At 39.9% G+C, this 72,089-nt stretch overlaps 1 long non-coding RNA gene across 1 annotated transcript; it reads left to right on the forward strand.

The window, feature by feature from the left end:
- Positions 1-14,082: 14,082 nt before the first annotated feature.
- LOC140706735 (uncharacterized) lies at positions 14,083-38,947 on the forward strand. The gene is made up of 5 exons (XR_012086572.2): positions 14,083-31,316; positions 33,722-33,853; positions 36,000-36,101; positions 37,155-37,282; positions 37,465-38,947. It is a non-coding gene; the product is annotated as an uncharacterized LOC140706735 (long non-coding RNA).
- The last annotated feature ends 33,142 nt before the right edge of the window (positions 38,948-72,089 follow it).

The following is a 72,089-nucleotide window of genomic DNA, read 5'->3' on the forward strand; positions in this document are numbered from 1 at the left end:
ACAAGCGACAGTTCCATTCTCTGTCCTTTAAAGTAGCATATGAAAAAAACTGTAATACAATAGGGAAAGCTATTATTATTATTATTATTATTATTATTATTATTATTATTATTATTATTATTATTATTATTATTATTATTATTATTATTATTATTATTATTATTATAGTTTTTGAAACAGTGAATTTTTAGATACTGAGGGGTATACATGTAATTATGTAATGATTTAGATGGAATTATCAAATAAAGAAATCCTATGAATCTCACAAATGTGTGTTCAACGTACATGACTAATGCTCTAGAATGGTTCTGAAATATAGCTGCACTGGAGAGCTCCTGCAAAGTACAGTAACTGGTAGCATAATTCTTTGTCTATCCTTACATACATTTGCTGCTATCCTGGCCTGTGCACATAGCTTGGATATTACAGGACACCTAGACAGAGCTCTTTAGAGAAGCATTTGATGGCAGCCTCTCATGACATTTTCTACCATTGGCCTGCCATTTAATTTTATTGTCTTCTATACTGTATACAGCTGTTTTGTCTTCTGCACTTGAAATTTTATTATTTGATTCGTTGTCTGATTTTTTCACATGCTAACCACCCAGAATAGTGCTTTGCACGAATAGGAGGTATCGAAATGAAGAAAGGAAGGAAATATACATATATACACGCATATATATATATATATATATATATATATATATATATATATATATATATATACACATACATACATATACAGTGGTGCCTCGCTTAACGATTGCCTCATTTAGCGATGAATTCGCATAACGATGTGTTTTTTAAGAAAATAATATGCATCGCATAACAATGTTTCCTATGGGCGATTTTCGCTTAGCGAAGTTTGGGACCATGCTTCGCATAACGAATGCGATTTTAGGTCCCCTGCTTCACTTAACGATGTTTTTTTCAATTAAAAAAGTGTCTTAGAAGGGTCAAAATGGTTCTAAATGCTTGGATTCGTTAGAGGACCCCTTAACTCATGTGCAAACCTGATTTGGCTTTGATCTGACTTTTTGTTAATTTTTTGTGAATTTTTTTTTTTTTGGCCCATAGGAACCAATGGACCTGTCAAATCTGACAGCTCCATGCTTTCCTATGGGGGAGAAAACAATTTACAAAAAATTAACGAAAGTTCAGATCAAAGCCAAATCAGGTTTGCACACGACTTAGGGGGTCCTCTAACAAACCCAAGAATTTAGAACAGTTGCTGAGTCTTCATTAATTTTTTGTGAATTTTTTCTTCCCCCATAGGAAATAATGGAGCTGTCAGATTTTGACAGCTGTCAAAAGTTGGGGGGAAAAAATTCACCATAAATTAATGAAAAGTCAGATCAAAGCCAAATTAACTTTTGCATCCGTTTTAGAGGGTGCAGAAGCTAATCCAAGCATTTAAAACCATTTTTGACCCTTGTATGACACATTTAAAATTGCAAAAATTGACTTCGCAAAGCCATTAAAATGTATTGAGTCAGCTTCAATACATTCCAATGGAGGATACATTATTTCACTTAGCGATGTTTCCTATGGGTTTTTTCGCTTAACGACGGCAATCCGTTCCAATTGGAACAGATTAACCGGTTTCCAATGCATTCCTATGGGAAATGGTGTTTCGCATAGCGATGGTTTCACATAGCGATGTTTTTTTTGGAACCAATTAACATCGCTATGCGAGGCACCACTGTATACAGTATTCACACACACTTTATACATGTTTTATATAAACACACACATATACAGACAATATCCTTGCCTATGTGTGCTGTGGTGCCTCACTGCCATAAGAGAAAAAAGGGGCCCCGATCCCATTCTGTCCCAGCTTTGCTTTATCTGCAATTCTAACCCAGACAATATGGAGCAAGTAGCTGAAAAGCCCCCCCCGCACCATTTTATTTATTTATATATTTAAAATATTTTTATCCCGCCTTTCTCCTTAAAAAGGACCCAAGGAGGCTCACACCAATTAAAAAATAGCATTTAAGATCGGCAACAATGAGCAGGCAATAAACTGCGACACGGCTCTATGGCAAGGGCTTCAATTCAGGTCCTTCGCAGGCTGACCCCCTCCCCTCAGAGGGTCAGCCTGACAAGAGACAGAAAACCTCAACGTCAGCTACTCAACCCACCACTGGCCGACAGAAGCTGCCCCCCATCCCCAAACCCACCTCAGGAATTTCCAAGCCATGTTGCCACACTTGAACTCAAGTAACCGGGCACACGCACACACACACACTCCTTGAGGCCTCTTCGGACCCAAAGCGTGGCAAAAAAGTCGCGTCACCGCAACGTCACCGGATGGAACGCATGCGCCGTTTCTCTGCGGAATCGACATTGGTCGGATCCCCTCGGACGAACAGCCAATCGCTGATACACTAGCTCACATACGGACCAAAGAGCCGCCAAAGGAGATCGACTGAAAGACTCCCATCTCTTCTTCTATTGGTGGTTGTTGCCGGGATGTCCAATCAAATCCCTCCCTCGGCCGCATCATAGAGGGATGTATGCAGCGCCTCTGCGCTGAGGCAGGAACCGGCCGTTCTGACCATCGGCCGTTCTGGCATTTGCCAGAACTGCCAGATGGCCAGTCCGGCCCTGCTCATGCAAGTAGGGTGTATTGGAAACTCTTGCCCACATGTTTCTGCACTGTCCACTCCACCAGAGTGATCATTCCAAATTTCTGGCACTAGTCCTGTTAAAATTGGAGGGGAAAATCTGATGTGGACAAAGTCCGTTTTATGTTATCTGTGGAGGTGCCTGACATTGTGGAAAGAATTGCAGATTTCATCAGCTCAATTGTGAGAAAGTGAAGCCTCACTTTCAATTACATGTCTTTGAAGAGTTTGGTCTTCTGCTTTCCTAAATCCTGGATTTTGTATGTGTGGGGCACTTAATGAACCAGTTTGGTTATGTTTCCTTCTCTTTATGCCAATAAAGGTTTGTCTTGTCTTGTCTCCTATTCCTATTTAAAATGATTGTTAAATCACTTCCATTATACCCACATAAGTGCAGAATGAGGTTGGGTTTCATACTCAAGTGCTACCGTTCAAAGATTTTTCTTGAACATGAATTTCTCAAGTTAATATGAGTACCAGAATGTAGTTCCTGGGCATATTCTCAGACTTGCTTCATCAATCACATGTAAGCCATGATTTTATTCTTTCTGTGTATTTTGTGCTATTAAATCGGAATTGACTTATAGTGACCCTAATAGGTATTTCAAGGCAAGTGAAATATTTCAGAAGTGGTTTTGCCAGTTCCACTCCTCAGTGAGTTTCCATGGCCAAGTGGGGAGCCCTGCTCTCCAATGTCCTAGTCCATTACTCTATCCAGTATACCACACTGGGAATCACAGTGTGAATCTGAATTTATCCCATTTATCCTACATGGAAGTTGCCATTCCAGGCTGTTTTGCACAATATGAATTTTCCACCCAGAACAAGTCTTCGAATATGATTCCCGGATATGATTTGAACAAGGAGACTCCTAAGCAGAACTAAGATTGATGACAGTCCTCTGTCCCCCACAATATTTACTTAGATACTTTGTCTCCATGTAAATGCCTATTATAAATAGTGCTTACACATAATATACCTGGCTGGAGGTCAGGACTTTGATTCCCCTTTGCACCTCTGGAGAGAAGAGCCAGCCTATGTGGCATTGGAGCAAGCTGCACAGTCCCAGATGTGCCATCAGAAGAAAGGGACAGTAAACCAATTCTGAGTACTTTATAACTAGAAAACCCTGGAAAGTGTACCCATAAGTTGGAATCAACTTGACTTAGAATAATCAATAAATAATTATTACACATTATGTATATAAAGATAGTGATACTACAGAGAAATGCAGTTGTCCATCGATGGGATATAGAAACAAAAACCTACAATGAAATAGGACTTGTGCAACTCACAGATGTGGATGTCAGGTCAACGGACATATACAATATGTGATGCTGGAAACTTCCTCTGCTAACTCAATCAGTGGCCAGCAGGACATATGATATGTCAGCAACACTGTATCCTATCTCTACAGCCAGGTATTGGCTCTCACGACTAATTTCCACCAAGATGGGTTTATAAGGAACTCATTTATATGGGTTTATAATAGGTTTATCAGTGCCACAACCAGCCCTCCACATTGTCCTTTAAAATGATCTGGTGCCCCTTGAAGTATATTGACTGGCAAAGCAATATGTGATCTGATCTTCCAAACTCACCTACCAAGGTTTCGTTGTGTTTTGTTTCGGATTGGCCTAGCATTAAACAATAACACTTTCAGGGACAAAGGCCTGGACACCTAATGTCTAATGGGTGTGTGAATTAGTGCCATCTGCCTCTGAAGGGAAATGCAGACATTATTTTCAGAGACATTCATACTTATGCTACCTTTTTTCATAAAACCTCCTGGCACTGAGCATGATTTTGTCCCTCCACCCCAACGGTTTTGACTTCATAACAATCTTGTGACATAGGTTAGGCCAAGATTCTTGCTGGTCCCCAGATCTGTGTTTTACAGGAGTCCTGCGCACATTTCAAATTTGTAAGCTGCACCATGTTTTTGCCTTATCCAGTGGCTGGCACAGAGATAGGTTTGCTCATCATAAGTGACCAAAGTGGGTTCTAGAAACACTATTTCCTGACTCTTGCTTTTATGCCAAGCAAATCCACAAGGAGGAAGGGGATTAGACATTTGCAAATCAGATATTTATTAAACAAAGCAGCCAGTCCACAGTAGTTTAAATATGCCCAAAGGCTTTATTTAATAACCATGACCTGTGTCTTCATTCTACAGATTAGCAGGGCAACTGGCTGTGAGAGTTTGTTGGCCATTCAGAGCTGGGTGAAGGGGGATTGCAATATTAGCTGTGGAAAATGCAAATATAATACTCTTCCAAATGCAAGCTAAATCCACTTACTCCTTGTGGAGATTAGCAATGGCCACATGTACCTGGCATATTCATAATTAAGTAACTTGCAGAAGTTTAATATTTTTTAAAATCAGACATCATTGTGCTGTGAAAATATGTCTCTTACCTTTAAGTTTTAGTGCTTCTTCACTTTAAGATTAATCATATTATTTCCTGAATTCATGGACCAAATCATACGCTGATGATGATTATATAAATAAGGGTGAATTTCCACAGGCTATATTAATTTATATTTAGAAAGAAGCACCTCAAAATTTTAAAGATATGTTTAAAGACTCACATCTCTTATATCCAGGAATCTCAGAACGTATTTAATATTTAAATCTTCAAAATTAAATTAGATTACCTAATTAATAGATTAATTTCTTAATAAAATTACTTCTCTTTTAATAAGAAATGGCCTACAGCAATTTGATAATGATTTCTACAGTGTTCCTACACCTTTTAGTCTTTTTTTTACTGAAGGTAAGTTTGTCATAAAGAATCGTTCATGTCTGGAAGATAATTGATAAGGGCGGGAGGAACCTCTTAATTCCCTAGTGTTCACAGTTCTCCCAAGCAGCTGCCTAGCTTTGTGTGTTCCAAAGACACAACATACTTGCACTAGCCTAAGGGTAACCTATTGCATGCCATGATGGAAGGCACAAAGCTCCCAAGATTGACCGCCATACAACTACTCAGGTATGTTCCTAAAGGCGTCCTGCTTCTATGTTAGAGCTGGACAGGAGTGCACCTTTGATATTGCGTGGCTAGTCAAGACACTATTCCCTAAGCCAGTTTTGATAGAAGAGGGCAATCCAGACAAAAGGTTGTACCTTCTGAATGAGTTCTTGAATTAGGAACTTATTTTGCAGAGAGGCTGTTGTGTCTAAAAGAACAATGGACTTGAATATCACATGAAAGAGAGACTGTGTGGTGTAGTGCAGTGGTCCCCAACCTTGGGCCTCCAGATGTTCTTGGACTACAACTCCCAGAAATCTTCACCACCACCTCCACTGGCCAGGATTTCTGGGAGTTGAAGTCCAAAAACATCTGGAGGCCCAAGGTTGGGGACCACTGGTGTAGTGTATGGGGCATCAGGCTAGGACTCCCCACATGATCAAGAAAACTCACTGCAGGGCTAGCAATGGTAAATGTGACTTGTACATTGAATAGACACACACACACTCACATATACTATTATTAAATTTGCCATAACTTGCTCCAAGTACTAGGAGTGCCACACACTGGGTTGCATGGACTATAAACACCTTAGCTTCATGATACTCCTTAAGGGGATAACAGTCCTCTAGTCTGAGGTTCTTTTCCAGATGTTACCAATATATGAAGAAAGGCAGGTGATGCCCAAAGAGAAGGCTTGGGGTATCTTTGTGCCCCACATTTTAATCCCATGCTAGAATTCTCATTAACATAAATGGCAGAGAAATAGATACAAATGTCTATAGGAAGAAGCAAGAAAATAAAGCATATCCACAGACTTCTTGTATCAGAAGAGACCATTATATGTAAATCTCATGTAAAACGCTGCCTCCACTTACCTTCCCCATTGCCACCATTTGCATGTTACAGATTTCTGAGGGGAAGGTGTTGCTATTATTAATGGGCTTGATGTCTTTCCTGTGCAGCTCAATACTTTGCAAGATCTTCTTCTTCTTTTTAATAATGTCTAAAGCACATTTCTACAGCAGGGTAAAATCTCCTCAAAACAAAGGTTGATCGATGTCACAGCTGAAGGCCTCTGAACAAAACAGTTAGTTGCAGAATTTTCCCTCCATTACTTACCGCAAAAATATCCCTTGTAGCTTGAGCCTTGGCATGAAGGATCAAAGTCTGTCAAGGAAAGTCAAATTTGCAAATCCCCTAAAACAAATGGATTTGACAGTCATCCAGCCAAGGAAACCGGGTGCTCAAATGAAAAGAATCTCTTTCACCATGCAGCCGCTTTGGAATTACGTTCAGGGTACACACCACTGCACCTACATACATGCTATTATTTTAATGGTAGGATTTTCTGAGGCTCTATAAAATGAAAACATTTGATAAACAAGCAGCAGGAGGCTCGCAAATGAAAGCCGCTTCATATTTATTTGTTTAGTAATCCTTAGTAAGCCACCTTTTAGGATAATTTCAAGGTCATCACCCAGACATTTATAGGGATTTTACCTTGCCTTGTTCCTTCTTTTTACTAGTTATCTAGTTATAAGCCATTATCCCTTTTTGTTCCTCATTCCAATTTCTATCCTTCCTTCTTTCTTCACTTCCTGTCCATGAACAACATCTATTGATTGGTCAAACCAATGTTCTACTTCACATAAGAACAGTAAAACAGCTACCAGGTGGTGTCTGCCCAGGGGTGGACAGCTTGGAAATCACAATGACCTCTATGAAGGTGTAATAAATCTCTATCTCTCCACAGAAGCACCTACTGCAATTCTAGGAAAGAAATCAAGTGGTTGCCACCACCCCCTCTCTTAACGCATAAACTCAGTGAGGATTTCCCTAATATTCCCTTATAAATTGGTATATTAGGACTGCAGTCTAACTTCATACATGGGCTTTAACCTGCAATAGCAAAAGATAATGAATTCAGTACAGTTTGAGTTATAAGGGCCTGGTCTTCGTCCACAACACTGTCTGATGCGCACTTAACAATTTGCACACCAGGATCTTTATGTTGATGGGTCAGTTTGGGCATGTCTACAAAAAGATGTGCTCATTTGAGAAGGTTTCACTTCTCTAAATGTGTGGAAATTGCTAGGTGAGCATGCTTAGAACAGGGAGGATGCATTCAAGTCACAGTCGTGGGTTTAAAACATGCACACAAACCAAATGTACATAGGGGAGGACCAGCCAAGAAAAGTGCAGATCTCCGAAGACTTGTGGCAGATCCACACACAAGCCAGATACAGGGGAGGGAAAGAGAGGATGGACATGGAATCAGACTTCACAGCTCTTCACATATCTAGTATGCAAACAGGGCAAGATTTGCATGTTTCCTTATTTTATGTGTGTGGGGGAAATGGGAGTCAGAATAACAGGAACAATCATTTTCTCTATACTGATTAATATGTGCAGCGTTATTTCCAGCCTCAAGCAGAACAGACTTACATATTTGATTTTACCATATAGTAAGATATAAAACAGGTTCTATGCTTATTTGAGTTTGCTAACTTCAAAACAGTGGACAAATTAACATCTAAATTAAACCTAATAATATTTGCTGTTCTTAGTATTCTTGTTGTGCCTCTGTGAGTGTGTAATCAATATGCACGTACACATTTATTGGTTTATATGGGTACATGTTGTTGTATTGCAATGAAAATACAATTTCATTTTTCTGAAGAGGGCCATGCCTTTTCCACAGAGTGTGCTTGCAACTCCAAGTCCTAATTTGATAATGTGTTTTCCTGGATATTTTGGAAATGGCAAAGACATTTCAATAAAAATAATTCTAAGAGTTTCTCTTCACAGTAATCTCAAGAAAACAAATTAACAGGGATGGAGTCAACTCAGGGTAGGACTACACCTTCTTGGCTGAAATGTTTGAAAACCAGATACTGGCTAAGCATTAGGAGAACATTCCAACACACTACTTTGAGTAGTGGTGAGTCCTCCTCTATTAGACATGTTTAAGCAGAATCTGGACTGCCATTTATCAAGAACGCTGTAGGTGTTGTTGACCCCATACTGAAAATGGGCTGGACCACATAAATGCTAAAATCCCTTCCTCCTCCTCCTCCTCCTCCTCCTCCTCCTCCTCCTGCTCCTGCTCCTGCTACTACTACTACTACTACTACTACTACTACTACTACTACTACTACTACTACTACTAGTAGTAGTAGTAGTAGTAGTAGTAGTAGTAGTAGTAGTAGTAGTAGTAGTAGTAATGAGCCATCAAGTCAATTCTGACTTATAATGTCCCTTTTCAGGATTTTATAGGTAGAGAGTAGTCAGAAGTAGTTTACCGTTCTAAAATTCTAAGATTTCTTACCACTAGACAGGATGATATGGGTCAGTTTTGGCTAGATTTTGGAGAAACATTAAAGAACAGCAGATAACTTATGGAGTGTGAATCTGATCTTTATTATGGTCACTGACCAGCAGATATATTCAAATATTATTATTATATATATTAGTATAACACTTACTGAGTGTGAATAGACAAGACAGGCAGGCAGGCAAGATAGGAACTATAAGTACCATCATGGAATCTGTCATTTCAGTTTTCTGCCTCGAGCATTAAAATGTCATAGGTCATGTCTCTCAAAGACTCAACAAAAAAGAGGACTATTTGTCCAAGTCGTGAATAAACAGAACTATGCCAGGAGTGTTTTCACATGTTCAACATAAAATAGATTATGCACTTTGAAAGAAAGTCCCAGATGTTTCACACAGAGTAGGTGGGGAAGCAAAATCACCCTTCCCATCTGCCTCTTTCTAAGAAGATGAGAAATACATGCACCTGCCTTTCAACCACCTACTGTTCCACCAGCTAGAAGAGGAGCAGACTGAAGGATACTTGACATATTGCATTTTTAAAGATGCGGGATTATTCCCATAAGCCATTTGCTTTTCTTCAAAGCTGTGTAAATGTCTGCCTAAATGAATAATATATTCATTTGGCTGTCAGCCAGAACTGTGAATGGCAATATTCTGGGAGTTTCTCAACTGTTCTCAGATCTCACTGGGAGCTGGTCACTGGTATTACTCATTCCAAAAAGACTTTGGCATATCTTTCCAGGCATTAGATGGGCTCAAAGGAGTTCAGTGTAATTTACATGGAAAGTGGAGGGGGAAAATCCAGAAGTTGATAGAATTGCACCCAAGGGCTCAAGCTAAGAGCCTTCCTGGGCTTGGATATTGAATTCAATACTGCCGTGCCCTGTATGGCTGTAGCGAACAGCATGTTTGATTTGGATTGAGGCCTAGTTTGGAGAGTAGGGTGTTGACATTGAATGCAACTAGACACTCATAATTATTATTATTCGCCTTACAATGGGGGCATAAATAAATCATATTGCAGCTTTAACATAAGAATAGATAAAGTTTTATTTACTTTAGAGCAATCTCACTAAATGGTAGAGGAAGAATAATACTTGATTCAAGAGCAGCCCTGTGGTGCTGCTTCAGAATCTGTACTGTGTGTTGAGGTGATTAAGAGATTGACAGGAAGACAGTGTCTTTCTACCAGTGGTTTGTAACCTCATCATCTGAGAACTATAGACCTGGAATGTACCCTATGGATCATCCAGTCCAGCTCCTGTCAAGAAGGCACAGAGGGGAATCAAACTTCCAACCTCTGGCTTCACAGCCAGATAACCACTGAGCTATCCAGCAGTCCAACATTCAGATATTTAACATATAAAGGAAACAAAGAGATAAATATTTCAATTGCCTTTGAGAAATGTAAAAATAAAGGAGTTGTCTTTGAAAATACTGTAACTATAACAACAACTAATTGCTTTCAGGCCTTGGAATGTTAATTGTAACTAATTTCTTTTTAAAGTTTACTTCGCTCATCTTGATCTAGGTTCAACATCCCACTTAGCTTTCATGCTCAGGATTTTTTGTTGATACATTCATTGGGCAACAATCATGAAGCACATAAAAAACAGAAAGCTGTAATATTCAGCTGCAATATTTAGATTTTTGCAGCTGATCATTCAATACAAAATACATGGGGTGGAGGAGCAGGGAGATTGATGTGGCTGAAGAACTCTGGAGGCTGATGGTTAAGAGCAGCTACATTCAAGGTCAGAAGAGCCAAAATGATGTACAAGCTCTTGTAGGAGAGGAATGAGAAGAAGAAGAGGAAAAAGAAGAAACAGGAAAAAGAAGAAAAAGGCTATTTATATCTTTGATTAACACACAAACACACACACACACACACACACACACAGAGAGAGAGAGAGAGAGAGAGAGAGAGAGGAGATATAAATGGCCAGAAACTGAAGCTGCTCACATAACATTTGAAGAATGACAGAGACTGAAATATACATAGACATGTCTCATGATGTAACTCCACATTTTTGTTGTTCAGTATTAATACCAGAGTAAAAAAAACTCATAAGACGTTCCTGAGTTTCTGAGTTCATATCAGTTCAAACTCCAGTTTGGTTTAGGGGCATTCCTCAAACTAGCAAGTGCCAGATTTTTGTAGGGAGTTTGGTTACTTTAATCATGATCATGGCCACTGGTCCCATCACCTCCTGGCAAATAGAAGGGGAAGATATGGAGGTAGTGACAGATTTTACTTTTCTGGGCTCCATGATCACTGCAGATGGTGACAGCAGCCACAAAATTAAAAGACGCCTGCTTCTTGGGAGGAAAGCGATGACAAACCTAGACAGCATCTTTAAAAGCAGAGATACCACCTTGCTGACAAAGGTCCGCATAGTCAAAGCTATGGTTTTTCCAATAGTGATGTATGGAAGTGAGAGCTGGACCATAAAGAATTCTGACCGCAAAAGAATTGATGCTTTTGAACTGTGGTGCTGGAGGAGGCTCTTGAGAGTCCCCTGGTCTGCAAGGAGATCAAACCTATCTTTCTGAAGGAAATCAACCCTGAGTGCTCACTGGAAGGACAGATCCTGAGGCTGAGGCTCCAATACTTTGGCCATCTCATGAGAAGAGAAGACTCCCTGGAAAAGACCCTGATGTTGGGAAAGTGTGAGAGCAAGAGTAGAAGGGGACAACCGAGGATGAGATGGTTTGACAGTGTCATCAAAGCTAGCAACATGAATTCGACCCAACTCCGGGAGGCAGTGGAAGACAGGAGGGCCTGGCGTGCTCTTCTGGTCCATGGGGTCACAAAGAGTCAGACACAACTTAACAACTCAACAACAACAATTGATTACTCTAGCACACCTAAATATTCAGTACAGACAAAGTTTCATTGTCCTCTCCTGGAAGCAGAAATAAGAAAATACTATTTCTTGAGATACCTAATGAAGGTTAGATACTGAGGTCAACTGAAGGTTTCCCTGCTGGAATTAGCTATAAATAATGGAAAAGATTTTCTTTGATTTGCCCTTGTGCCATGTTGAACATTATTTAACATAGTCTCACTTTTTCAGTGATTATGAAAAATAGATGAGATGTCATGTTGCAGATAAATTGGCCTGCATTGTGCCTGTCTTCGAAAGCTTGGTTAAGTGGGGTCATTTCTAGAAGCCTACTTGCTTGGATTTGGCATAGATATCCAGCAAGATTTCCAGTTGGATACATCAATAAGATATGATGCAGACATAACCAGGAATTATCATTTTTCTGCTGAAGAATCTTTAAAACCTGAAATAGTGTCATTGTTCTTCAGGACATGGTCCAGAAATGCTGAAAGAAAGTAACACATTGACATGGAATCCCATCACAAGAAAAGGCAACTATCGAACATTCAAAGTTTGTTCTTATTTCACAGACCACAAATCTATGTGAATTATAGCACCAAGTAAGTGAAGCTATGGTACTGCATAGCACAGCAAATCAAAATTTTAGTAGGCAATTCTAAAAATGGGGGCATTCAAAACAGAAAATTATAACTTTGAAACTAGACCTTGGTGTCAGTATATTCTTATGCTAAATTTGAGGGAAGTTTGGGCAAAGGGTTTTTGAGTTACGATTTTTTTTAAAAAAAGTAAAACTGCTCCTCCATTTCCAAAATTGGTGACCCCAAATAATTCTAGGTTTAAAATAGATCAAATAAATTGAAAATACCAGTTTTGCTTAGCTTGAAAGAGAATGGTTTGCCCCTTCCCTTTTTATTTGGAAAGGGTCTAGGCTGCAGGAGCTAAAAGACTGACACTCAAAAAGGCCTTTCCTTGCAAAATGATTCTTACTGGGGATTTAGATATCTAGATAACTTCTTGAAAAGACAGCCCTGACAATTGCTTTGTATTTGGGTTAGACATAATAAAGTGATGGGGAAAAAAGGAGTCAGCTTCTGGGATTCCGTTTCCCCCTGCCCCTGCTTGGTGTTTCTTTGTCAGTGTCAATGAGCAGAAGAGGGTATCCTGTAGACTATCTGCCCTTGGTGTTGGGAACATTCAGGATGCCCTTTGGTCAGTAAAGCTTGGCACCCTTTTTCTTGATTGCAATGTGGGCATGATATTGTGGAGCAATACCAAGGCATTTTCTGGTGTTTTGCATAATGGGTACAGAAACAAAGTATTCCACATTCATAAACCAGTTGAATTTTTTTTTTTTAAGAATTGCATTAATCCATATTCGGGACAATATGTTGGATCCTAAGTGGCAGACATATAAGGCAAAATATCTTGTTACTATTTTGCCCAATTGCTCCCTAAAAAGTGAACATTTCTGTGTGCATGATCTAAAAATCATCCTCTCCGAAATCCTAGTTAATTTTGCAATTTGGAGAAAATCGCTTTCTAACAAGGTTTATTTCAGAGTGATCTACAAAATAAAGAAGGCAACAAAGCCCTAGAAATAGATATGAGGAGAGTGCAATAGAATAAAAATCTTTGTGAGACTGCAGTTCAAATTTAGTATACTTTAATAATATTTAATACTAAATATTTAGTATTTAATGTGATTTAGTCTGCAGTTTTTACTGCAACAGATTTGGCAGGGCATAAACAAAGCCTATAAAAATGTACTTCTTTTGACTAAGGCAGAGGTCCCCAACCCCCAGTCCGCGGCCTGGTGCCAATCTGTGGCCTTAGCTGGGCCGGGCTGCAGAGACAGACTTCCCCCTCACCCCCGCATGCACACCCCACACAGCCCCTTTGTGCATGTGTGCACGTGCCTGTGCCCATGTGAGCACTCCCCCACCTCTTCGTGCATGTGCACAAGCATGTGTGCCCGCACAAGCACCCTCCCTCTCCTTTGTGCATGCGCACAAGCACAGGGGGTGCCCCGCCTTCCTCAACCAGTCCACATGGTTAAAAATGTTGGGGACCACTGGACTAAGGCATGTATGCTGCCTGGGAGATTTTGGGAGCTGCAGTACAAAAGGAATTTTTCCAAGCTCTGATGCTATGAATCCTAGTAGGCTTCCAGGGGAAAATTCAAGCTTTATTTTATCTTATCTTCCTCAGGGATCTGGAATCTTTAAGGAGTGCTAGATTGAGGAAAGGAAGAGATACAAAAAGCAAGAAGAGATGGTGAATAGAAACTTATGCTTTTTATGAATCTTAGCTTTCTGGAAAGAGGTTTCAGATAATATCAAGAAAATGATGGTATTCTTTTGGAAGGACTAATTCTATTTGTACCTGTCTTAGAAGTATGGTATGATAAATAAGCCCACACACCCAAGTAAATGAGCATAGGATATTCATATACTTTTATGAGATTCTCAATGCTGTAGTCCTTCACAAGTTTTCCATGCACTCATGACATTTCATTATCTACTACAGTGTAGTCCACAGCAGTGATACAAAACAACCCCTGTTACTTTATGGGGGGGTGAACAAATTATTTGTATTTGAGGAAAGTGAAATCAAAATATGTGAGGGTACTTCTAAGGAGGGGAGAACACTCCTGTACCTTAGATCGATGCTGACTTTGAAGTGTATATATTTCTTACACAGAGAAACATCTTTCAAAGTTGTCAGGGGCTCCCCTCTGTTAGTCTTTTGTAACATAAACACAAAAGAATCTTGTGACACCTTAAGGACTGGGAAATGTCATTTGTCATAAACTTTCCTCAACAGCAGCCTACTTCCATGAAATGTATATGGAGCCTTGCCTCAGTTATTACACACATCTTTGGCTGGGAGGGTGTCACCAGTGGATGTGCAAGGCATGGAAATACAAAAATTGCGAACAATGATAACTGCCTTAAATGTAGATTGTGATGAAAAGTCAGATCAGAGAAAGGAAGTTCAATGAGAATATTGTCTTTATATTATAACATGAACAAACAAATCAAATGATCCTTTACTCATTTTTAGTGTCTGTGGGGATTGTATGTGATTTCTGAAGGCTGACCTCACTTTCCCCGACTTCTTTTTTTCATGCAAATCAGATGGCAGTGCATCACTTGCAGAGAATTCCCAGGGTAGTCTTATGGGCCATTTTGCCATCAGAAGAAATGGCACAGAATTGATGGTTATCTGAGGAGAATATCACTAGAAGCCTCTACATGTGACAAAATACCATTATATACTTACATGCAGCAGCAATCTAAAGGGCAATGTTACATGATTCCTTTCCCCCCCTTTATCCTGGCAACAACCCTCTACAGTAGGTTTGGCTAAGAGATTCTGATTGCCTGAAGGAAACCAACAAAACTTGTGCCCTAGCAGAGACTTTTTCAAATCCAGCACGATGATGATGGCTTTCTCAGATCAGTGCTCAATGTGATCAGTGCCAAGGATGAAATACGTTGCACTCTATTTAGCATAAGCATTGAATTCATAATACAGGGTTTTAAAAAATGTGTTGGGGGTGAGGGGTTCAACAGACTTTAAAGGTGCCTGGTACAAAAACTGTTGAAGCTACCAGTTTACTGTTTAGCAGGTTAATCCTCTCTTTAGACTCTGTCAACTCTCCATATTTCATTCAGATATGTGAAAATAAAATATGCTTGAGCTTATGCAAGGAAATTAAAACTTCGCTTTTTACCCAGGCCTTCCCAAGCACCACCCTTTTGTAAAATTATGCTGGCCCCTTGTCTGCCACTGTTGATTTTATGGGGTGGGGTAGGGTTTTGATTCTTCTCTTTTAATATGTTTTATATGGTTTTAATATTTTAGCTCTTATGTTTAATAATATTTTGTAAACCACCAGAGTAGTAGCATCCTCACTAAATAGGCAAGGTATAAATTTAAATAAATAAATAAATAATATATATAATTTGCAAATGTCAAGGGAGGGGAACCACAATCCAGATTTCTCCATCTCAACTCAGATTTGGGGTCTGGATACAACCAGGTCAACATCAATCCGAATCATCCTCGGCTCCAAATTAAAATAGGAGAGCACTTCACAACCTTCCAACATAACACACAATTCCAAACATCTTGGGTGAATTGGCTTTCTGCAGGGAGTTGTTTAAAAGCATTAGCGTACAGCAGATGAATAAATACTCTTTATCTTGATGGCATAGTATGGATTTGAAATAGATATGCCCAAACCAATTTACAGCAAAAAGACAAAGTAAAAAAATATGAGGGAACTTAAGCACTGCAATTCTATTTATGGATGTTTAATTATATACTCTTGTTTCTCTAACAGCAGTTAGTGGAAATTGCTCTCCATTTCATATTGAACCAAGAAAGATTTCAAGCCAGTATTTAAAAAGTAATGAGAAAAAAAGTAAGGAGGCTAGAAAAGTCAGCATACTGCAACTATGTGCTTTAACTTCCACAGGATTAAACTTCCTGTCTCTACATAGTTTGGAATGTTGTATTTCTGCCTCATCATTTAACACATTTGTATAAGACCACTATAGAATCCATAGATATTTTCGCACCTTGACCCATTATTTGGAGAAGGGTTGAAAGCAACAGACCTTATTCTCCTCTCCTTTATCACACATTGTAACCTAAAGGAGAACCACAGTTTATGGGCATACTTTTACTAAGCACTAGACCAGTGGATCTCAACCATGGGTCCCCAGATGTACTTGGACTACAACTCCAAGAAGCCTTTACCACCAGCTGTGCTGGCCAGGACTTCTGGGAGTTGCAGTCCAAGAATATCTGGGGACCTAGGGTTCGGAACCACTGCGCTAAACTGTTCACCTAATCGTCCATTATACAAATGAGCCCATGGATTGCATGAGTAGGCTGCTATAAGCAGCCCTCTTCTTTTATTAAAGCCACTATTTTTGTTGCCCACATTGCCTCTGAAATGATGCCATATCCCCATGAACCATAATTTCTGGTGCATTGGGGCTAACATGACAGCATTATTGTGGTGGCAGAACATTTTTTTTCTCACTAGAAAAGCATATACGAGGCATTACATCACTTATTAAGTTACATTTTTGAAGAATTCCTCCTGGTCAGCAAAAAAAATAACCCTCCCTGATTTATCATTTGGTGTTTTAATTGTCTTTTTTTAAAAAAAAATATCAATTCAAATATGTTATTCTTAACGTAGATTAGATACACAGTATATTTGAGTGCATCTGACGTAAAAACATTTATTCTGAGGAAAGTAGTTTCTAAGATTTTACATTCACTTTTAGAAAAACTACCCAGATGTTGTATCATTCTGATGTTGCATAATAAAATCCAAGCTGCAGTGAGGAAAATATTCTCTACACTTCAGCAGTAATAAATTTCCCCAGGTAATCTATTAAATCTGTTGTTTCTTCTTCTACTACTGCTTTTACTGGGGATGGCGGGGGGGGAAGCATATACACAGAAGGCCCTTGATACTCCTACCCAAGGTGTTTGGAAAGAAATATAGTTGCTTAATAAAATGAATGCTCTTTGAGGGAACCGAATTTCAAAGTTTAAATTTATATTTTAAGAAAAAGATGTAGTGCTAACAGCTATATTTCCCCATAAAGTCTAGCTCCTATAGCAGAAAAAAAACAACCAAATGTTGGAGGGAGGGGAACCACCCCAGGAGTCACAGAATCCAGCTGTTAATAGAGCTCATATTTTACCTCAGGTTGTAAATAGATGCATTCTTTAAAATGATGGGTGCAGCATGATAAACAATTGTTCAAGGTAAGATGTCCATTGTATGCTTAAAGCTCATATTGCCAAGGTAGCTTTTTAGGATGATGACTAGAATAATTATCCCTGCTCTCTGTGGGTCAGATCACATTTGACTATACCGCAGGATTATGTGAGCCATACCAACACCTTCTGTAATGTATCTGGGAACTTTGGCCTCCACAGAGCAGTTGTAAAATAGTGTGGTAAACTGTAATGGAGATTTTTTTAAACCCTCTTCCTGTAACCCTGTTTTCAAGGAGTCTTATCTTAACCAAATTACAAGTATTCATATTGTACCTGAGTGCTTCTGAATTGCTACTGTCTCCTCCTCAGGCAAAAACAAAATAAAAAATCTAAATAAAGAAAACTGTCTAAAGAAGTGGGATTGTCCATGAAAGCTTAAATTAAAATATAGCAGTTAGTCTTTAAGGTGCCACAACATTTTTTGTCTTCCTTCTTTGTTTGTTTGTTTTTGTCTGATATGCTAGCAAAGACTAACATGGCTGCCTCTTCTAAAACTATCTCCCTGCATGAGCACATAACTGTAAAGAGATCCTAATTTCCAGACTGGGATCTGTTTCCAAAGGGACAATAGGGATGAATGATTCTGTCAGTTCCCCTGATCTTCCATGTTGGTTTCATTTCCCCCTGGTCTGGATAGGCTTGTTAGATTGACAAAGGATGGGGGATGAGTGAAAATCCCACTTCTGCAGTCCTTCTTCATCCATTGTCATAAGTCGTTAATTGTGACTTTGTCTTAACTGTGTCTTTCTGGTGGGTATGGTCCTGATCTTTCTCTGAAGGATGAAAGACACTCATTTGATGGCCAAGAGTGGTCCTCGCTTGACCAGATAGGCGGGATATTAAATAAATAAATAAATAAATAAATAAATAAATAAATAAATAAATAAATAAATAAATAAATAAATAAATAAATAAATAAACAAATAAACAAATAAACAAATAAACAAATAAACAAATAAATAAATAAATAAATAAATAAATAAATAAATAAATAAATAAATAAATAAAATTTTGGACAAGAATATAGGTGGTTTGAGAGAGGTGTCAGGGAGGTCATATATGTGCATATAGAAAATCCCTCACTCAACAGGGGTGGAGGCCTTAAATACAATTTGTCTCCTATTTATCATGCTGCCGTTTCATCCATCCCCAGAACGATCAGGACCACACCCACCAGAAAGGCCACTGTCAATGACTGTTAACAACCCATGACAATGAGTGAAAAAGAACTGCAGAAGTGGAATTTTCAGTCACTCTCCCCTGTCCTTTGTCCACGTAATGAGCCTATTCAGACCAGAGGGAAATGAGACCAACATGGAGGATATATCAGAGGTCTCCTACCAACTCTCCTCAGACTGAAGAAGCTACTTGGATGAGTAGTGAAACATTTCACCCCAATAAGAAAGAAGTCTAGTTGCCATCATGCAACTTCCAGATAACCTCACCTGGATGACTGAGAATCTTCACAGACTTAAAAGAGGCATTCAGATACATTGTTTTATAGATTTGAATGTTCAGGAACAAAATTCAAGGGAGTATGTAATCTAATTGATAACTAGGTTGCATCCTGCAGGTCAGTCTAAGAGAAACTTTGGTTATGAATTCACAAGGAATTCTATAGTGCCTACATCTTCTTCTCTCTGGAAAAGAACTCTGCTAGAAGGCCTCATAGCTGCTAAAACTTAAACAAAAAAAGAATAATTACTAAACTAATTGTCCAGGGATAAAGGCCTATTGGGTAGTTGAACCCACTCCCTTCAGGAAAAATGTTGCTGTTATTATATACGATTGGTGGGGGGTTTTCTGAGGCCAGTTTGGTCCATTTCAGTTTAAAATTAGGTTTTCTCCAACATCACTGTAAAGAAATGAAAAATGCCCTTCCTACTTTACCTACCTGGAAAACAAGTGTTTCGATTTTGACACATTGTTAATTAAATATTGATTTGTTGGAAGATGAACTAAGCCGTCAGTAGACTTTTTTTTTCTAATTAGAATAATTACTTTTCTATCTGCTCTATATAAAAATAATTTAAGGAACAGAAATGTTAAATAAATCTAAATTATTTAGCATATTGCTTGTGATTAACAAGTTGGAAATAGTTTAACAGCTTTGGGCAACTATTTTTAGAAACCTTATACTCTTTTAAACTGCTTTTCTATATCATTTTAAAAAACTGAACATAATCACAAATAATTAATTGCACGCCCTTGTGTTACTGTATGACAGGTATAGCATAGTAAACATTGTGACCAGTATCTTGTCCAATATTTATGCACAAGGAAATTTAACTTTGGAAGCCGCCTTAGCCATCTGATGAAAGGTCACATGGAGTCACACATCTGATCATATAACTCACTCAAATTGACATGTCAGCTTCCACAGTTGGAGTTTTGCATGAATCACTATGGAACAGAATACTGGTGTGTATCTTGTGGCACAGAGGTCCCCAACTCTTGGTCTGTGGCCCAGTGCGGACCGGGCCGTGGAGACAGACCTCCTGCCCTGCCCCCCCGCATGCACTCAATCCCACACAGCTGATTTGCTCATGCTTGTGCATTCCAGCATGCCCATGTGAGCACTGCGCTGCCATTTGTGCAAGTGCACAAGTGGAAGCATGCCCAGACAAGCCCCACGCTGCCGTTTGTGCATGCACATGAGCATGCGTATGCCCACACAAGCACCGTGCCAGAGTTTGCACATGCACACTCATTTGTGCAAGAGAGAGCATGTGCTTGTTCGTGCATGCACACTAGTGCGGGGGTGCCCTGCCTTCCCCAGCCAGTCTGCGGGGTTAGAAAGTTTGGAGACCCCTGCTGTAGCAGCTAAGCACAACATAGGAATTCAAAACTAGTAGCAGACCCATTCAATCACTGGGTCTTACTTAGGAGTTCACTGATTAAATTCCCACTGATTCAATAGGCCTAACTTAGTTGCAATTTACTATGCTATGCAACAGGATTGCAGACAGCATCTAAACTGTGTGGCCCTAATGTAGAGATCCGATTCATAAATGTGTGCTGATGTTTTTCTGATTCCAACTTTGATGGCAGGAATATGTGAATCATCTGAGATCAAATACCAGAGGCAGAAAATTGATTTAGTTTTACATTATCATACACATAATTCTTTCCAGTGTACTCTGTTTACATACACGTCAGTGATCCCCACTAGAAATTCACACTGCAACATACACATGAGTCTATATTGAGACAAATAAAATTGCACTGGGGCTGGATAAAGTGGATACAGGGAAGCTATTTTCCTTCCCACACAATACCAGAACCAGGGGACATCCACTCCAGTTGAGTGTTGGGAGAATGAGAACAGACAAAAGAAAATATTTCTTTACCCAGCACGTTGTTAGACTGTGGAACTCCTTGCCACAAGATGTGGTAATGGCCTCTGGCCTAGATGCCTTTAAAAGGGGATTGGGCAGATTTCTGGAGGAAATGTCCATTGCAGGTTACAAGCCATGATGGGTGTAATCTCTAGGCTTAAAAGGAAGAAATCCTGAAAATGACAGATGCAGGGGAGGGGTATCAAGAAACAGGTATCTAGTTGTCTTTTGTGCTCCCAGAGGCATCTGGTGGGGCCACTGTGTGATACAGGAAGCTGGACTAGATGGGCCCTTGGCCTGATCCAGCAGGGCTCTTCTTATGTTTTCTTTTGAAATCTAGGCTCACTGACCCACTCATCTAACAGTGCAATCAAGGAGGACTTACCCCCATTTAAATAAGTATAGGATTACAACACTAGCTCTACATTTGTAATCCTATGCATCAGAGATATAGAAACACCACCACTCCAGTGTTCAGAGGCTTTTTTTGGCTAAATCTCCCACAATGCCTTGGCTCTTAGAACCACTGATCACTGAAATAGCCAGCTGAGGAACAGCTGGGCTGTGACTGTAGTACAGAATAGCAGCAGCTTTCTGTTTCTGGTGATAGATGGTAATTCTGAGTCAACCCAGTCCCCAGAACTCCACCCCATGAGGTCTCAGCCTCCCCAGGGTTAATGACAACTTACCTGGATGCAACTCAATGAACTCAGTGGGACTTAAATTTTGACAAAACAATCCTTGGATTATACAGTGATTCCCTTTGAATATATGTCCTGGGCTCTTTCATAGACAGGAATTATGACTAGACATGGGACCTTCATGTTTGTATCTTGGGAGGTGCAAATCCAAAGCTCAGCACCACAAGTGCCACAGTGATTCATTCTTGCCCCCCAGAACCAGCCCGGTCCACTCACCGTGTTCCTCGCAGTGCATGCATCCAATGGCAGCGACATCATGACGTAGTCCCACCGGTGCTATCCCACTTCTCCACACAGCCAACTGCTCCAGCAAGGACATGGAAAGACAAGTCTCCCCACTCAGCTGCTGAGTGGTTGCCTGAGGGGAGAAGCAGTTGGACAGGCGTGCTACAAGGAGCCTGGTGAGTGGACCAGGCAGGTTCTGAGGGGTGGGATGGACTGAGCTTCATATTTGTATGCCCTGGGATACAAATACGAAACTCCCATGTCTAATTATGAATATTTACAAGCAGGAGAACATAAGATTCCTCTCCACAGAATCTTCACCACAGAGTCCTTACTGAGTAAGGTAACAGTTATCCAAAAATTTAAAAAAATGTAGACTTTTAAACTAACCAGGTTTCTTTGCTTTGCGTTTTTTTTTTCCACTGAAAAATTAAAACAGGTATTCTTTGGCCCCAGTGCAGCTAATTAAGTATATAAATCCTCCTTGTTCTCCTAATAATTAGGCAATAAGCTACAGCCCTGGGAAAGAAAATATCTGAACCCCTCTTTCTTTCATTTGTTTCTCTTAACTTTCTGTTCTCAAGTTTGGCTCAGTGGTCTTGAATATTGCGCATGCCACTGATGGATTATCATCTCTCTCTTCTTTAATGAAAATGTTAGAGACCCATCTAGGTAAACTACTAAACAAATGCAGGGTTAGAATCCATGTGCTTGGTTTTCTCCACTGTCCTCCCCACTTCCCCTCTTTGATTCCTCTCTCCATATAAATTAATAGCTTCACCATCCTTTTCTACACCATCTTTCCAACTCTTGCCCTTGTACCAGAGGCTCACAAATGTGGACCAACCCAATATCAGGTAAAGAGCAGAAAGGAGATGCAGAGATATGACTCAGGAAGCTGTGCAGACCTTCCATTTTATATCAGGCTTCTCCCTTCAGCGACAGTTAACACAATATTTGACATTATGGGGTGAGAGGACTGCAATCTCCTGCAATTGCTTTACTCAAAATCATAGCCAAAGATATGAAAAACATCCTTTGCTGTACTTGGTGGCATGCAAAAATATAAAATACATACATATATGTCTGTTCATGTGTCCATGTGTCCTTATGTGCTAATGCATTAGAGGAAATCAGAATTTCACAATACAATTCTAGGCACGTCTGATCCAAAATAAGTTTCATTGGCAGAAATCCTGTTGCTTAGCATAGTAAGTTGTACTAGAGCAGACCCATTAAATCCATGAAAATTTGGTGAGTCAACTTCTCCATAAATTCCATTGATTCAAACAACCCTATCTAGTTGGGACTTCTGCAAAAGAAAGTTTCATTTAGAGTTAATCTATTTGAATTAATTGAATTTACAAAGGACTTGACTCATCGACTCCCTGATTCAGTGGGCGTACTCTAGAGTGATTTACTATGTTAACCGATAGGATTTCAGCCAGTGAGTTTACTTACTTCAGAGTGCATATACTAATGAAACAGTACAATGAGTCGGTGCAGCAAAATCAGGGAGAGTGCATCGTGTAAAACTGTTCACCTTTGAAGCAATGGGTCACATTCACAAATCTGTGGTTTAATGACTCTTTCTCACCTGCTTTGAAACTGGATTGTTTTCATTTGGATGCCCGTCAGACATACAGTATACAGTATCCAATGTGCCGTGTTCTTTTGCATAGTGATGCAACAAAGAAAACTACCACCTTTCTGTACCTCCCACAAACACTTAAGAGACCAGCTCTTCCTTTAAAATCCATGGCAACCCCCCAAGGCTGATGGCAAGCACCTTTTTAAGTGCATATCAGGGAGCTGTTCTTGACCTGCCATTGTGGATCCCTTTTCCCTTGGAGACCCAAAAGAGTTGCAAAGCATTGTATTTCACCAGGCTTTGGGGGTGGGGGGTGGGATCAGCAGGGAATTGAGACTTTAATATGGTTATGCTGTTAGCTGTTGAATTAGACTTCATTTAATTTTAATAGAATTTTAATGAGATGGACAAGATAATTAAGACATAGAGTATACATTCCACTTTCAGACAGCCACTGGAAACTTCTCTCCCAGTATGAAAGCTGCTGGTATGGGCAAAGCTGAAGTCCCATAATCCTTTCATCCTTCCCTGTTGAAACCCTTACCATGTTCGTGGTTGCTGCAACAAAGTCTTCCACTCTCCAAGAATTATGAAAATGATTGGAGGGGAATTCCCATATATCCATCAGAGGTGTAAGTTTATTGTAGGGATGAGAAAGAACTGTGCTGGATTTGAAATTCTTCAAAGACAGTTTCACTTCCTCACCTCCCAAGATACAAGGCACTATGAAGCATTCTTTGCCTCCAAAATAACAACATTTGCAAGGCTTATAGTCCCTTCTAGAGAAATGAAATGTGCAGAAAACAGTGTATTAAGGATTTAAAACTTTGCTTCTGTCATTCTGACTCAGGAGAACAAGAAATCACCAGTTCCTTTTCTTTTCTCCTGCCAAAAGATTTTCAGTTGGTCTTGCAGAGCATTTTTACATTTGGCATAATGTTTTATGCAAATTACACAGGTTGTTATAATAGGTAATATTTTGTTGACCAGATGTCTAAAAAATAAAGAACATCATATGTGTTTTTAGTCAATTACTCAGTCCTTCTGTGCTTGCTGTCTCTGTGCATGTTAGGTTTACACAGAGGGAAAGGACAGTATTTTCATGCAGGCACATTATATGCAAACTTTAGAAAATCTGAACAATGAAAAAGCACTTGTGCTGGAAGCACAACATACCATGGATGTTAGTAAAATCTTGTCAGACTGTCTGAATTTACCACAACAGGTTGTCTCATTGAGAATAAGTAATTCAGCAAGAAATCTTCACATCTTGACTACATACATGTTTTTAAAAGCACTAACACTAAAAATTGAGTAAAATACATGTTTTTTAAAAAATTAATGAACACACTTTAGCCAGCGGGGAAAGTGCATGCACTGAAATATGTGCAAAGATATGTGCGTCAAAAATGCCCTCCAACAGTGAACAAATTCCCCTCCAAGAAGGGGGAAAAACAGCCTTAGAATCTGATGAGAACAATGGGTAGAACAGTAATGCAAGTGAGATTCTGAGAAACACAATGGAATCATGACGGAGAGATTCTCACATGCATAATTTGCTGGCTACTGGAATGTTACTTGTTGTTAAGAGTTTGAAAACTGTCTACCCAAATTGCACACCTTGTAGACACCCCCCCCCAATCCTATTTAGCAATTCCTACATCTTGAACTGTGCGTACATAAGATTTTAGCTTTCTGTTAGTTGCCGAAGTATCCTAGCCATTTTTATAGCTGAGTAAATGAGAGAATGGGTCAGTCAGTCATCAAAGCCTGAACATTTTTACTTATTGCAGTCACTCTAAATCTTTCGAAGAGGCTAAGATGGTCCTCTGTTTATCCTGCAGTTCACTTAGCCAAAGACTCTGCATGGCATTTCAGGCTTAACCCTATCCACGTTTCGAGATGCATCTGGGTCAATATAAATAGTATCAGGAAGCTTTGGATAAAGTCGCCCTGCCAATGATGCTAAGCTAATCACTTTATTGCAGTAGAGTTTTGCTCTCCATTCCAAATGGGAAATTAGATTTACCCTTTTGAAGTTTATTAATATCTTTAATCAAAGTCAGTCAGAGTTGTGGTACAGAGACAAATGTTTTCATTATTGCCTAAGCTCAATTAAACAAAACTGTTGTTCTGCCTTGGAGAGAACAGCTTCCTGCCTCACGCCAGGCACAACAATGTGTGGTATCAGCATGAAATTTGCAGGAAGGATGGTTTTGATGGCAACAGCTGAATGATCTTAATAAAGGCCATGCACAGAATTTTTCTTTATAATCAGATCATACTGAGTTTATTTCGGAATAAGCAGGGATGTTCAGGGTAGCCAATTGGAAAGGAAGAGAGAGCTATTGTTCTTTTAGGATACAGACACCATATTTTAGAGGGCCAGATTCTCCCTTGTAGCTGGGGTGAACAATGAAAGCCAGTAGGGATAGAAAATAATTTTATTTTTCTTTTGTGGGCTGAGGACTTAGCCCTAATGTTAGGTCAGAATAAATACATAGAGGATTAGACTTTCTGCTGCTCTAAAGATGAGGGTGGGAAAACTGTTGGCCTTCCAGATTGCTCGGGGATACAGCTCCTGTCAGCCCCACTCAGCAGGCTTTAATGCCTAGCAGCTTTGACAAAAACAGACTCTTTTAATAACATTTAAGATATATACCAGAATATGAGTCCAGATATTTCCTTGTGTACTTTGATGACTCATAATCTTATTCCCATATGACTGAACATAAGGAATCGAGGAAGCCAAACTCAGATGAAATTATTAAATTATTAAAATCTGTGTTATTTGCATCCCTTAATTCTTTTGTTAATCTTTCCAATAAAGCAAGATCCCATGCTCATTTACATTATGCATTCTGCTGTAAGCAGAAATATTACAAGATTTTTATGTAAACTCTTAGCATTCTCTAGGAGAAATAAATTCAGCCAGCTTAATGATTGATTTAATTAAAATTGTTGATTTGTTATACTTTCTAATTTCTATTTATCAATGACGAAAACTGATTAATCTTCACACAAAACCACCACATATGTAAATATGATAACACCAAACTAATTTTTAATACCATTTATATATTAACTGTTTTCAGCTTTAAATATTGCCTTGCAATGATGTAAGCTGCCTTGATCCATTTTGAGAAGGATGACATTTCTGTTTTATAGCATTTCAGAAGAATATACAAAAGCTTATTAATTGCATACCGGAGCTGGCAAGAGCATATAGTTGTGGCGGGGGGAGGAAGTATATGGGAGAAAATGCAATGGCCATATTCTTCATTCCCTGTCAAACCTTTAACAGACAGTATGGAGTGGACATGGTACAGTATCATGTGCTGTGTTTGGTTCCAATTCCTTGGCTACCTAGGACCCAGTTTTCCTTAGACACAGAATGTTGGACCTAAGTGCCATATTTGCATTGGTTCTCATGTATAGGAAAATGACTGGGGAATGTTAAGGCTCCAGCAGCCTATGAAGAAGATAGGTTTCCCACCCTTGCTGTAGACAGCAATTTGTGGCAATCTTGTACTATTATGACTATGTTCTTGTAAACTGCCCAGAGTAGTAGGTTTTTCTAGATGGGTGGTATAAGAAGAAAGAAAGAAAGAAAGAAAGAAAGAAAGAAAGAAAGAAAGAAAGAAAGAAAGAAAGAAAGAAAGAAAGAAAGAAAGAAAGAAAGAAAGAAAGAAAGAAAGAAAGAAAGAAAGAAAGAAAGAAAGAAAGAATTTTTTACATGTTCAAGCCTGGTCCTTTAGCAAAAAACACAAAGCAATAACATATGTAAGAAATCAGACTCTAAACCTTCATTAGTCATTCCAAATCTTGCTTGTTAGAATTAAACCCAAATTCTTTAGTCAAGATTAAGAAATCTATGTTACACTCATCTCCAGTGTCTTACCTCTATTTAGCACCAAGCAGATCTAGAAACCTTCTGGTAAATGTGGCATTTTAAAAGCCATTAGAAAAGAGAAGTCCCATCAATGACTGAGAGATTTATTTTGTAAAATGAAAGTTATCGGCTTGAACTCCCTCCTTACATAAAGTGTTGGTGGAAAAAAATGGGATACTTGAACCAAAGAGTTATGTTTCATCTGGGAAGGTTATTGTGGCTTTTTTTTATTTTGTGCAGTCTCAGGAAACAGGACAATTTGTCATCATAGCTTCCTCCCTGAATTGGGACATTTTCTCCACACCATTGACGCTCATAGCTTTGCTGCTGTTCCTTATTTCATAGAGTCTAGCTTTGAGGAAATTGGTAGGAAATATCTCCTAGCGGTCTATGGCAGTTTTCAGAAACCCTATTGTAAATGGACATATCAGAAACAGCATTTAAAGCTATCAGTGTACCACTTCATAGTGCTGCGGGTTTTTTTCCTTTTCTCGGTAACATACATATTTTCTATGCATTTTTCAAAAATGGAGAACTTTTAAAATTTGAAGACTTGCAGATTTAAGGGATATTAAATTTTTTGTTCACATACGTTTTCATATTGGTAATGGTGTTAGTTTGTCCCCAGAAAAGCTAGCACTGAAATAAATGTATTTGTGTTAAAGATACTGCTATACTTTTCTTTAGTTTCTGCTTTGCTTTTTAATGCTTGTTCAAGTCTTGGTCAAAACTGGGTAATGAGGTATGTTTGCATTAAAATGCAAGTTGACTGAATGTTCCTGCCATATCTGTCCTTGACATGCATTTTTTCCCCTGGATACAGTGGTCAAAATCCAGTAATAAGTCATTACTAGGCCCACTGAATCAGTGGGAATTTACCAAGTGAATACATATAAAAATTCCACCAATTCAATTGACCTACTCTAGTTGTGACTTACTACTGGATTTTAGCCAGTGTTTGTTCCATACTAAGACTCCAAGGGGCTTCTGATGTATCCGTGGGTATCAGTGCATAACGCGGAGTCAGCTCAAATGTGGTGTACACAGCTGGGAAGGTCTTGAACCCAGGCCTTATTTGACAGCATGGTCACAAATTCAATCTACTGCATCCCCAGGCAGAGCTAAGGGAACTCTGAAGTCCCCTTATCTAGAACTTCTGAAGACCTGATAATAATCAATGTAGATTTTCAGGAGCTAGATGGTCCAGTGATCTGTCTCAGGGTAAGGCAGTTTCTTTTTTGTTTATGTCATTCTCCCCCAGCATACAGTATTGAGATGGGAGTTTTGTATTTGAACATGTGTCATCAGGATGCCATCATCTTAACCAACAATACCATCAGGTTGGAAGGCAATCTTTAGTAGCTGAGTAGAAAAAAAGAAGTTGGGAGTCATAGTTTTTCACATCATAATGGTGAACCTACCAAATCTAGAATGTCTAGTCAGGCTTCTGACTTTGTTTTTTTCAGTGGTTTGGAAAGCAGCCTGCTCTTGCTTGCACTGATTCAGGGCCAGTCTACTTTCCTTGGATCACACAAACCTAAGTCAGATCCAGAAACCTGACATTTCATGCCTTCTGCTGATTATCACGGGGAATGCAAAACCGTTGTATCATTTGTTCTACTTATTAGAATTGGCTGAGCTGAGTAGCACCTTAGGGGGGAATTATGTTTGTGAAACAGCAAACAAATAAGTGCAGCGTTATTTGTGCTGTGTGCCTTTAAAGCTGGATTTTTAAAATGGATTTACCAATAAAGTTTTTATTTTCATGGCAGAATTGGAAGACGTTTGCAGATTTAGTAGCCTCTTAGGAGTAAATTATGATAGAAGAAAGTGAGAAAACCTGACACAGGGCATTTTATGTAATAGCTACCTTTTCATTTTAAGAGTACTCAAAAAAGGCATGCACATTCCTTATGGACCATTGCTATGAACTCAACAGGCACTGACTATGGTAATCTGATATTTGCAAAAGCCCGGATCTATTACGAGACCAACTGAATTTCCATTGCTGGAATAAACCGGCAGTCTTCTGGATTTGGGCTAAAGCCATGTGGACTTGAGTCTGAATACAAAATTTTTGTCTTGCTGTGTGCGTTCGCACACACTTGTTACATCACCCGTCAACAAAAGGTAAGTCACAGTTGGGGAGCAGGTGGGGTGATCGGGGTGGGGTGTCCCATTGGTCAGGCAGTGGGTGGGTGATATTGGGGGCAATCAGGCTTATGATGGAAGGATGTGGCTAGCAGGGGGAAATCAGATGGGTGATGGAGGGTGATCAGACAGACAATGGGGGTGCAGCTGGCAGGGGGCAATTGGGGGGATCAGAGTGGTGATCAGAAAGGGAGTGAGTGTTTCCACTGGCAATTGGGTCATCCAGTGGGCAGGAGGAGGTAATCACAGTAGCTTTTTTTTAAAAAAAATCCTGTTATCTGGTGTTGTACTGTATCAGATAGTAGGATTTTTTTTAAAAAAAAGTGGCAGGGCATATACACACGTGGAATTGATTCCACTGAATTGATTCCACGTGTGCCTCAAAATAAATGGACCTCTGCCAGAGGACGAGAAAAAAAATTACTCTCGTCACATTAGTCCATGTATGCACATGTCTCATGTGTACACTATAACCTAAATCAGCCCAACCTGATACAAAAAAGGGTTTTTGGTTTTTTGTCACTGGGACTGAGCCCTCAGAAAGAACCGCCGTTACTCTCCTTGCTCTCACTTGGTTTAGACTAGGCCAGGTGATGGGTGTTGCATAGGCATGAGCACTTTACAGATGAGTAAGAAAAAGGACTGACTCAGGGAGATCTGTTTGAATTTGGGATGATTACGGGGCAGAACATAAAGCCAGGTTGTCGTTTGTTGGATTCTGGCATGCAGTTCTGTCTAAACCCATTTCTATGGACAAACTGTGGTCATCCACTGGCACACTACAATTAGAGTAGCAGCTTGTCCCTACCTTGTTCTTTTAGTCGCCCTCCCTTAAGGAGGAGCTGAAAAAAACGAGGAAGAGAGAACCAGACCAGAGATGGGGAAAAAGAATTGTGGTTTGTTTTGTCACCTGTGGGGCAATTTAAAAATAAAACAGCAAACTATGCATATAAAAACCACAGCTTACTATTACAGATAAATGAGTCCAGACTGAACATGCACTTGATTATGCACATGTCACAGATGCTTCTTAGACATAATGCATGGTTAGTTTTTAAAACTAAATGAATGGATGTAATTCTTAGGACAAAGCAAAGCCTGCATCAGCAGCCAAACTCATAAAATGGAGATTTCTTTTCATCAAAATCAGTGACATAACCTCATCTCCTTATGAAGCATTTGGTGTGTATAGCATTGCAAATTATTCATGGCAATTCAAGATACATGGGCTTGTACTGCCGGAGAAAGGATGTTGAGCTGACGGCGTACTTGGCTGTGAATTTTTGATGAGGCCTTGCATAAATCGAGGCATTGCATACATTTCCAAAGGAGATTACACAGCTACATCAATAAACAGCATTAAAAATCAAGCTTCTGAAAAGCCCGGGGAGGGCAATGAATGATGCTGATACACAACAGAAAGCATCTCTTTTACTTGCTCAAGCAGATTTTTATTGGAATCCTATTGTGTGTTTTCTTCCTGGACCGAGAAGGAATATTGGAGTGTGGAGGCGGTTTCACAAGAAGCTCTTCCACAGCTGAAGAGGTGGGCATCCATATGCAGAGCTTTGCTTAAAATGTATTAAGTGAATTAATAATCTTCTCAATATCATGTATTTTCTCTCCCTAGGAACATGCTGTGCTAAAGCAGCCTCTTTTTTTTAAAAAAAGCTATTTTTCCTCTTGAGAGGTGACACCACCATTTGGCATCAAGAAGCAACTGCCCCAGACATCAGACACTGAATATTTGGAGTGGCAGCTTTCCCCTTATAGACTTTCCTCATGAGACCCTTTTCCATTCTGCTCATTTGGAGGTCAGAGCTACATATATCTTAAAGCCTGTCTTTCAATATCTCAATTGGCCCACTGCTTTCTGGTGTGGTGGAGGGTACTATACTGTTGCCATTGTCAATGTATGCTTACCTGCTAGTCAAGTTGGCTTCTGCCCATGGAATAAATGGAGTCCCATCTTGCTCCTTGCCTTTGGCACCCAAGTATTCTTCCTCTCACACATCTCTCTGTATTGATGTATTGCATTAGAATGAAGGACAAACCTATTCTCTGAACAACTTACATTTCATGTCTAGTGAATTAAGTGAGATACTGTACAATATCTTCTTGTGATAGATACAGACACTAGAACAGGAGTGTCTAGGTATCAGTGAACCTTACAATGGTTGCTAGAACACCTGAATAGTTAGAATATTAAGTGTATGTCTCAAGGTTTCTTGCATTCATGACGCTACAGACATAAAGAGTCTTGAGGCATGGAGCTCTAATTTCCAGATTGCCTGATTATCATATAAGTAAGGATGTAATTCAAAGCTTGTTTAATCTTCATAGGCAAAGACAAGGAATCCTTCTTTCCCCCAACAAGGATGAGATGAATTTTTTTGCACTCTCAGTGCAGTTCTTACATGGGTAAGAATGTTTTGTGCAAAATTAATACACACACACACACACACACACACACACACACACACACACACACTAACAGTAACAATGGCAAAATGTTTCATAACATTATACAATTTGTGCAATTGCACCAGTTGCTCAAACAACATTGCCTACTGCATTATTTAAGAATTATTTAAAAACACCAGATGGGTGGACATCTACCCCAATAGCTCTCCCAGTGGGATATCAATGAGGCAGATACTTTGTGCATTTTCTTTTGAATTGTTATAATAAGGAAACAAGCGCAAATCTTTTCTGAACATAGGAAGTACCTTGAGCTCCCACCCACCCACCTTGTTATGTAGCCTGTACAGTTCATGTTCTAGACCAGACTCCACCTAAGCATCCTTTGGGTGACTACTATGGCCCCAGCAAATCCATCAAGTGCACTCTTCCATGTCCTCTTGGAAAACAATGGACCGGTGGGAGATGCCAGATGCATTTCCCACATTGACTGAGAGTAATGTGAGGCTGGATACATTTTGGAAATCTACAGTTCTTTACAACACATAAAATGCATTCAGAACATGGCTACTGAATTTGCCTACAACCAACTCCCACCAAGGTAGTAAGGGGGGGTCACCAGGAGGCACTTTCCTATAGGCTTCCAAAATCTAGAACCAGCCCTAACCATAACCCTGCAAATGGTGGATCTCCTTTCTGTAGTTGTGATACCAGGCTGGAAGCAAGCAGTAGATGTTTACAAGCCTCTGGTGGACCACCATATTTGCCCTGTAGAATGTTTGCTTTGGTTGTTTACACAATGGGTACACCTGGTCTATGCATAGGTAAATTAGGAGGTAATCATTGGCCCAAGACTGTTTTGCAAAGACCAAAACCCAGCTGTGATGTGGGGTTTTCTTATTAAAGTGTTGGGTTGCTTTGCTAATGAGCAGTGCCATGGGCTTTCTTGAAGGCTGGGGAAGTGGTATTCTGAGAGGGGTCTTGGAAACCTACCAGCTCCTTCCCCGAGGCAAATTCCCCTTCCCAAATTGTTGTGAGCTCAAGGGGAACAAACAGGCAAAACAACTGTAACTGGTTTTCCTGTCTGCAGACCTACCAGCTATGTTTGGAGGAAGAGCAAGGGAGCAGATTTACTTTCTTAGATGTTGGATTATATTAAACACTCTTTCATGGAGCACCACTTCCCTGATCTTTGAAGTCATCTGGAACCCCCATATTACCTAATGACTAATCTCTTACCTGATGTCTCTTGAGGTCATTATTGATGTGGCTGAGTGGAATTTTGCTATCTTTGGTGGCTGGCCTGTTGTACACAACCATTATTTGTCCGTCAGTTTTGCTGTCTCCAACATACTAAGACTTCAGGTAGTGAAAGCACAATCAATAAATGAAACAATGAACAATTTGCTAACTCTTCATGATATCCAAATCAGTTGCCTGAGGTGACCACCTCACTGTGACTAATGGTAAGGCCAGCCCTGTATTTGTAGCTTGTTGTGACCTACTAACACTAGATCAATGAACTTAAGTCCTGGGTGCAAAGCAGAGCTATGCATTCATTCACTAAGCAAATGAAGGAAAGTCAAGAATAAGTTAATTTATATGAGTGGATAGTATTACAACTTATTGGATGTTTAGTGGGATTTTATCTCTTAATGAACTGCTTTTCTCATGTGTTCTCCAGGTCTTTTCAATCTGATCCGAGCCAAGATTCGTATTTTTCTCATTACCTTCTACCACACGCTGTAAGAATTTAAGGCCAGGGTTAAAACTACCTTCTTCTATTTCTCATTCACAGCAATTTGATACAGCAACATGCCACTTGGTATCTGATTGCCTAAGAGGGAAGAGGAGCATGAAGGGAAAAGAATTTCACAAACTCAGACCATGTTGTTTCAAGATTTTTCAGTATTTTCTCATTAAGGCTTTGGTGAGTCTTCTGACATTCGCAGTCTGTGACAGTGCTGAAGCCTTGAGTACAAACAGAGAAGTAAACCATTTTATTGATTTCAATTTCATTAGAAATACAGTTTGCAGAGAACAGAACCCAAGTGGAAAACTGACAAATCAATTCTTTCTGAAGTTTGCTTTGAAGGTAGAAGTCTTCTCGGCACAGAAAGGATCCATACAGTGATACTTTAAGTAACACTACATATTGATATTTTAATGCATAAAAATTACCTAGCATAGTGTAAAGCAATTTTATGAACCCCCACAATCAATAGTATTAACTAGGCTCTTCATGTTTGTAAGGAATGGATGTGATTTGACCCAGCTGTAGCAACACCAATGCAGAACTAGTATTTCTGATGGATGTGGAGCCAGTGTTGTCTAGTGGTTAGAGTAGTGGACTAGGACCTGGAAGATCTGGATTCAAAACCCTGCTCATCCATGGAGTTCATCAGGTGACCTTGGAACCAGTCATTCTCTTTTCCTTACCTCATAGTACTATTTTAATAATTAAAAAAAGGAAAGGAACTATATCTGTTCATTTGAGCTCCTTGAAGGCAAGATAGGGTGGAGGTGGGATAAAATAAATAAGTATACAGTACAAGTACAGTACAAGTATTAAAATAATTAAACCAGCTATGATTTGAAAATTGAATGTAGTTAAAATAAATTTCCATTAATACTCACCATGACCATAACAATAGAAGTGCTATCTAAGTGCCCTTCTCCCTAGCTGTCAGTCAGTTGCTGAAGTCCTACCCAAATATATGGTAGAGGAGCATTAGAGAGAGAGTTAAGTTAGCCTGCCTCAGCAGGGAGTTCTACCGTCTGAGAGGCAGCCAGAAAGGCCCACTGTTGTGTCTGTCACAAATATGCCTCTAAAAGTGTACTTATTCTAGCATCCATCTGAGCATTTTATTCCTATATCCCTATATAGATTTAAATAATATGCACTGTCAGAAATGGACTGTAATTTTTTAAAAGAAACATTGTAAATAAAACAAGATTACAATTTTTTAAAATGAAAAGTCATTATCATCATCATCATCATCCACATGCCAAATTCTCAAATGGTCTTAATCCAGGCACCCAGACCTTTCTTATATCAACTTTGCATACCATACATCTATGGCTGGAAATGAGGGTAAACTGAGATATAAACGTGCTGAGCACAAGGACTAGCATCTGCATCTAAGCTATGTATCTACTATCCAGTATTTATCCAGCCCCAAATGAACCATCTGGATACATTTTTTAAAAAAAAAGGTGAATGGAGATCTAAATTTCATCTGGGGCCACTAGTTACCACATTTAACTTGGATATGACCAACATCATTTCTCAGTAAGGTTCTGTGCACTGCCAGTGTTCAACTGAATTTTGCCTGAACTTACAGTCAAGGTGACTTTGGTAGCTCCTACTTGAATATCTGAGCATTTCTAAAAAACCTAAATGAGTGGCAGCAAGAGAAAAGGGGGCCTGTACATCTCCAGAAACATGGGCCCACTGCCTGTGAATAGAGATGCAACTTACATTGCATCGGGAAGAAGAGCTGCATTTAAATATTTCAAAAGAATGCTGCCCATTCCTTTCTGTTCCTTAATTTAAATGTGCATTAACCATGCATCCCATTTCCCCACCTCACTGTTTCTAATTTTTAATTAGCTTAATTTAACTGGAATCTCTAGATAGGTCACAGCTCTCAAGTTTAATAAAAATGGAGTGAAACAGGCTTAATAGAAATTCATAAATTACCAATGTTCTTTGGAGTAATACATACATAATTTATTTCACAACGATGCTCGATGCATTTTACTGTATTTGAGTAACTAATTGTGTCGGATATAGTGTCCCTATGTGAATCTCTTTCAAGATGCCAGGCAGCTTCTCCCTTGGCCCTTGGGATCCATCAAACACAGAAAAAAAACAGATATGCTTTATTGATCACCCCCCCTTATCAAGAGTTTTAATGATGAGACAACATTGTCTAGGACAAACTTGAAACTTAATAAGGACTTTTAACAGGCTGTGGAAGGCAGCACTTTGAAGAAGTTATTCTGAAAAGTATTTCCGTTGTGCCATTTTAAAGTAAATTGAAATCACTGTTGCATATTCATTATTATTCTAGATGAGCAGGGCTGTTGCTGCTTCTTCAGACTTTGCCAGAAGATAAGAATGCTCAGGAGCCTGGAAAAATTGCACCTTCTCCTGCTCACCATATCAACAATGGGTTTGTGCAGTGCTCATTTCTTACAGAATGACATGTCAGCAAGACAGAGAGGGAGAATTAATGAGCCCTTCTTTCTGATGACTGGGCATTTAACTGAAAATGGATGTGCCATACTTGCACACAACTTGGCAGCAATGCGGGCCATAGTTCAATAAGTGTGAAGAAGCTAGGAAGGAAGGTGGGACAATACAGCCAGCTGCCTTGTCAGATTGCCACCTGGAGATGTACAAAACCCTTCTGAGATATGACATCAGTCTGGCTGAATTTCTGGATGTCTGTCAAAGTCCCCGAAAACATTACATTTCATAAGTGACTAGTCCAGGAATGGGCAAACCTGTCAGGTTCACTTTTGCCCAAATTCAAAGAAAATGTCTTTCTATCAGATTCATTAAAACATTCTCCAATATTGGTTAGTTCATATCAAAATCCTTCAGCTTTCTGAGCTGATTAAATTCAATAATATGATGAAATGGGGGGGGAGAAAAGGGGAAAAAAGAAAATTAAGCCTCGGTGCTGCAGGGTCAGAAGACCAGCAGTCGTAAGATCGAATCCACGCAAAGGAGTGAGCTCCCGTCGCTTTGTCCCAGCTCCTCGCCAACCTAGCAGTTCGAAAGCATGCAAATGCGAGTAGATAAATAGGTACCACCTCAGTGGGAAGGTAAAACGGCGTTCCCTAGTCACGCTGGCCACGTGACAATGGAAATGGTCTTCGGACAAGGGCTGGCTCTACGGTTTGAAAACGGGATGAGCACCGCCCCCTAGGGTCGGACATGACTGGACTAAAAAAATGTCAAGGGGAACCTTCACCTGTACCTTTACCAGCAATCTTCATTGGACACTAAGGTGCCAATCTTTGACTGTAATAAATTTAGTTTGATTCAATTCAACTGAGCACCACAAAGATGATTGAACAAAGATGTTCAAACCTGCTTTTCAGAGCTAATTATTCAATGTCTTCGGACTAAATAGAAAGGTATATATCTTTTGCTCTCTCCACATTTGGAATCTTTGTTCGTATGAATTTATTTTACTTATTTACTGCCTTTTTCTTAGAAATGAGACTGAAGGGAGTTTACACCACCACTAAGAAACAAGAAAAAGTTAAAATAGAATAGCTGACATCCTATTGCTTAGAGCAGAAAGTTGCTCAAGAGTAGAATCATCGAATCAGTGGAGATTGGGTAAGTCAACTCCTCCATAAGTTCTATTGATTCAATTGAGTTACCATAGTTGCAACTTTCTATGTTTGGATCAGCTTGTGTGGGAGAACATGAAGAAATCTTTCTGATGACCTTATGAAGAATTTTAAGAAGCTATTATTAAAAAACACACCAAACCATGCAAAATTCTTCCCCTTTCCTAGGCAACTCTACTATAATGTGAAGAAGCCTGAGCAGAAGCAAGCAAGAACTGTAACAGTGGACTTGGCTAGAGGAAAGATACAGGCATCACTCCATGACAACCTAATATAGCCACAAGCTGTAATTTGCAAAATGCTTGGTCCACAAATAACCTTCTCCTTTTCATGTAAAGTCTGAACTGCTTCTCCACACCTGCTAATGACATTATTTGTTGGGTTTCTCAAAGAATGATGTCAGAACTTGAAAGAGAAGGAGTCAACTTAAGGTGCAAAAGGAGTGCTTGTAATGCTGACTACTGTCTCAAGTAACTATCATCATGAACTAGTGGGTGGTGAGTATCGGTGAAAGTACAACCACTCACTGTATGATGGAGTTTGATACGTTGCACTTTATATGGCTGGGATGTAATTTCTTCTGAATCCATTAAACCTGACAATTTTAGGAAAGTTTTGTGCATGCCAAACAGTGGATGTTGAGTTGTGGAAGCTGATGCATCTTGTCTATAGGATAGCATATTGATCTGTAGCCTTACTTGTCACATCAAAACTAATTCAAGCAATTTACTCTAGTGTAGCCTGAAAATGGAAGGATTTTCAGAAAGCATCCCTTGTAGTGCTTGAAGTACATTCTGAAGCAATCAAAAGCCAGAATCCATATTTGAAAAGAAATATATAATGAAAGTTGACAGAATCCAAAGCAGATGAGTTATTGATGCTTCCATTGACTAGGGTGGGTTCATAACAAAAAGCAAAGAAAATTATTTGAGGGAAAGGGGAAAAAATCTATAGCTGTAACACTTTGCAAGCAAATTAGTTTTCACAGGTGTAGGCAACCTTTGCATATCAGTATTTTGTCTTTTTTTTTTTTTGAATCAGAGATGTGGGTCAGAAACACGAATGGCCATAGATGAAGCTCCCCAAAATGCACAGGGGCATCTTATTTTGTTATTTAGTTGACTCATGACTCAGTGGAAATTTTCTAAAGTTTCTTCTAATGTTAAGGTTATTATTGGACTGTACAGAGAGCCAGGGACGGACAGCTTCAGATGCTCCATTGCACAACCAGATTCTCCCAACAGAGGTTATGATGGACCCTGTGGTTGAAAGGAAAGGAATGCAAAAATAATTGATGCTTTTGATTTATCACATTGTATCATACATAAAATGTATTTTTAATCAATAAATAAAGTAATATAACTGTGAAAATTAAATGAATGCAAAAAGAAATAACAAATTAAAATGCCACTTAGTACAAAGGCAAAACAAACAGTAAATGTATTTTGATTTTAAAATCAGTGTTCTTTTCAAAATGAAAAAGGAACCAGCATTTCCCTCTCAATTTGGTGCAATAAAGAAGCAGTGCCGATCTTACTTCTTTTACCTCACTTGTGGGGATAATAGAGCCTATAGCTTCAAATGTTTTTTTAACTAGTGCTTTCATCTGCAGCTCACCACATCAGTGAATGTGAGCAGATGCTCCATGTACGTTACAAATACATGCACATAAAAATCCTTCATGCAAGAGAAGCCCTGGATTGGCTAAGGTATTAGCAATTTGTGGGTGGGTGAATTTCCACCAGTTGTGACCCATTCCTCAGTGGCTGAAATCCTGTTATTTAGTGTAATACTGTATGTCACAACTAGAGTAGGCCCATTGAATCAATGGGGATTTGGTGAGCCAACACATCTGTAAGTGCCATTGAGTCAACGGGCCTTACTCTAGTTGTGACTTACTTCCCTAAGCAGCAGGATTTCAGCTAATATGCAAATGGTCTAGGTCTAAACACTAAAGGTAATTTAGTCACTAGCTGTGTTGTCTGTTGTAGCACAAGAGAAACCAGAAGTCTTGTGGCACCAACTAGTTTCTTGTCTAAACACTTCTCTGTGATCACTGGCTGAACATTTTTTACTGGAGCACCTCTTCTCTTTAATTGATGCTATTCTGCTGAGAATACAGTGGTGCCTCGCATCATGACATTAATTCGTTCCAGCGAAATCGCTGTAGAACGAAAACGTCGTGATGTGATTTTAAAAAGGCCATAGAAACGCATTAAAACCAGATTAATGCGTTCCTAGGGGCTTCAAACTCACCGTCCAGCGAAGATCCTCCATAGCGTGGCCATTTTTGTTGCCTGTGCAGCGAGGAATCCGTGCGAAAACACAGCGGGCGGCCATTTTGTTTACCCAGCGGCCATTTTGAAACCGCCGACCAGCTGTTAAAAAATCATCGCTTTGCGATGATTGGTTCCCAAAGCAGGGAACTGATCATTGCAAAGCGAAATTCCCCCATAGGGAACATCGTTTTGCGATCAAAAAAGTTCGTCATGATGCAATTTAGTCGTCAAACGGAGCACCCGTCTTGCGGGGCACCACTGTATACGTGAATAATCTACCTGAATCACAATATTTAGGCTCCCAGTTACCACTAATGGTTAAAACTGCAGCCAAAAACTTGTTGAAAAACTGCACCCACAATGATTGTAGTGCAAATTGTCTCGATGGGATATCTGTCATGTGTGACTGGTCACACACTGGTTGCAGAATCAGTTGTGTGATGGACACCCCACCACAATGTGCAAACCATTTGCATGATTACCACACAAACACGTTCATTTGAATAACGGCCTATATTTTTTAATGTTTCTTGGAGTCTACTAGACATCAGACACTTCACCTTGAGTAGTGGTATCTAGTCAGTGAGAGAGAAGCAAAACTTACGTTTCACAGCTGACTGCGGTTGGAGACAGACATTCAAGGTAGCCCATAATTAGAGCTGAAAGCATATTCTTATTGCAAAGATATACTTAAGTCCTCCTGAAGGCCAATTACTAAACAAATTAAGTTAAATTGCAGACCTCTGGAGGTGAAAGAAGCTCCTGTAGTGAGACTCAGATACTTTAATTACTTAAGGATACTCTTTTTCTAAGCATGGGTTATCTCTAGCATTTGTTTCTGGACCAAGAATAAATATTTCTAGGGATACTTCAAAGGTTGCATAAGGTTAGTCGGTTTTCCCAAGAGGAGGAGACAAACCTGGTTTAAAGACTAGCATTGTCCACTGAAGTGTTTGCTTGCTTCCTCAGGTTCTAATTATTTCCAAATAAGATCCTTTCACAAATGCAAGGTAAGTTAAGGAGCATCTTTAAAGGAAACTGTAGAGGTACTTTCTTTAATGGAGAAAAATTAACAACTGTAGCCTCTGTCTGAACAAAACTAAAACATAAATACTGTAGGTTGAATGTTCTTTTGGCTCATTGTATTGAGTTGTGCTTCCTATCAGACTTCTGCAGATAAGGCTGCCTGAGGCTGTACCTGGACTTGAGAAAACATTGTTACTGATAACCTGACAATACATTTCCATCAGAACTATTGTTAGAAATTTTTTCTTCAATAGCTAGGAAATATCTAAAAGAGAGCAAAAGAAAGACTTCTGTTCTTCCTAGGCAAGAACATTGTAATCTGTCCGCACCTATTTTTAAATAACAAATTCTGTTTTTGAGAGAGACTGAGAAAATCAGAGGCATAAAGATTTCAGGCTGGTGTCTGAAAGCATCTACAGGTACTTGCTGCCCATTTCCATGAAAGAGGAGATGGAGAAATATCTGCAGACTCAATATTGGCCCATAGGGGTTCTTTATCGCACTTACAGTGAGTTATTTAATTACTTGGTTTGAAACTCAAGACGGACACGAAACTTGGTTCAGAATTTCGTATGTGCAGCACCACAGGTGCAATGGGTTCCCTTCCCCTGCCTCCCCGGCTGGATCCCCCGCTCACCAGCTGGCGCACGCTCAGAATTCGTGGACCAATGCTCCCAGAAGTCTGCAGGAAGTTCCCAAGCCAGACTTTGGCGGGCTTTAATCAAGAAATTAAAGTCCTAACAGTTCAAGTTCCTACAGCTAGTGAATTCAGATTTTGGGAGTCATATTTGTTCTGTGGAAAAGTTACAAGGGATTGTGGGTGTGGTAGTCTTTTCTCATTAGGCTCTGCACAGTAAGCCTCTGAGAAAATACTGGTACTCCCAAGCCAACTACACCAGAGCACAGAGTGCTGTCCTCTGAAGATGCCGGTCACAGAGACTGGCGAAACATTAGGAAGAGCAACCTTCAGAACATGGCCAAAGAGTCCGAAAAACCCACAACAACCATTAGATCCTGTCCGTGAAAGCCTTCATGAACACAAGCCTCTGGGAAGACTTTACCAGATTTGAACTCAGGTCTCCTGATCCTTAGGCCAGCACACTGGGTCTCCAAATATAGTTTGCTATTTCTTCTTTTCCCCTGAGATATCATCATCTATATAGCAGGCAAGTACAGCATAGTCCTCTCCATGTTGGGAATAGCTACCTTATTGTGTTTGATCAGGGCAACTAAGGGGGAAATTGTGTCACTTTGTTTTGGAAGTATTTACCAAAAACGCAATGTCACAATCTTCTGTGCTTACTGATGGACCTATGATCTTGCAAAACTGTTGCCTCCAGGCCATCAAGACCAGTACTGGAGAGAGTCACCGCTATGTGCCAAATCTATAGGTGTGTTCTGACCAAATTATTAACACAGAAAAAATGAGGCAAATCAGAACTCAGCCAGCCAGAATTCTGCCTGTTTGACCATCTCGGAAGCAGTGTTGCTTCCTGCAGAGAAGATAAATGTGTGTGGTTGTCTGATGGGGAATCTGCTGACATTATCTGGCAGCCACTGAGCATAGGAAATTTCATTTATGAAACAGCTTACTGAAAGTGCAAAAATGACACGATACACATAGAGAGGGTGAATATTCAAGTGATTGTCATGCACTCACCCACTCCATATGTCCCTGAATTTAGTGTTCATGTTAGATAAAAACAAACAAACAAACATTTTAGTAGAAGTAGCTGTGGTTATCTGTGCTACCGTATCAGGCAAATACAAAAGAAAAATAAAAAACTGAAGAAGACATTGTGGCACCTTAAAGACTAACTGCTGTATTTTAATGTGAGCTTTCATGTACAAGTCCACTTCCTCAGACAATCAAAATCCCCAGACAATAAAAAATTATCTTGTCTGGACTAGGACTGGCAGAATCATCCTATTGCCTGCCCATTTCATTTTCAGATGTGTTCACTTATATTACACATGATCTACAAACTTAAAGTCTTGAGTATCTCCCCCATGTATCTCCTCATTATAGCTACTCACTGTCATCCAACGTAAAGACAAAAGAGGATATGTATTTGCATAAAACTGGAATATGATGATTTGTATGAACAGCTGAGGTAGAAAACGGTTGTCCTCCATATGTTTTTGACATGAAAATCCCATCTGTGTCAGACTTCTTACAAAACAGTGAGGGTTCTGGGAGTTTTAGTCAAAAACATCTGGAAAGTCACAGCTGTCCACACCTGATGTACAATACAAATTTAGAAACAATTGCTATAATTCAAATAGAAATGGAGCACATCTTACCATAATAGGAAAGCCTATTATGAGGTAATATGTGTTATTTTTCAGTCTCCTGTCCAGATGCTAGCTGTTGACTAGAAACTTCAAGGCCCTTGAACACACTTCTCATAATTCTTTATCTTTTAACTAGCTTTAGATTGAGGAGTCCTCCAAATAGAGCAAGGGACTTTTTATTACCCAAGGGCTGAATTCTATTTCAGATAAATTCTTAGAGAGCTACATTTCTGTGGTGGGTGGGGCCAAAAGCAAATCAGTGGGACCTAAAATGCCACCATATTTTACTTTGAGTTCTCACTTTCACTGCTATCTTAATGTTACTGTTACTGGTGGAGACATTATAGGTATTCATATAAAGTTCTTGCAACTTGCTGCAGCTAATTGCAGCTATTTAACAAGGAACTGGGACATATACCAGGGGCCATGAGACGAGGTACATAACCTTCCCCTCACCCACTTTTGCTCACTTTTGTTGGTGGTACTTTTATTTTAGTTCTAGTGTTGTGTACTAAACAATTTCCAAATTTGATAAAAATAAAACAGAGCCCTCACCATTTTCTTAAAAAAACTATGTGTTTGTTTCCAAGGTATCTTTCCCCTCATTACATTAAAGCTATAGATGAAGAATGGTCATTAAAACACTGAGAAAAAAGTATGATACTTCAGTAGAGTGATTGCCCTCATAAATACCAGAGGGAGAAAAAGCAAAACTTGCAACTATCAAGTGATCCTCGTATTTTAGACATGAACAAAAAATTGTACTGGGGGGGGGGAAAGCATGTCCATATAGGTAGAAAATAATATAATAAAAATCACATTTTAAGGCTGGCATGTTACATGTTATCCTTACAGCCTATTTCTTTACACACACATACTGGGCAGAGAGAGGGAGATTAAGGAAGGGCAACTGGGAACTCCAGTATTTATTATTTTTTAAAAATATTTCACCTCTCTCTGTCTCTCTCCCCCCCCCCCCGTGTGAATGGTAAATAAAATCAATACTAGAAACACATTTACAAAGAGCATTTTCCCCAAGGATCATAAGAATTGTAGCTCAGCCTCCACAATCCCAGATTAATGAAGATGCTGTAGTATCTACAGGGCAACAGCACTCTTAAAACCTTTAAGGAAATACAGAAAAAGGAGTGGTCCAGATTTGCTTCTCCTATACAGGAATGTGGAACTCTGCCACTCAGCACCTGCAGCATTGTTCTGGTTTCCCAAAATAGGTCTCATCTCATTCTTTAAGGAAAACGTTGCATTGCTACATCAACTCAGGTTTAACAGCACTGGAGCAATAACTGCTTCAGCACACACTTATGCATGTTGGTTAGCAGTGAAGAGCAAGGACCCCATTTGCCTGATCTTGGTAAATGAACGTGTGGTGGTGGCACATTACCTGACCATGGAAAAGGTGGGCAGAGACCTTGCACAGCTTCTTCCTTTGTTGGTAGGGTCCATGCTGATTTATTAACTATTGTACACCAGACTTTTTATATTCAGTGATGTTAACTCCCATATTTGTGCTCGTGTCTTCTCTTGGTGTGTGGCGTCCAGTCTCACATCCTCAAATGTAGCAATTGGGTTCCTTTTCTGCGTGTGCCTCACTCTTAAGAGTCATCTTCAAAGCAACAATTTCTACAGAATCACAAATGGAATCAGTTCCAGTGTGGGTGCACAAGTAAGCCCTCATACACGATGTACACCTCCTATTTCAGTTGAGGACAAGATGCTTGCCTCTGTAAATGTCAGAAATATTGAATATAGCCACAAAAGATGGAGTACTTCTGTTACAGAAGTACAGTCTTACCAGGGCTTCAATTTGCATTCTTCTAAGAGTCATTTCACGAAGTTCCACACATGAAGAAATGCAATCAAATGGGACAACTGTCAAGGTCTGTTTAATTTACAAGACTTTCAGCCTTGAGAGTGTCCCTTTCGGTTTCCAGCAGCATTATCTTTCATTTTCCTAATTGGTAGTGCAGAAAAGGCTAAATGCAAAGTCAGGAAATTAATTTAGATATGATACCCTAGTTCTCCATTTCTTTAATTCAGGCTGACCTATTCTATTATGGGTCACTTTGTCAATGGTGTTGGGTTCAACAAATACCACTGAAGAGGCTAATGAGTGCTTACAAAGGGCTGGGGGAACAGAACTATTTTAAAAAGGAGAAAATGTGGCAAGTTCCCCACTTTTCCATGCTATCATCTTCCTACATATATAGTAAGAAAATGTATGTGCATATACAGTGGATTTAATTCGTTCCGCAGTTAATGTTGTCTTTTGAAAAATTTATCTTGCAAAACGCATTTTTCCCATAGGAATGCATTGAAATCTAATTAATCTAATCCTGTGGGCAAAAAAAGTCAGAACAAAGTCAAATTTGGTTTACAGAGGGTTTATTAAGTGCTCTTTAAAGTCATACATATTGGGCAGATGATTACAAAAATTCTATCAAAAAACTTTAACTTTTTTAACATCATAGAAAAACATTTAAAAATCAACAAACATGAAGCAGGAACAAAAAACGAAAAACATTTGTCTTGCGAAGCACGGCCATAGGAATATTTGTCTTGTGAGTCATCAACAAACACCCCCCCCCCCATTGACAAAACCATTTGTCTTGCGAGTTTTTTGTCCTGCAAGGCATTTGTCTTGTGAGGCACCACTTTAGTTCTATTCACTGTTAGTTGGGACCTGTTGACACTGACCATCACAATGCATACCTAATTGATCAATTTGTAGAGCACCTGTATTATTGCAACAGTGCTCAGATCCTGTTTCAGATCTCTTCAAGTTCCACATTCCTCTGCTTGGAACACTGATAAGAGATGCAGTCCATCAGGGATGTATGGGATAATTCCACTTATGGGGAAGAAGAGATCTATCAATGTGATACCAAGGTGGAGATGGGGAAAATATTTGCCAGTTGCTTGTTTTTGTCACTTCACATTGCCATGACACCAAGACAGCTTTTGTCATCTGTGGTAATCCAAGGAGATTTTTCATTTCAGGGCCAAACATTCAGCAATACAAAACCAAGAAGACTTGTTCATGAACGAAGAAGCAAGGGAGATGATGATGTGATAAACTGAAAGAACTGAAAACAAGTTTCTGCAAATTTGGAGAATGGGGAGAGGTGTTACTGTTTTATGTGTGTGTCCCACGCTGCTAATGTGGAAGGGCCAGGTGAGGCCATGCTGTGTTCACAGATCTGTCCTCTAACAGAGAAAACCATCGGAGGTTTTGGAACAACTGCCAGGTTGCTGTCAGTTCTAATCCCCAATTCTTGCTACTTGAGGAAGTCACCTTATCCTTCCTGCTGCCTTCAATATGGATTAAAGGGGAGGTTCTAGATGGCAGTTTTCCTATGGATGGTATGATATGTTCTTGCTTAACATGCATTTTTTGAGCATTTGGGAAAACCAGAAGAAATAACAAGGACTTTTTGCCCATCCCTCATTTTGATTTAACTCATACAGTTGTTGGACAGTGGACACAATATTGTGGAAGATTGTCTGATTATACACTTGGCAAAAATAGTTATTCCTGCTGCATAGTTATCTGTATGAAATATACTGTAATGAGCCCCAAAATACTGGCTACAAATTTACTAGTAGGGCATAGAAATCCCATGTCCAAATCAACAGGGAGCTCTCTGTAGGCAGAGGGTAAAGGAGTAAAAGGAAACTATTCCCCCCCCCATTTGGGGAGTAATTAGCCAGGTAATTAATGATACAATTCTGTTAGTGTATTTCCTGTACTTAAAAAATCCTTCAATATGTGTACAACAGAATGCTTACAAAGAAATCATGACAAGAGAACCAAAATGGTGTTATGTGTGTAATGATTTGGGCATATCTTTCTTGAAGGAGGCCATACTAATCTTGAGTAGAGATGGGCAGAAACCAGAAAAATGGTGGTTCGTGTTGGTTCATGTTTTATGCCTACCCACAAACCATGAACCACAAACTTTCTGATTTTTTTAAAAAATGAACCACAAACTAGTTCATTTTTTAAAAAAGAAATTCATGCCTTGGGGAAAGGAGAAACTAAACGTTCAACCCCCTTGCCACCCACTTGCCCCTTTCCCATTACCCCCATTGTCTCCCTCCCTGCTCCTGCCACCTCCTCCTCCACCTCCATCATAATTCTGGCACTGCATAGAACTGGATCACCCGTTTGCATCCCCAAAGCCTGCCCATGCTCCCTTCCCACTGCCTGGCCGCCTTCCTACCTGGCTCTGCCTCCTCCTCTTCGTCCATCATTATTCTGGCTGCAAATGGGCAATATGGCACTGTGTGATGCTGGATCACCCATTTACAGCCCCACAGCCTGCCCCCATCACCTCCCTACCTGGTCCTGTCACCTCCTCCTTCTCCTCCATCATTGTTCTGGCTGCAAATGGGCAATCCAGGACTTTGTGGCCCTGGTCGAGGGCCATGTGGCTGTGCTACCACCCAGCTTCCCAGTTTAGAGGGAAGGTTGGTCCCAGCTGATCTCTCTGATCAACTGGGACCCCAGCACATGTGCAGAAGTAGCAGGCCCAGCTCATGGAAGTCAGGCCACTGTCCATTGGCATGCCCGTGCCTTTCAGCTAATAAGTGGGCACATGTGCAGAGACAACAGGCCCAGCTCCAGAAGGGAAGCCAGACAGCTAAACATGATGCCTGTGGCAGAGGAGGAAGAGGTGGTGGTGGCAGCAGCAGTACAGGAGCAGCAGTAATCAGGAGACAGTGGGAAGTGAACAGGGCTCAGACAAACCAGGAAGTTCGTTAAATTGGTTCAGTTTATTTTGGTTCATCAGTTTTGATGAGCCCGAACCAATTTTTCATGAACTTCCTGATTTTTTTTTGTTCATGCCTATCTCCAATCTCAAGTATATGAGTATATATACAGCAGTAACAGTACTACCAGTATTAGTCGATCAAAATGATAAAGCTTCAATGGCCCACCTGACAAGCATGTGGAAGAAGGCCTTCTGTGTGGCTCCGAGAATATGGACTGCCCTTCCTTTCAAATGTGATCTGTTTCCACTATGAATGATTTTAAGAAGGAATCAAAAACATAAATTTTTAGACTGGTATATGATGTATAAGCTGCTCCATGATATAGTTTTAATTGTATCCTTGTTGATTTTAATTGCTTTTGATATATTTCCTATATGTTAATGGTTTTACAGTGGGACTGGTATATGATTTCATTTTTTTTTTAAAAAAAAGCTGAATGTAGTTCTATCTGTTTTTATTCTTCTAAGCAGTTTATCTACTCTGAGTGCTATCTTTTAGTGGAAAAGCTGGATATAAATAAGTAAATTCTAAGTATTAATTTCCAGAAAACTGGATTTTAGTGTTTTAAAGCTTTCACATTTCAGACACAGAACAATGGTGAATTTATGAGGGACTTCTATCATTCAAGAAGTGAGGAGAAGAAGAAAATTGTATCAGATGAACTATTTACTCAAGGTAATCTTGCATGCCCAGACAGGAAAAGGAAAAATCCCCAGAAGTCCTGGGGAATCTGAGAAAGTCTTCATCATCTATCTTCATGAGCTTTCAGACCATCTGAGGAAGCCATTCTCATATAGCCCATGCACCCATCAGCCTGGTTTAGATGGATGCAAGGCCAGTGTACAGTAAAGTGTAATGATTAGGCCAGTGTATAGTAAAGTGTAATGATTAGAGTACTTGACTGGGACTTTGAGCTTCAGGTCTTTGCTGATCTATGACAACAGCTGGCCTAAGGACAGACATATTCTCTCAGCCTTATCTATGTCAAGAGGAAAATAAGAGCCATATACCCACTTTTGAAACTATTGAAAAGAAAATGGGTTCTACTTGTGACTAAAGCTGTAACCTGATCTGGTGCCTCACAGTTCTATTGGTTAAGCTTGGAATACAAGAGATTGGCATATGCAGGGAGAGGGGTGGAATGCTGAACACGAACACATCTCATGCTATGACTTGTGTCATGTACAATGGGGTCAGGGGCACCTGTATCTGAGTATGTGATGACCACACTGGTTCTGTACTAAGCCCACCTATTTGCATTTCCTTTCACCCAGGGAGAAGTAGCTGGAGATGTTATATGTGCCCTTCCTGCAGCAGGTATCAGTGGACAGGTTTGTGCCCTCCAGCAGCAAATTTTGCCCCCCACTTATCCTTACCTTGGGTCAAAGACTCAGGCATCTTGTCTTGGTTACACTTCTGCAAGTAAAGAAATCAAATCAGACCCAGCATCTGACAAAAATGGATTTGCTAATCTTGTTTGAACTTCTGTAACCTCCCTAAAATGAGTTTCGAATGATTGTTTCAACTCTTCTCAAAGAAATTCTTTCATGGTTTCTAAAGCTCTGTGCTAAAAATGTCTTTTCATTTGCTACCACCATCGAAGTCTTCTTCCCTAGCTTTTATTTTTTGCAACTTTAAGATTGACTAAAGAAATATGTCTGGTATTACTGAGACCAAGATCTTTTTTGTTTTTAAATATGGAACCCAACAAGCCATTTTTGCCTTTTGGTTGAAAGTGCTATTGGCATCACAACCCATGTTCAATTCTTTTGTTTGAAACGTCCGAAGGGAACTTACTAAGTATAGCCATAAAGCTATCTCTGGTCTTTTTCCTGCCACAACACAAGTTTCTCCTCAGAAGTCTGGCTTGTGGAGAATTCCTCTTTGAATGTAATCAATCAATCAATCAATCAATTGCAACACTTCCTGGAAAGTAGTGAGCTTTTTTAATATTGTTCATATTATTAATTTACTTTCAGTTCCAACAATAAAGTACATAATTACCAAAAGCAAAAAACAAAACAAAAACCAAAAAACCCTTGAAAAAGTTGCATTTTTGGACAGCAGTTCCAGAAACCTCAAGGCATCATTGGCAGTGGCCATGCTGTCTCAAGGATCGAGGGAGCGGTATTTCAAAACAATTACTTTCCAACTTCTAGTTTCATATCGTTTAGACATATTAGGGGCTTATTCAAATGACTGGTAAAAACCTACAGGAAAAAAAAGGTGTAAATCAAAGATGGGTGGAATTTAGTTCTTCAAAGACTATTGAACTTCAGCTCTCATCTGCCTTACTGGACGGCAATATAATTGTAATCTAATAATTATACATTCTTCATCCATATTTTAAATGATAGGCCCTGAGTTGTGTGGGAGGCCATCTGAATTTGTCCCCTGTTCCTCCTCATTCTTCCCCAGTTTTGAGAAGGGCAGGTTGATGATAATGAATGGTTTCAGACAGCAGGCAAATCATGCATACAGCATATTTGTCATTGATTTGCAAATTATTATCTGTTAGACCCCATCATATGTTTAATGTCTGTTGATGCACAGGAAAATCTCAGCATGTCCAAGTCTTTTGTACAGAAAAATATTTCTTGATATGCTCCAGACATGACAAAATTAAGTGTACATGTTGATGTGATCTTTTCTTTTGACCTAAAAAGATAATTTGCAATTTTGTTCATCACCTCATGTCATGATGTTTGTCTCATTACCTTGCTAGTCCCCAAGGGGTCAAGACTGTCACTTTCATGTCTCCATAGCAGATTTAGATGGGTCTCAACATTAGTACTGGTTCATGGCCTTTACTGTTGAGTCAAGGTTAGAAGGTCCATTGCACAGATGTTTAAGAGATCTCATAGTGAGAACTTAAATCATTTTTTAAAATTGAACACTTATCATTTGATCCAGAATTTTCTTTGAGACATCAAGAGTATTAATTTCAAATGTCCAAATTTCATGACATATGTGTCAGTTGTTGAAAAAACTACACTCAGGCTGCCTTCCATAAGATTTTGAAAGCTGTGACACACAGAGACAACTCTGCCTTGTCCAAGTCCTAAAGATACCTTGCAGTTCTTCCTTTATATCACTTACCTACTCTCTGGCTGTTCATGTTCAAGCTTCTTCCTTTGCTTCATTATTGCTTCCAAGCTCCCAGCTTATTTAGCAAATATGGGCATTCATGAAACAGCTTGTATTCTATCAATGCAATATTCTTGCTATGTCTTAATTCTTCCAACTTGCATTGTCATGGTAATGTTTAAATTATATATAGGATCAGTGGCTCATAGGGGGGGACGCTTATCAGTGCGACAAGCCCAGAAAGATGGAATATGTCCTCCATGATCTATTCCTCTCTGAGCCAACTTGTATTTTGCAGATAGTCCTCACTTAGGCACTAATCTTTGTATGTTCCAGAGATATGCCTCAGATTTTCATGAGTGAGTTGTCATACTTACCAATCATCAATCACAAACAAAACCAAGCTAATTTGCAAGTTATGGAAAAAGTGAAAAACTCCTGCTATGAAAATCAGATACTTCCAGCACTTAAAGAACGGGAGTATTTCAGCATATAGTTTGGCATTCTGTCATTCAAATGTGTGATTTATTGGATGACTTGGGTGCTGCTTCCCACTGGCTACATTACACACCATGTCATTAAGGAAAGGATGATGGCAGAAGAAGAGAATGTACTACATAGTTTACCATGCCATATGCAACACCAAGACTGGAATACGACTAGTGCCTTGGATTTAGGCATGGAGGAGCAACAATGACAACATACTGATAATTATTAATTAGCTCTTCTGCAGTTTCATCATATTCCTGGTAGTTCTTGAGGTTCTAACCACTAGCCATAATCTAACATTATCCTCACTTGATAAAGGCATGTAAATGTGGATTCCCTCCATCATCGAGTCTCATTCTTGTGCATGCAGGAGCCTGATTAATGGTAAAATTAGTGATAGGAAGGTAAGTAATTAAGGCTACATTTCCCACATGGAATCACCAACAACCCAAAACAGGAGCTTTCAAAACTGAAAGGAAAGCTGAGCTGCAAGCTTCATCTCTGGTGTAACAAGTAGCTTGGTTGTTGTTCGCAAATGTTTGTACCTGGTTGATAGTCTGAAACATCCAGATTCTATGTACATTTTAGGGAGCTCTGTCTTGGATATGAGCTGGAAAAAATGAGGACACTAGCAATGCCACGCAGTTTTGCAGCTGTGCAACATCTGAAAATAACAATAATTTAACCACTCATGTGCAGAAGAAGGAAAAAGAAATCAAACCAAGGCAAGCTTTTCCCACCGGGAATGCTATTGTGTAGACTCTATTACACAAAAACAAAAACAATATTATTTGGAAACAAGAAAGCTTTTTGCTGGGGGGAGGGAGGGGGCAAATGTCATATTAAACTCATTAGTGGAAGAATCTAGTATGATTGCTCTTTCTTCACAGTAAAGGTGAAAATTACCAGTGCCTCAGAGCTTTAAAAATATGAGTTGATTGAAGTTAAATGACTTGGTGCTCATGAATATTCATATCAATTGGCATATCCTCTGTCAGGGCATGGTTATATGTGTGTGGCTTTCCCAACGTCACTAGTTTTTTTCTTGCCAAGAACAGTCTGCCTCTTGGAATGCAGCACTTCATTTTCTTCTTCTTTTTGTGGCTGTCAGATGTGCTTGATCGTAGAGATCTTAGGCAGTGTAGTATCATTAATCCAGATTGCCTTGGGAAGCATCAAAATAATAATCATTATTAGCAGCTATAATAAACAACATTTTTGTCCATGTAGAGGTAAGTGTTCCAGCACCAAACAGCAAGGTGGGGGAGGGCACTCGATTCAAATGTGAAATACTTGGAAGGAGATATTTTCATCTTGACTAATGCTGAGCGTGGAAAGTGACTCTTGGGGACTGTGGGAGTTGTAGTCCAAAAAAGGAACTTTTCTAAGCACTGCTTGGCCCTTGCACATACAGTAAATGGCTTTTGGTAGGAAAAATGTTTGCTTCTTTTTTATGTATTTTTTGTGAGGAATTTATAGTCTGATAAAATATCTGTTTTACTAGAATTTGTTCACTTTAGATGACCCTCACTGAAAATGTGTGTGTGAAAGGGGGGTGTTGAGATTAGAACCCCTTTACTTCTGTGTCTCCCCCTCACTCCCACTGTCACCTATTTGTTGTCTGAAAAATGTCTAGGTTGCTTTCATAGTGATTTCTTCACAAGGAAGCATACAAGACCTACAGACATGTACAAAAACAAGTAAATGGATGGTTAGGACAAATGCTGAAAAACCCTACCCAAATCTATTTGTGCTGACATGGGTTTGCCACATATCACAGCAGATCATATGCAGATCAGCAGCTTTTCAAATCACTGTGCTAATCTCTGGGATCCAGGGTTTATAAATCTTTTCCAAAAGTGAAGTCGGGCAATTTAAAGCATGGAAAGTGAAAGAGAAAATGACAATACCTTATAAGGAAGATGCAGAATTGGTCTGAGATGAAAACGGAAAGAGATTGACAGCTTCAACCGCCAATGAAGCTCTAGCACCTCCAAACATTCTAAAAGCTGTGATGCTTGAGAGCGTCTCTGATGTCACAGGGCTTTGTATTATCTTGCATCTGCTTTTCACAGCATTCAGTTTAGCTGCTAGATGAGGGACGAGTAGTATAGCATATGGTGTAAGCACGCATAGAGTTTACTCCCTTACCAGGAAAGAGACTGATATCTGAAGCAACAGCTGTGTCACCCACCACCCTCAAACTCCAGTAGAAAGGATTTTCATTCCTGAACTGGCAGGAGTGAACAGTCAGGAGCAACAACTTAAAAGTAAGGAGGTGGGAGAAGACAAGCAAGAAACTTTGAAAGCAATTGGTCCCCATATTTGAAAAGGTGTGTGTCTGCAGTATGACATCTTATGGTAGACCTCTGTTTAATGTCTCCAGATGGCCAACATTCTTAACCTCCAAATTATAGCCATTTGGATTTTTCCATTCAAGTAAACAGGAGGAGAGTTTTCCAAATATTGGGAAACAGAGGCATCAGGTTGCATGGTCCCCCATAGGACACGGATTGAATCCAGTCCCACATTATGTTCTTTTATTCAGTCATCATTCAAATTAGTGGGCCAGAGCACAGCTCTATTAAACTTCAGAAGAAAGCCTATCACATATAAAATTGGGGGGGAAAACCTTAAAAAAAATAGGGAAAATCCAATTTGGAAAAGTGGATCTTTAGAACGCTCCTAGATTCTTTGAAAGGGGGCAGCTCTTTACCCCAGAAGACACATTGCAAAAGTCCAGGGCCATAACTAAAAATGCCCTCTCCTTGTATTCTTCAACAAACTGCTTGGGCAGCAAACAGGTGACAAGGACCTGTAATCATAATAAAACCATTTGATTGTCTCTCACAAGTCCAGTAATTTTTGAACTAAGAACAGACCTTCCGATCTGAATGTTTCATTGCATGACCAAATATAAATCAAGAAGGCCAGATCCATTCTCAAGTGTATGTGTGATTTATTTTTGTATCCATTCTCTTTTATTGTGTTTCACACCACCACATTCACATACAAACATGTAGAATGTAGGCATATAAAAAGTGTTTGCATGTGCCATTTACCTTTCAACCTCATGTACACTAAATACCAACAGCACAGAACCACATCATCCCATTTATCTCATTTCCAGGGTGACCAGAAGGTTCAGGAACGTTCATTTTGATACACTGAAACCAAAGCTTATTGTCAGTGATTCAATGCCTGCACCTTGGGGTTTTTCCCTCCTTTCATTTCTTGGGGATTTAGGTGTCCGTAATGTGTAGTCCTATTTATGTCCGTTCAGACGTATGTCCCAAAGTGTTCAGTAGGGTTTGCTAACAGACAAGTGGATATGGAACTGTTATTTATTGGTAACGAGGAAGCATTGTTGATTTTTAAAAATCATCTCCTGAAGCCCCTGAAAAGTACTGTTACAGGACATAACTAGTCATGATGTAGAAAAGGAGGGCGAATGTTGTAGGTTCAGGAGCTGACAAAGAGATGGAAGACAAAAAGGGGAAAGAAATGGTCAATTTTCAAGATGGCAAAAGGTTAATGGGGAAGTTCGCTGAGTCCGATGAGAGGGTGGACTTTAGGGGCAAGAATTATGGAACATATAATTTACCAACAAGCAGGAATACGCAGCAGATCCTAATAGAGATGGCATTTGGAAAGTACACTTTCCGTATAGACTCTGACTTTCAGGTCAAGACCTCAATTTCCCTCCTCTCAACTCGAAGGTCAGTTGGCAATACAGATCTCTTCATTAAATTCCCTCCAGATTCCTTACGATTTCAGAATGACTATATGACAGTACTTAGCTTGAATAGGACTGAACTATGAAAATCAGATTCTGGAATTTGTTATGAGAGTGAGAATTCAACAGTTGATCATGTGGAGTGGAGTACGTATGTCTGCTTCAATCTACTCCAGAAAGAAAGGCAGCATACAAACAATATATATAATTTACTATACCAATAAAAGCATTTATGCAAGGATTTAGTTTGGTTTAGATCCTCATCTGGAGATTTTGATTCAGTCCTGATTCACTTTAGGGGAAAAAAATGAACTTTATTTGACTTCATCTAGACCAAAATATGAATCAAAATCTGGAAATCTGGATCTCCATACCTCCCATTGATTTATAATGGGAATTTAAAATGCCTGTAACTTTTTTTCTTTTCTTTTTTTGTGTAAATGTAAAATATGTATAGTTGAAATTCTCCTGAGAGAGACCTAAATATGCCAAATTCCAGAAGAATAGGTTCTGAGGTTTTGCTGGAAGATACCTTTACTTTTTAAAATTGAAATGGCTATAATGTTTGTATTAGAGATGGGGATGAATATAAAAAATGAATTGTTATTTTTGACAAATATAGTGGATTCGTCATATATTCATCAATCCATATTCATCAAATTTTAAGTCCTGACAAATATGACTTGATGAATATTCTCCTGGATTTATTCGTCAATTTGTCAATATTCATCTATATTCATTACCTTTTCAGGGGGCCTCTCTATGCCACATCTGAGCTTGCTGGTGTCAATCAGAAGCTCTGGTCCATCAGGAGATCCTGGATTGGCACATTAGGCAGCCAATAGCGCTGCTGAAAGGGCTGTGGGGGGTGTAACTTTTACAGAGGCTTTATAAGCTTTTCCCCTACAGCCATTTCCAACTTCTGTTCTGATTCTCTCCACAGTGAGAACAATTGCTGTTGGCTGGTGCTTCTGTGCTACTTGCTTGCTAGCTGTGGCTGTGCTTTTTCACTTCTGTGGCAGCAAAGCAGACATTTCTTGTTTTTTTTTTTTTAACAAAAATTCATTTTATTTCATTTATTTCATTAGTAAACTTTACTGGAAATTTGTGGAGGGATTTCTTTAGTTAGCTTTGGCTGCTTCTTTTGTTCACAGTGGGTGGGATTTTGTGTGTGACTGTGGAATCCCTTTCCCAACAATGTTTAATTCCTGTGGTTGTGTGTGTGTCTCACTCAGAGACTTAGTTGGCAGGGCTTTAAGTTTTAAAAAACTTAGTTGCTTTTGGAGGCTTGTGTTAACTTGTGTCTCTTCAGGTACAGTGCGTGGGGGTGGATTTGGTGTGTGACTGTGTGGGCCAAATACCTCAGTGCCCGATGGGACTACAGTCTACTTTGCTGCTATGTGCCTCAGTGTCCAGTCAAACTCTACCTCAATGACAAATACCTCATTGCTTCCTGGGGGCAAACTCTACGTTTCTGCCAAATGTGATGTTGTTGAAGACAAACTCTACCTCAACGCCTCATTCCTCTATGTGCCTGCCAGAGACAAATCAAACTCCCTCAATGCCATCTGCTTCTGTGCCACATAGTAAACTATCCTGGGGGGACCCAATTTGTGGGTGAAAAACTCAGATGTCCGATAACCAATCTTCACCCAACTTGGCAGGCATGTTGGGAAAAGACATAGGAAGCTTCGGTACAATTTAGGATCCTCTAAGTACCTAGGGGGAACTTTCCTGGGGGTGTCCTACTTGTGACTATATAACACAGAGATCCATTATCCGATGTTCACCATACTTGCTGAACTTGTATAAACCATATTAGGAAGCTTTCCTGCAAATTTAGTGTCTCTAGGTGCTTGGGGGCTAGTTTCATAGCATTTTAAAGTGAAAATGAATTGACAATGATTATTCGTAAATTTGTATTCATTGATTTGTTAACCTTGATGAATCATGAATCACAACAAATTGCTATTTTTTTAAAATTTGTCCCCATCTCTAGTTTGTATTCATAGTTACATGAAAGATGATGAAACTGTAGCCACTTCTGAGTTGATGATTTCTGGAAAAAAACACTTATGAGCATTTTCTACCTAGAAAATCCTAGAAAAGAGGCACCATAAATGAGAATTAATTTGATGGCACACAAAATATCTTCTCTATGGTAGAGCCTTATACGTCTTACATGTGGTGCTTTTGCATGTAACACTAACTCTGCAACACAGAACAAACTAAACAGCACCAACTAAAATAAAAATAAAGCATAACCTTGATAAAAGGGAGCCAAATGTGTGTTTAAGTAACGTTGAACATTAAGTGAAGTGCCAATACTGGATAATAATAATTGCATGCCATCAATAATTGCGTGCCATCTGACTTATGCATATGATCAAGAGAGTAATAATAAGTTGAATTAAATACAGGGATTTGTTGTTATGTGGCATCTAGTCAGAACGGACTTATAATGACACTAATGGGGCTTCCAGGGTAAGTGAGATATTTAAGGAGTTGTTTTACCAGTTTCACCCCTCAGTTGAAGTTCCAAGTCAGAGCCTGGGAATCTAACCCTTATTTCTTGAGTCCTAGCCCATTACTCTATTCGCTGTCCCATACAAGGTACCCAGCACCTGACATGAGGAGTATTAAAACTCATTGTCATAATTAAGGTCCATGGAAGTTCAAATGGAAGAAAAAAAAATGTTTCCCTACCTACCTAAAAACCACCATGGAGCTTATGAAGCTTCTTTGGGTAAGGAATTACCAGAATCTGTGATCTAAAGTCCCTGCAATTTATACAATACCATGGAGTGCTCACACATTCTGTCTTCCACAAATACAGAGTTGATGAATCATGGGTATGAGCATATGAAATATCACATGCATGGGGCAGGTGTGGAGGACAGTGCAGGCCATCATCTCCAAATGTTCAGATCCAAGTCTGAAGACCTTTCTAGCATAAAAGATTCTGTTTTCTCTGGCATTCTCTCAAGCTGTGAGAAGACCAAAAACACACACACATAAGCATACATCTCTGAAGAAATGTGTATAGACACACCGAAATGGAAGCAAGCAGAGAGAGAAAATAAATGAGCCATCAAGAATGGAGCATGCCAGCTCTCTAGAGAAATATAACCTTAAGACATTTTCCTTTAAAAAATGGGTAAAATGCAAACTTCCCCCATCTCAAGGGGATCTATAGTTATTACATACAATATGAACAGTAATGGGATGCCTGAGCAAGAAAAGGTCAACTATCTACAAACTTTCCTTCAGGCATACAAGATATAAGAGAAAAGTAGGTCAAGTTTCAAGGTTAACATACCTGTAGACTTGTCTTGTTAGAGAAAGAAAGAAGGGAAGCCAAACAGAAAAGCAGAGAGCAGTTCCGAGATGCGAAATATGAATGTTTGTATTATAGTGAAAGAGCCTAAGCTTTAGGGTCCTAAAAAAATGTTTCCAGATAAAAGAAGTGCAAACCCTAAGCATAGAAACCTATCATTTAAAAAGGAAAATGCAGAATATCAGGAATAATAGGTTGGTTGGTAGGTTTTTAATCAAATTCACTCGACAGTTGAGTTTTGAATTGTGAACCACTTTGTACATGGACTTGTCTATGTAGGGAGTCCTCTGAAGTTGCTCTGAATCCCCCAGTGCTTCGCATTTGAGATGTTGGGATTGTGTGCTAAAGTAATTGTTTTTAACCTTTGACCCTCACTTTGGACTTCAGTTTCCATAAGCCTAAGCCAACACAAGAAAAAATCAAATACAGTGGTGCCTCAACTTACAGACATCCCTAGTTACGAAAATTTTGAGGTATGGAAAGCCCCGGGTGCAAAATTTTGGTTCAACTTGTGGCCAGAGCTTCTACTTACGAAAGGAAAAAGGAAGGAAAACCCCAGGCTGAGATGGACAGGGCAAGACATGTGGTACACTACTGTCTGCTTGAACTATTTTTGCTGCCACTTTTGAGCAACTCCTGTTTCAGGCAGCCTCACTTCAGCCAACAGCAAGGCTGACCCTGCTGTACAGTACTGCATAGGTGTCAGGGGAAAAATGGAATTGAGTCTCTTGGCAATTGCAGTCTTCTCAAGGGCTGCTAGCAAACTGGCGAACAAGAAAATCAGAACTACACCAAGGGCTGAATGTAATTAAGGACAGAGAAAACTTTGGAGCTTATGAATTTATCCTCTCCTTCAAAATGAGCCTTTTATTGTCACTAAGGTTCTTCTTTAAGTCTGTTTAGTCTATGGCTGAATTCCTGTTGCACATTTATGGGAATGACATAATATATAGAGGCAAATTGCCATAAGTTAAGGTAATGCGTTGGAAGGGCATTGGAAGGGCCGTGGTGGCGCTGCGGGCTAAACCGTAGAAGCCTGTGCTGCAGGGTCAGAAGACCAGCAGTCGTAAGTTCAAATCCACGCGATGGAGTGAGCTCCCGTCACTTTGTCCCAGCTCCTCACCAACCTAGCAGTTTGAAAACATGCAAATGCGAGTAGATAAATAGGTATCACCTCAATGGGAAGGTAAAATGGCGTTCCCTAGTCACGCTGGCCACGTGACAACGGAAACTGTCTTCGGACAAGTGCTGGCTCTACGGCTTGAAAATGGGATGAGCACCACCCCCTAGAGTTGGACACGACTGGACAAAAAATGTCAAGGGGAACCTTTACCTTTACCTTTTTAAGGTAATGCTTATGGAGATCTCATACATTATGTCAATTTGCTTCAAAAAGTCACACTATTTGCATATCCATGCAACAGAATTTCAGCTTAACTTGCTTTAAAAAATCTTGCTAAAGGTGGGAAACCTTCATAGCAGAAAGCAATATGCTCATTTCTGCAGCTTCAAATTATCTATTTGCAGTATGTACACACATTTTTTAACAATGTTACCCCTAACATCTGAGTCTACTATCCTATTCCCATTATCAGATAGATTCTAGGTACCGTCAATTTAAGTGATGCAAAGAAAAACGTAAGATGGGATATATGCCTCACAGAGGCAAAATAGAATATCAGCTGACAGATGATAGCTGAAAGCATACTCCTTGTCAGAGAGAGTGTGGTGTTTTTATTTTCGGGGGTTGGGATGGGAGAAATATAGCTGACATCCACTCCACAACAACAGGGTGGAATTCTTTCTGAACTATGACACATTTAGAAGCAGGGGAGGGGGAAGGACAACAAATGGTTTTGTCGATGTAAGGAAATGGAATGCTCATTAAGCACTAGGGAAACTGCACCCGTTATTTTGACTTGGAGAGCCTGCTGTCAAGGTTAGTAGAGAACATACCTAATTACATGGAACACCTGAATACATCTTTTCTACAAGATAGCACCCCCCCCACTTCTCTGCCCAGCACTGTTTGGTTCTGATTATTTTCAGCTTATTATCATAGATGCCACAAACTATACAGAATGTACAACTGGCTATCTGGAGGAATGTGACAGCTTTTCTTACTATGGTTTCCCGGCAATATGAAACACTGTTTGTGCCTTCATTTTATTATCTTTTCTAATATTTTTGATAAACCTTATACTGTGAACATGAATGTGAAATTAGGCAGTAATAATAAGAACAGTAGGAACACCACCTCCACCAATAACCACAAAGCATTGGAGAAGCACTATATAAAGCACCTCACAAAACTTTTAGAGGACAATAGCATTTGTAAACCAGAAAAGTGTTTCTAATTGTTAGTTTCTGGCAGGTTGTGGTTAGAGAGATGCCACTATTAATGTGTCAATGTCTGGCGTGTTGTGTGACATTTTTTAAAAACACAGTATGATAGACACATGATTTTTCTTATTGGCTTTGCCTGGAGAAAAAGAGTGGGCAAAGAGAACTTATACTGCCTGGAAAAAAATAGCTGAAGTGAAAATTCTCAACTATTACTTTGAACGGATGCCAATCAGTGATACACAAATATTTTTATTTTCTCTGTCATCACTGGCGGAGGGTTAATTACCCTCTCTTTTAATATAATGCATTTATAAGCGTATAATCTTTTTTCACACATCTTAGTACAAGAATGACAACAATTAAAAAATGATGAAATGTTAAATCATGCAAAACATTCAAAGTCAACTTGATAGTTCAGTGAGTTGGGTATTTGGCTGCCGAAACTAAGCTTGGGAGTTTGATTCCCCATTGTGCTACTGGGGAGAACAGCCAGACTGTGTAGTCTTGGGCAAGTTACCTGGTCCTAGACTTATCTCAGAAGAAAATACTGGTAAATCATCTAAGAGTTACCTTATACCTAGAAACCCCTCAGAAGGGTTGCCATAGGTCAAATGGAATGTATCTATTATTATTATTATTATTATTATTATTATTATTATTATTATTATTATTATTATTATTATTATTATTATTATTATTATTATTATTATTATTATTATTATTATTATTATTATTATTATTATTATTATTGCCACAGATGGTCTTCTATTTATTTGTCAGTTTATTTACCTTTTGTATATGCTACTTTTTTGCCAATAGACAGAACAACAGAAGATCATAATTTATTAAAACATTGGCTGAAATCCTGTTTCTAGGCATAGTGAATTACACTGGAGTTGGCCCACTGAATCAAAGGAATTGATCGAGGACTTGATTCACCAAACTCCCATAAAGAATGGGCCTACTCTAGTTGTATCTAGCATCCCCTGATAAGACTTGTCCAAACCATTTAAAAGTCTACTTAACAAAGAAGTCTTTGCCTGTTAGCAGAAGGATCTTGTCTAGTGAGGGAGGGCATTTCACAGCATTGAAGCAGCTACTGAAAAGGCCCTTTCTCACAATTCTACCAAACAAGGCTCTGAGATGGTAGGGCTGAGAGAAGGGTCTCCAAAAATATGAGGAAACAAATATGGGGTCATGTAATCCTTCACAAAGTCTGGACCTGGACTGTGTAAATCATGACCAGCACTTTGAAATGGAAGTCAAAAAGTGGATTGGCAGCCAATGAAGCTCTTGCAACAAGGGTGTTATAGGTGTAGTACATCTCACAGTTGTTTTGCATGCCTGACGCAATTTAATGGGGAAAAGGTGATTTAAAAACATGGGCAGTCTCTGCATTTGGTTATTGAGCTGCATATAGTTTGATGTATCACAAGTCATCTGAATCTCGGCATTCACTTTATCAACCTTAAAAAATATGAGGAATATGTGATGGGGATCTAGCAATGTGAAAAATAACCCAAATGCTTGTGCCTCCCTCCCTGGATAACGTGAGACTTCTAGTCTCATGAGAAGGACATAGGAGGAGAGGGGGGAATGTTAGGTTATTTAAAGGACGTTCCCCCTCTCCCTGCCCTCTTCCTTTCCTGGCATCTGCGAAGGATAGAGTTCTGCTGCTCGGTTCTTCAACAGCTGCGTCACTAAGCAAGGCCTACGAGGAACAGCATTCAAGAGGCTGGGAGGGTAGCATCGGCTCCCTACCGGGGTTTTGTTTGCCAATTTAGTTTCCTTATACTGAATTTCATTGTTTAGTTGGTCTTAATTTATTGCAGTTTGATTTTCTTGTATATTTTATTGTTGCTGGGACTTAGTAGCGGCAAAGAAAGGCGGAGGGGCAGCTGTGGCTACGCACCCTGCACGGATCGAGCTTCGGCGCTATCACAGCTTAGGAGCTTTACAAGTTTTCACCCCAGTAATTAAAATATATAGATATAGATCGATCGATAGATAGATATAAATAAATAAGAAGAAGAAAGGAAGGAAGAAGGAATACCTTGAGCGGAGGGATCCGGTTGAAGTGCCAGCATTTGAGCAGGCATAAGCACTTACTTAGTGAGGTTCAGGTTGGCTCGAGGTGGCATCTTTGAGCTCTGGTTGTTTGGGCACCTGGAGACCCGCTTGGGTCCTGGGCTGCTAGCGACACAATCTCTACCCTCACTCCCCCACCTTTCCTTCTTCCAATGGTCAGTTTTTGGTACCTCTAGGTGGCAGACAGTTTGAACAGCATCACGTGCTAGTTGAAGGAGAGTTGGTTTGCATAGCGAGGTGCCGTAATTCAATCGGCCTTGCAATTTTCACCAATAATAATAATTGGTTGATCAAGCCAATAATAATTGATTGATTTAACTAGCTGCTAATTAAAGCATATTCAGGCTTGCATTGTTTTACAGCGGGACATAGCTGAGTGTCATCAGCTGGTTCCCCCTTTACTATACGTTCATAGCATGGGTTATCATTTAAATTGGCACCGGAGTTGCTGAGACACTTTGTGCCCTTTGACTGGTCTTCAGTGCTAGATACGTAATGGTAGCACCTAAGGCTCTGGACAATAAAAAAGGAAAACAGCCTGCCAAGAAAAGGCCGGTTCCCCAAGTGTCTCCACCTCAGTCTTCATCTGATGGCGAATCCTGGCCGGTTTGGCAGCAACTGCAGGAAAAAAATTCTGCACTGGAGGCTGAATGGCTGGTGAGACAGGCTCCACAGTCCAGCAAGGCACTACCACGCAGATCAGCTAGGGATCAGCTAAGGCGGCATTGCAATGGCAGGACGTTAAGATTGTTGATGGGATGGTCCAGATTGAAATACGATGATCCAAGGCCGATCAGCTAGGCAGGGGCATTCAACTTACCTTAGTGCGCTGCCATATAGAGAGCATTTGCCCGGTAAGATCCACAAATACATATTTGGAAGGCAGGGGATGAGAACAAGGATATTTCTTTCAACATAGAGATGGTTTACCATTAACAAAGTAACAGTTCTGAAAATTGACAGACCCAGCACTGGACAAGGTGGGAGTAGAGGGATTAAAATTTGGCACACATTCCTTTAGAATCAGTGCAGCATCCACCGCAGCAGCCCTAGGTTACAATATGGATTACATTAAGTGTTTGGGTTGGTGGTCTTCATCCAGCTATCGTAGCTATATCAGAACATTACCTGATGTCCAGGAAGGGGCCTGGTTTTGTCTTCTCTTTTCAGGTCCTGTGGTGATGACAAGTCAAAGGCACGTTTTGATCATGGGCCATAGTTATATTTTTTGGGCAGTGCGATATGTGGCTGCATCTCCATGGGGGAGCAACCTGGGACTTGGAGCCAGAGCCCACATTGAATGGAGAGGGCTGCGTGGAATGCTTTGGAGTCAGCTATGCAGAGCCCTCATAGTCAACAAAAGAGTGGGAAAAGCTGTAATGGGATACAATCTCAAAAATGATAGAATGATGTCAATACGAATCCAAGGCAGACCTTTCAACATCACAATAATCCAAGTTTATGCACCAACCAGCATTGCTGAGGAGACTGAAATTGAACAATTTTATCAAGATTTACAACACCTTCTAGAATTGACACCAAAGAAAGATGTTCTTCTCATTCTAGGGGACTGGAATGCTAAAGTAGGGAGCCAAGAGATAAAAGGAACAACAGGGAAGTTTGGCCTTGGAGTTCAGAATGAAGCAGGGCAAAGGCTAATAGAGTTTTGTCAAGAGAATAAGCTGGTGATGACAAACACTCTTTTCCAACAACACAAGAGGCAACTCTATACATGGAAATCACCAGATGGGCAATATCAAAATCAGATTGATTATATTCTCTGCAGCCAAAGATGGAGAGGCTCTATACAGTCAGTTAAAAAAAAAAAAAAAGACCTGGAGCTGACTGCGGCTCTGATCATCAGCTTCTCATAGCAAAATTCAAGCTTAGACTGAAGAGAATAGGAAAAACCACTGGGCCACTCAGGTATAATCTAAACCAAATCCCTTATGAATACACAGTGGAAGTAAAGAACAGATTTAAGGAACTAGATTTGGTGGACAGAGTGCCTGAAGAACTTTGGACAGAGGCTCATAACATTGTCCAGAAGGCAGCAACAAAAACCATCCCAAAGAAAAGGAAATGCAAGAAAGCAAAGTGGCTGTCCAACGAGGCCTTAGAAATAGCAGAGAGGAGAAGGGAAGCAAAATGCAAGGGAGAGAGGGAAAGTTACAGAAAATTGAATGCAGACTTCCAAAGAATAGCAAGGAGAGGCAAGAGGGCCTTCTTAAATGAACAATGCAAAGAAAGAGAGGAACATAACAGAAAAGGAAAAACCAGAGATCTGTTCAGGAAAATTGGAGATATTAGAGGAACATTTTGCGCAAAGATGGACATGATAAAGGACAAAAATGGGAGGGACCTAACAGAAGCAGAAGACATCAAGAAGAGGTGGCAAGAATACACAGAGGAATTATATCAGAAAGATTTGGATATCCCGGACAACCCAGACAATGTAGTTGCTGACCTTGAGCCAGACATCCTGGAGAGTGAAGTCAAGTGGGCCCTAGAAAGCCTGGCTAACAACAAGGCCAGTGGAGGTGATGGCATTCCAGTTGAACTATTTAAAATCTTGAAAGATGATGCTGTTAAGGTGCTACATTCAATATGCCAGCAAGTTTGGAAAACCCAACAGTGGCCAGAGGATTGGAAAAGATCAGTCTACATCCCAATCCCAAAGAAAGGCAGTGCCAAAGAATGCTCCAACTACTGTACAATTGCACTCATTTCACATGCTAGCAAGGTTATGCTCAAAATCCTACAAGGTAGGCTTCAGCAATATGTGGACCGAGAACTCCCAGAAGTACAAGCTGGTTTCCGAAGAGGCAGAGGAACTAGAGACCAAATTGCTAACATGTGCTGGATTATGGAGAAAGCCAGAGAGTTCCAGAAAAATATCTACTGCTTCATTGACTATGCAAAAGCCTTTGACTGTGTCGTCCACAACAAACTATGGCAAGTTCTTAAAGAAATGGGAGTGCCCGACCACTTTATTTATCTCCTGAGAAACCTATATGTGGGACAGGAAGCAACAGTTAGAACTGGATATGGAACAACTGATTGGTTCAAAATTGGGAAAGGAGTATAACAAGGCTGTATATTGTCTCCCTGCTTATTTAACTTATATGCAGAATACATCATGCGGAAGGCTGGACTGAAGGAATCCCAAGCTGGAATTAAGATTGCTGGAAGAAATATCAACAACCTCTGATATGCAGATGATACCACTCTGATGGCAGAAAGTGAGGAGGAATTAAAGAATCTTGTAATGAGGGTGAAAGAGGAGAATGCATGGCCACTGGTCCCATCACCTCCTGGGAAATAGAAGGGGAAGATATGGAGGCAGTGTCAGATTTTATCTTCCTGGGCTCCATGATCACTGCAGATGGAGACAGCAGCCACAAAATTAAAAGACGCCTTCTTCTTGGGAGGAAAGCTATGACAAATCTTGACAGCATCTTAAAAAGCAGAGACATCACCTTGCCAACAAAAGTCCGAATAGTCAAAGCTATGGTTTTTCCTGTCGTGATGTATGGAAGTGAGAGCTGGACCATAAAGAAAGCAGACCACCGAAGAATTGATGTCTTTGAATTGTGGTGCTGGAGGAGGCTCTTGAGAATCCCCTGGACTGCAAGGAGAACAAACCTATCAATTCTAAAGGAAATCAACCCTGAGTGCTCACTGGAAGGACAGATCCTGAAACTGAGGCTCTAATACTTTGGCCATCTCATGAGAAAAGAAGACTCCTTGGAAAAAACCTTGATGTTAGGAAAGTGCGACAGCAAGAGGAGAAAGGGACGACCGAGGATGAGATGGCTGGACAGTGTCTGCGAAGCAACGAACATGAATTTGGCACAACTCCAGGAGGCAGTGGAAGATAGGAGGGCCTGGCGTGCTCTGGTCCATGGGGTCACGAAGGGTCGGACATGACTAGACTAAATGACGACGACATGCAGAGCGGCTGCCTTCGGCCAGTTTCCACTGGAGTTGTCGGTGATACATCTGGGGGGTAATGATCTGGCCAGGTAGCGTGGAAAGGCGTCGATCCTGGACATGTTGCGCAATCTCACATGGTTAAAGGCCATGAATCCAGCCATGCAGATTATATGGTTGATGATCATCCCTCAGTTGGCATGAAGAGATGCCAGGAGTTTTTTTCTCCCTTAAAACTGCCAGCAGGAGTGTTAATTGGGAGATCTGCAGAGCGGTCTGCAGTGGCCTTGGATCGGTGATTGGTCACCAGAGGATCTGTATGCATAGGTCTGAGTTTGTTTGGAACAATGGTGTACATCTGTCTGGTTTGGGTTAAAATGTCTTCTTGGAAGACATCAAGGGGGGCTTGCTTTCTAGCTTGATTGGCTCGATGGCGGGCATAGGACTTAGCCTAGCTACTCCCTATGCTGTGGCTGGTAGTGCGGATATAACAAGTTTGGTTGGTGAGTCCCATTGCAATCTCAGGTACGCTATAGCCCATCTGAGCTCCCGGCTCTACGGATCGTGCAATGACAGTGCTTGGGGGGAAAGATGCTCTGGGGCCACACCCAGACCAACAGTCATCAAGGAGAAGCTGGCCATGGGTGGTCAAATTGGTGCCGGCTGGGTTCTCCCTGTCTTTAAGACCGTGAAGACTTGGGACCAGGGACCCGCCCATTTGTTGCTTAAGGGATCCTTTGAGACCTCTATGGTTTAACCTGATTCTGCACTATGGCAAGCCCCCCTTTGCCAAAGAATAGCAACATTTATTATGTTTAATAAAATGTGGACCGCAATTAACCGATACTTCTTGCCTCACGTTTTTATTCCGGGGTTGGGAGGGCAAATTATTTTGCTAACAGTACAGAAATTCCCTCCCACTGCCAGCTTTCCTTGAAATCATAAGAATCATTTGAAATTTCTCTTCTTGAGATATTTTGTGGCAATACTAATTCTGTTTTGTTCTGAAATAAATGCAGAAGCTCCTTTATTCAGAGAGGCATGTGACCAAGCAGAAGAATTTCAGGAACACTTGCTTTTGGTTTCCAAAGAAACCACACCATTAAATCCTGTAAAATGGATGCGGCACATGCTTATTTGCTGACTGGAGAATGAAGGTCATTGGTTCACCGGTCTAGCCAGGCATAGTCAGAAGGCAGGATTTGATTCACTGTGGTTTGAATTTCTGTATGGCTTCCTTTTCAGTTTCATTTTTATAGCTCCTTGAATAATGTCAAAAATGGGAGGGGGAGAAGCCTTCACTTTTATGGGTCTTATATATTTCCCCAAATGACACAAATCGCAAGTGCCATAGGTATGATTAGAGGGAAGACTATGGAAGACAGGGTCATCATAAAGGATTTATAATGGTAGGCTGTATATTTCCCTGTCAGAGATGAATGCATGGCAAGCTGTAAAGATGAATTAAGTTAAAAGTCTGAAATGTCACTTGAAGCAGGGGAGATCTAGTGTGGAGACATTTTGGAATAGATGCCAGGAATGACTGACAAGTAAGCCTCATGGACATTATTTATCCATGTGCCTCTCCTATTCAGGATATTCATTTGGCCAACAGCATTTTTTATCTCATACATCTTGAGATTTGTCTACTCTTCCCACTTCAGAAAGGCACGGCACACTTTTGGAACAATTGTGATAAGAATTACTATTCATCATATTTTTCTCAAGTGCCCGCTGGATATTAACATCAAGTGATCTGAAATTCTACCTCATATTTAGATGAGATTTGTTGGTAATTTAGAAAGATGTGTGGCCTCATTTTTCTGAAAAATTGTACAGCAAAAAATGGTAAATTTAGCTCGCAGCAGCTCAATGTCAGGAGTAAGTAACCTGGCACTCTGCAGTTCTTTTTGTTACAGATCCTATAAATTCTAGCCATCAGGGTCATGGATTGTGGCTGTTGTGAGAAAAGGCTATAGGAAAAAATAGTGTCTGAATACGGAGGGTTTTAGTTGGCACCCTTTAGGCTATGTGAGATTGCTAATGAGGCCTGGGTTCAGTGCACTGTTGGCTGTGAAGTTGCTTCTACCCCCTACATAAACTCAGGAATGGAAGATGGACACCACATGTGAGCATCACTACATTTCTTAAATTTATTTATTTAAAACAGTAGTAGCCAGCCCTATCTCTACCGTGTTTCCCCGAAAATAAGACAGGGTCATATATTAATTTTTGCTCCAAAAAACGCATTAGGGCTTATTTTCAGGGGATTTTTTAAAAAATTTACAACAATCTACATTTATTCAAATACAGTCATGTCATCTTCTTCTGGTTGCTGCACAATCGTGGAAGGTGGGGTTTCACTTAACTGGGCTTATTTTGGGGGTAGGGCTTTTATTATGAGCATCCTGAAAAATCATACTAGGGATTATTTTCAGGTTAGGTCTTATTTTTGGGAAAACCGGGTATATAATACCATATTATAAATGTAAAAATGTAAGATTTTTAACACCATTTAAAATTAAACAGTTTTAAACACAAAATTAAAACATTAAAACAATTTACAGATTTAAATAGATAATTGATGGGATTAATACGTATTGGAACGGTGGCTGCAGGTCAAAAAGTCTGTAGGTCGAGTCTCCATTGACCTACAATGCATTGAAAACCAATTAATCCCGTAACCAGCATTTTTGTTCCATTTTTGTTCTGTTTTTTTTTCTGGTCTGTAGGTCGATTCTCCGGCTGCAAGTCAAACGTAAATTTTGCAGCCAGAGAAATCTGTAACTCGAAAAGTCTGTAAGTCAAGCCGTCTGTAAGTCGAGGGTCTACTGTCACTACTGTGGCCTCTCTCTTCTCAGCATTGTAGGGAAGCTGCTTGCCCGTGTTGTACTAAAGAGACTCCAGGTGCTTGCAGAGTCTATCCAGAATCACAGTGTGGATTCCGAGCTAATAGATCCACCACTGACATGGTATTTTCCCCCAGACAGTTTCAGGAGAAATGTAAGGAACAACAACAGCCACTCTTTGTGGCCTTCATAGATCTCACAAAGGCCTTTGATTTGGTTAGCAGGGATGGCCTTTTTAAAATACTTCCCAAGATTGAATGTCCACCTTGTCTCCTTAACATCATCAGGTCCTTTCATGAGGGAATGAAGGGCACCGTAGTTTTTGATGGCTCAACATCAGATCCCTTTGACATGCAAAATGGAGTGAAACAGGGCTGTGTCCTCGCGCCAACCCTGTTTGGGATCTTTTATGCTGTCATGCTGAAGCATGCCTTTGGAACTGCAACAGAAGGTGTCTATCTCCAGACTAGATAAGATGGAAAGCTCTTTAATCTCTCTAGACTGAGAGACCAAAGTCCAACTGAAATGCTTATGGAACTTCCTCTTCGCTGATGATGCAGCTGTTGTTGCCCACTCTGCTGAAGATCTCCAACAACTCATGAATTGCTTTAGCAAGGACTGCCAAGACTTTGGACTAACAATCAGCCTGAAGAAAACACAAGTCATGGGCCAGGCCATTAACTCACCTCCCTCTATTACCATCTCCACACAAGAATTGGAACTTGTTCATGACTTTGTGTACCTTGGCTCAACGATCTCTGACACACTCTCTCTAGATGTTGAGCTGGATAAATGCATTGGGAAAGCAGCTACCATGTTCTCAAGACTCAAAAAGAGAGTATGGCTCAATAAGAAGCTGATGGCATATAACAAGATCCAGGTCTATAGATCCTGTGTCCTGAGCACACTCCTGTACTGCAGCAAGTCTTGGGCCCTTTGTGCATGGCAGGAGAGGAAGCTGAATACCTTCCATATGCATTGTCTCTGACACATTTTTGGTATCAGCTGGCAGGACAAAGTTCCTAATAGAATTGTCCTAGATCGAGCTGGAATTTTCAGCACAGCGACATCTACGTTGGCTTGGGCATGTTGTGAGAATGGCTGATGGTCGAATTCGAAAAGATCTTCTGTATGGAGAATTATTGCAGGGAAATTGCCCCAGAGGGAGACCACAGCTGTGATATAAGGATATCAGCAAGCGGGATCTGAAGGCCTTAGGAATGGACCTCAACAGATGGGAAACCTTGATGTGCGAGCGTTCATCCTGGAGGCAGGCGGTGCATCACAGCCTCTCCCAGTTTGAAGAGACCCTTGCCCAGCAGGCCAAGGCAAAGAGGCAGTCACGAAAGCAGCAAAAACTGAGAGGCAAACAGGGTAAGGATTGTATCTGTCTTCAGTGTGGAAGGGATTGTCACTCTTGAATTGGTCTTCTCAGCCACACTAGACGCTGTTTCAAGTCCTCCATACAGAGCACGCTACCATAGTCTCTCAAGACTGAAGAATGCCTATACTATGACCATGTGACAAAAAAGAGTCTGTAAATCGGTGTTGCATATCTAATTCATTTGTCCTTTGTAATTTTTAAGAGTACTAAGAGTACCAATATATATTAATTCCATGATGCAAAATATATTATTATTATGATACTTTTAAGGGTAATCCAAATGAAGCTCCAGTTATTCCTGAAATATTCATGTTTCCCCTATTACTTATTTAGAAGTGCAATCAAAGTAGTATGCAATTTGCCTCTTAACATGGTCCTCCCATCTAAAGCTGTTAATGACAATATAAAGCACTGATTAGAACAGGCAGCTTTGGTTTTCTTTCCTGTTTGTGACTGCTTAGTGTTTTAATGAGACATAATTGTATTATTATTAATACAGACACCAACCGTTCATGAGCCTTAATAAAAATTTTAATGTGTTTGCGAATCATTTCCTACAAAGATTCTTTGGGACTGCCAGCATATTAAGCTGGAAGTAAGCTGGAGAAAATCATTGCTGCATTTTACTGCTAATTAATAATTGCTAATTAAATAGATTTATGCACACTTATTCATTGAAAGGTAAAGCAGTAAAACATTTTTCAAAGAGATAAGAACTACTGCCTTCTCTAGAAAGAAAATTATTCATCCCCATCCATCTATGTACATCTCCTCAGTTAAGCATAATGCAGGATTACTAAAGACAGTAGTGTTATGTTATGTTTAGCATTATGCATTATGCTGGTTCTTTTCTAGGTGTAATGTAATGAATATGTAATATGTTAGAAATGAGACTTTTAATCTCAAAATACATTATCCTTGTGAGAGGACCAGAAGGGAAACCATGATAAGCAGTGGTAGGATTGGTCCTGCAGTCCACCATAAGGAAGACTGGGGTAATTCCCCTGAATGGCAAATATAGCAAAACAGTAGGAAGATAACTGCTAGAAAGAGCTGTGGGGTAAGCCATTGGTCCTGCACACCAAAGCTAAGTTGCACACCAACTATGGCTTTTGTCCATATAATGAGATGGGAAGCCATTTTATCCTTT

This window comes from Pogona vitticeps, chromosome 4, assembly GCF_051106095.1.
Source record: "Pogona vitticeps strain Pit_001003342236 chromosome 4, PviZW2.1, whole genome shotgun sequence".
In the NCBI taxonomy this organism is placed as follows: domain Eukaryota; kingdom Metazoa; phylum Chordata; class Lepidosauria; order Squamata; family Agamidae; genus Pogona; species Pogona vitticeps.